Source organism: Saccostrea echinata, unplaced genomic scaffold, assembly GCF_033153115.1.
Source record: "Saccostrea echinata isolate AGI-Se365-2 ecotype Australia unplaced genomic scaffold, CSIRO_AGI_Sech_v1 ptg000012l, whole genome shotgun sequence".
NCBI classification, from domain to species: Eukaryota; Metazoa; Mollusca; class Bivalvia; order Ostreida; family Ostreidae; genus Saccostrea; species Saccostrea echinata.
Window position 1 is genome coordinate 15,521,798 of NW_026889761.1, and position 72,089 is coordinate 15,593,886.

At 32.9% G+C, this 72,089-nt stretch overlaps 4 protein-coding genes across 5 annotated transcripts in view; 3 read left to right on the plus strand and 1 right to left on the minus strand.

Annotated features, from left to right (window-relative positions):
- Positions 1 to 4,114: 4,114 nt before the first annotated feature.
- Positions 4,115 to 9,320, plus strand: LOC133186008 (cornifelin homolog B-like). The gene is made up of 3 exons (XM_061321290.1): positions 4,115 to 4,260; positions 8,826 to 8,965; positions 9,092 to 9,320. The coding sequence occupies exons 1-3, from the start codon at positions 4,134 to 4,136 to the stop codon at positions 9,185 to 9,187; spliced, it is 363 nt and encodes a 120-aa protein (XP_061177274.1). The 5' UTR covers positions 4,115 to 4,133; the 3' UTR covers positions 9,188 to 9,320.
- Positions 9,321 to 14,556: 5,236 nt separating this feature from the next.
- On the plus strand, positions 14,557 to 16,464 carry LOC133186010 (placenta-specific gene 8 protein-like). Its single transcript, XM_061321291.1, has 3 exons — positions 14,557 to 14,715; positions 15,946 to 16,085; positions 16,236 to 16,464. The coding sequence occupies exons 1-3, from the start codon at positions 14,589 to 14,591 to the stop codon at positions 16,329 to 16,331; spliced, it is 363 nt and encodes a 120-aa protein (XP_061177275.1). The 5' UTR covers positions 14,557 to 14,588; the 3' UTR covers positions 16,332 to 16,464.
- A 4,625-nt stretch (positions 16,465 to 21,089) lies between these two features.
- On the minus strand, positions 21,090 to 37,041 carry LOC133186012 (protein claret segregational-like). Its single transcript, XM_061321293.1, has 17 exons — positions 36,988 to 37,041; positions 36,688 to 36,892; positions 35,945 to 36,061; positions 35,427 to 35,562; positions 34,731 to 34,849; positions 34,230 to 34,262; positions 34,042 to 34,083; positions 33,860 to 33,931; positions 33,508 to 33,659; positions 31,125 to 31,217; positions 30,121 to 30,201; positions 28,251 to 28,433; positions 23,721 to 23,882; positions 23,438 to 23,585; positions 22,931 to 23,067; positions 21,811 to 21,957; positions 21,090 to 21,718 (listed from the first exon to the last, which is right to left on the minus strand). Exons 1-17 carry the CDS (start codon positions 37,027 to 37,029, stop codon positions 21,674 to 21,676), a joined length of 1,914 nt encoding a protein of 637 aa, XP_061177277.1. The 5' UTR covers positions 37,030 to 37,041; the 3' UTR covers positions 21,090 to 21,673.
- Positions 37,042 to 51,905: 14,864 nt separating this feature from the next.
- LOC133186013 (histone lysine acetyltransferase CREBBP-like) overlaps positions 51,906 to 72,089 on the plus strand; it is a 24,654-nt gene continuing 4,470 nt past the window's right edge. The window contains exons 1-3 of one of the 2 annotated variants that reach the window (XM_061321295.1): positions 51,906 to 52,142; positions 56,255 to 56,395; positions 56,633 to 57,187. In XM_061321295.1, the coding sequence (XP_061177279.1) occupies positions 51,947 to 52,142; positions 56,255 to 56,395; positions 56,633 to 56,691 (396 nt within the window). In that variant the 5' untranslated portion in view covers positions 51,906 to 51,946 and the 3' untranslated portion in view covers positions 56,692 to 57,187. Of the gene's footprint in view, positions 52,143 to 56,254; positions 56,396 to 56,632; positions 57,188 to 72,089 lie in introns of those variants that run through there. The other variant, XM_061321296.1, reaches the window with a different exon arrangement.

The window sequence follows — 72,089 nt, forward strand, 5'->3', positions numbered from 1 at the left end:
AGAGGTCAAAGAATGCTGACCTTGCTAGAGAGCGGTTGCTCTGTTCATCCACAATGGCATATGTAAGAACAGCTTTCTCTGGACATCCTCTGGGATATACTTTCACTAATACTGTCTTAGCACAAGACTTGCTTGCACCTGTTCTTCCACAGACCATGGAGCAAGCTGATGTCACTTCTTCTGTGGTAGTCTTAGCAAGATAGTTCTTGTTACAGTCTTGATCACTGTGAGTAGGTTTGTCTATATGCAAAGCCGTTGGGTGATTGGTTGCTTTACACACACTACACATCACAGTTGAGCGACAGTCCTTAGCTAGGTGACTCCTCTGACCACAGCACTTAAAACAAAGTCCTTTACTTCTTAAGAACTCTAGTCGATCCTGTAACGATTTCTCACGAAACTGGTGACACTTATTTAAACTGTGGTTCGTTTTATGTAAGGGACATATAGTCAAAGCCGATGTCTTTGTTTCTGACACAGAGTTCGTGACTGGCACATCCACCTTTTTGACAAAAACAGAATGAGATGAAGTTTGAGGTTTCAGTTTACATGGTCTTGTATCTTCGTAAACAAAGGACGGGTCATTTTTCACTCTTGCCATCTTTTCCAGAAAGTGTGCAAATATGTGGAATGGTGGAAAGGCCAGGTCGTGTTGCTCTTTGTATCTGCTTGCCTCATTGGTCCACTTTTCCTGTAACTGATAAGGAAGTTTATTGACAATTAAATTAACTCCAGCTGAAGAGTCATATGAAGCAAAGAGACTAAAATACTGTTCATCTTTCTTTAAAGATTCAATTTCCACCACAATGTCCACAAGTTCATATAGTTTTTTCACTTCCTTGCTTGCGATTTTTGGAAAAGATATAAGTTTCTGTTTGATAGAGGATTCGACTAATTCTGGTCTTGCGTAACGTTCAATCAATCTCTGCCAGATCCTGTCTCTTGCTCGAGAAGAATCACTGTAGTTGGCTGACCGGATACCCATAGCTGATTTCTTTGACTCGGGTCCTAAATACTGTATAAGTAAGTCAACCTCTTCTGCGGGACTAAGATTCAGTTCTTGTACTACATTCACAAAGGTGCTTTTCCATGAGCCAAAGAACTCTGGTCTGTCATCAAATCCATGAATCCTTTTCAAAAGCATGTCCTTCTTTACCATGAATTTAGAGAATTCTTCACACATATTTCCTTGTCTTGGAACGAATGGAGGAGTTTCTGCATTTAACATGTTTAATGGTGTAACTTGAGTTGTACACTGATCACTGTCATAGGCACAGTCTTGAGTTTCAGGTGGAGAGCGACATGAACGCGACATCTGATTTTGTTCTTCAACGTACTGCTTAACACGGGACTCTCGAGTGTCTGTTAATTCATTTTCATCAGGCTCCTCCTCTTCTTCACTTGATGCCAAGTCAATACATTCATTCAAAGCATTTAATCCTTGAGTGCACTCCTCATATTGTCTTTCTTTGTCCAGAATAGACATCTTAGCTTCCAGTGCAGCCTTTTCCTTCAATAATTCTGCTTCTTGCTTTGCGTATTTCAATTTGACACGAGCTTCTTCGACCTTGGTTTTCTGCTTAAGGTATAATGAACTTACACTGGACAGATTCGATAGTTTGGGTAACTTTGATCGCTTAGATTTTACACTTCGCTTGTCTTTGTATTTTTCTACTTTCCTTTCATAAATCTGTTCAGCCTTTTCTGCGAGTGCTTGCTGCCGTTGCTTGTCCATTTCCGTGGAAGGTTTCCCATCTGCCATTCTGATGAAGCTTGGCGCCTAGATTTTGTACTGTGCAATTTTTATTGCTATCCAAAAACCCGCGGAGAGGGTACAAAACTGTAAACAATACAACAAAACAGATTGTACAAGATAAGCCTTACTGATGTACATGTCACATTGAATTATGATCAACACAGTGTCTAATAAATGCTACTTTTAAGAATACACCAAATATCTAAAGCAAAACATGACCTAAATTTCAATGAAGTAATTCCAGGTTTGTTTACATTACGTTCGAGTTATCAAATCTCTGATATAAGGTTTTTAAACAATAAAAAATTACAATATTCATAATAACAGTAATAATTCATATAATTTGAGATAAAACACTTACTCTGTGCAGGGCCAAACTCCTAATTTCTAGATAAAATGATGGCATACAACAGCATGCTTGTACGATCTAATAACTTCCTGTCTAGAAGAAATAGTATACAAAGACGGAAAGCAAAATTCCGGATTGAGCGTCACCACAATGATGTTCTGTCTTACTGCAATCACCCTTATAAATCTATACATTTTTTTCACTTTATAGAACATAACTGTGAAATTTTGAACGAAAAATAAAATCTTTATTGATAAACTTATTTATTTTATTTATAACACATGATAACAAATGTTATTTTTTATGATTTAATATGTTGACGGTGCGACCGTTAGGACACTTATTCAGTTTTAATTTAGATCGGGCTCGTCAAACCGCACATGGTATTTGTTACGTCTAGATTCTGACTCTGACGTCACATAACGTCGTAATATGTTGCATTACCAAAACGAAGTCTGAGCAGTGCGAATTTTATCAAGGACGTTTAATCTACTATTTATATGCTATAAATCCATTAAAATCAAGGCGAGTTTATTTTTATCTTTGAACGTCGTGCTACCGCGAGAACGTAGCTTGCAGCGAGATGCATTTTTCTAAGGGTTACGGGACCACATACAACTGCGGAAAAAAATCATTTGAATCAATGTGCAAAGTCCAAATTTTCTCGTCACCCAGGCTTTGCTTTAAGAGCTCGCAGTGACGAGCGGCGCTCGCTCTAAAAAAATGTTTATATCATCTGTCCCTAAAATATATCGGAGATGCTTATATATTATACAGAATATGAAACAAAATGAAGTACCAGATATTTTTCAGCGCAGTTACTTTTTTCTTTTATATTATAAACAAGGACTTTATAAATTAGTTTATTACAAACCAGTCATACGCTTTTTCATCAACGCCGTTTGTTTTAAGAACATCAAATTTGTTTAATACTGATTAATTAATTCAGATATTTCAATTACTAACAAAGGCATTGACTAAAATCGTAAAATATATTAAAAGAACAAATTTAGGCTCTAATGAGCTTTTTCTAACTTAAGTTTGTACAGTGTCAGTTTGGAAGAATAGAGGGATTGATTGATTGCATGCAGTTTTACGTCCCTTTCGAGAATTTTTTACTGTAGTATAGATGGAGGAGTGGCCTGTATAAACTTTACACATTTTTATGATTCAAAGTAAGGGTAGTTAAAAATATAACCACCAAGAGAATTAATTGATATGTATGCTAAGTTTTTTGAGCGAAGTGAGTACTGCTGTGTTTCGTGTTTCTACTTTTCAGCTGTAAGGCTTGAAACATTGTTTTCTCGTCAGCACATAAAATTGGATGGTTTTCAATACTTTTTTCCAGTTATCCGGTTTTGATAATTACAATTAACATTTTATCTAGTAAGATTTTTCTGTGACAGATTGTGTAAGATTTTAAGGTGCTTTCTGATGTACAAAGGAAACTAAAGGAATAGAGTGAAAAGAAAGGGGACAATAAACTTGCACATTAACTTTTAAATTAATCCCAATAATATACATTGCTCATTGGTGACAGGAGACGATGATGTTATTCACAGTCTCTAGGTGACAAACAAACATAACAAACCTCTTCCTGCATTACTTCAAACACCCCAGGAACAGCGTGTAATTGTAAACGTTGCAGGCACAGAAAGGTACGTTCTTGCTAATTTTTAGATGCTTATAAATATTTCACGTCTGAGTTCAATTTCATAAGAATTCCTTTTTATTAATAAAGGGTTTTACAGTATATTCCATTTTTTCCTCAGATTTTTCAATTTACATATTTATATAATTCTTTAAAAATGATCACTTGATTATTTTCTTAATCTAAATTTATACGTCGCATATTCTTGTTTTTCTGTAAAGGCGTACACGTTACCAAATGAAATTTTTTATTAGTAATATTCGAATTGCCAAAGATTAGCATTTTTCCATTTAACAAAGAAAAATCCTAATATACCAAAAATTTAACATTTTAAAATTCATGTCAGTTTACTTGTCAGTCATACAAAGACCAACAACATGTCAACTACGGTAGTTGTTCAACAACCAACAGCCGTTCCAAATAATAAACTGATGGTGACTGATATTCACGGTTACAGACAGTGGAGCACTGGCCTATTTGACTGCTTCTCCGACATTAAAACGTGTAAGTGTTTAACTTTTGTTAATCACAAAAAGTTGTCCAATCGAAACATGCAAAAGCAGTGTTTTATGGTAAAACAAACTGCATTTTGTCAATTTTATAATTTATTCCACTTGCAAGATTATGAATCAGTTCAGTTATAATACCTGTTTATTTTTTGCTATCTAATTTTTATATTATCACACATGAAATGTTGCTGTAGTTTCTAAATATGATGCCTAAGATATAAAATCATGTGTAAAACAAACTAACAAACGAGTAAACAAGCAAATAGCGGTGCGTTGTACATTTTTCTCACGGCACTTGTGACCGGTCGACAGGGATGGTTACTCCTTCATGGCACCTGATCCCACCTCTGATAATTTCAGAGGATGTTTGCTCTGCTTACTGTTTACGGTTGTATTTGACTTTTTAGCCTGAATACTGTTCCTAATTTTCACTGTCCATTTGCACTGACATATAAAACTTGTAAAGTTCTCTTTCGAAACAGTTAAAATATTTTGCTTTCGTGATAAAAACATACATGAAATATGAAGATAACGAACACTAATCAAGATCAAAAGTCCATTGGAAAGTATAAATTTAGAGCAGACTAAACATGGACCTCTCAAAACATAAGAGGTAGGATCAGGTGTCATCCCAAATCTTGATAGAATGTCAAACATTCAAAACTTTTTAAGGCAGATTAAATTACTATTTTCGTCATCTCAGAAAGCGTTATTTGCACTATAATACCAGCAAACACAACCAGTTTTATGTTTGTCAACCATAACATTCCCGATCGGAGATGCACCTGTTCAAGCGAAAAATCCAATCAATTTGTGCACTTTGGATTTAAATATCACAAAAGATGTTTGTTGTAAACATGTTTATCATAGTCAACTGCAGCAATGCTTTAAACTCAATATATCACGAAAGAAAAGTATTAAATTAGTTTAAAGACGACATAAATAAACAAGAAAATATGGGATACCAAAATCTTGAAAAACTGATATTACAGATACATAGCATAATACTTAATAATTAATTTGAATAAAACAAAATGTCATTAACAATGTTTTCTATCCAAGTGTTATGTAGATTGTTGCCTAAGCAGTACGCCCTAGTTTCATATACGTTTCATTGCCTTAGTTGAGAGTGTTTGAAAAAAAAAAAATTGCCCTATTAAAAGTGAATGGAATTATTCAAGATACTTAGATTTTCGAGGACATGTTATATAGGGAAGTGCACACCTAATTTACAAACAAACAAAAATTGGGTTTTACCTCATTATTATGACCTGGTTTCATGACAAATGAAAAATTTTCCACGAAATATACTGAAAGGAAGAAACTCAGGTAAAATAATAATATCTATTCGAATGTTTCTTCAAATATTGTTTTCTAACGTTTTAAAATATTATAGATGAACAAGTAATAAGGCATCAAAATCACAAGAAGATTTTAACCGATGATTCATGAGTAATTGAAGCGCATTTGACGGTAACCGCACTCCCCCATCTCCAAAAGGAAATCTAACGACTTGACAGTATCTCCCTCGCTTCTCTTGGAAATTTGTCAAAGCCCTAATTTTCCGGTGCACAATGTTCATCAGTGCATTAATGAAATATGAAGATAACGAACAGTAATCGAGCTCAATAGTCAATTGAAACAATACAGTCAGGAACAGAGCAAACACGGACCACTAAAAACATCAGAGGTGGGAGCAGGTGCCATGGGGGAGTAAGCATCCCCTGTCGACCGGTCACACGCCGTATGGTCATTGTTATGATCGGGCAAACGGAAAAAAACTGTAGATAATCAAGTTTTATTCATAGTATGTAAACAATTAGTATGAAAATGCATTCGACTTAAAGATAAATTCAATTTGCTGACAAGATCATTGTATCTACCATGAAATATACGTAATGGTGACTTTAAAGGAGAACCCCTCATATTCTTGTTTCAGCAACTTGTTTGTCAATAGCTTGCCTAGTTTACGAAATTGTTCGTACGTAGAACATGCTCTTGCGTATCGAATCAAATGGGAGACAAAAACCCATATGCAAGTGATAAGGGTATATTGCTACATAAATATGCTACATAAGCAAGGGAAGTGAACGATAGAAAAGTTGAAGTCATCAGGTTTATCACAATATTTTGTTGTTAGTTTACCATTTACGTCTTTTTCTAGTAAAACATTCAAATATGGAACACATGTGTCAGACTCTATGATATCTTTTATATCAAGTTCACTGAGATAGATCGAGTCGACATATGAATGAAAGTAACTATCCTTCACAAGAAGATAATATTCCGCACAATCAAGGCAGCCCTAAGCTAATCGAGAGTAGCATTCCAACGCCATCTTACCCTACTGTCACTCGTCCAAACAAAGGTTCAACAAATGTGGAACTACATTAATCTGATTGTATGCGAAAAAGTTTTGACAAACTCTGATTATATGGGACAGGGAGTCATTATGCTGGAAAGTTAGCCGTAAGATATGCGAAGGGACAAACATAAGGGCAATAAGCTCACAAACTCACAAGATTGGCTTCTTCCGGGTTTGGGTGAACGTAACGATTTTAAATACCAACTGTATTATAAGTGGTTTCAGAAGTAATAACTTGATGATTACGCAGTTTGGAAGCGGAGTAGTTTTGTTTTGACGTGGCGTCGATAGGCGACGGCACTTCCGCTTTCTCTCTGATGATGGTTCTTTAACGGGAACATTCATAAAAAACTGCACATCAAACAGTTGTTGAATTTGACCTCTTAAAAGCTATGCAATAACCTGACCCCTCTGAACTTCAATCAGTCGTAACATGAAATCATCAAATGCAAATTAACTGGAAATAACGGAAATAATGTGTATACCACCAGAGTATTAAGAATTATAAAAACAAATATTCGACAAACTTGTACTTATAATACTACTTGTGTTTTGCGTAGGTAGGAAGATAACTTTCACGGTTGAATAGTTTTGGGAAGCTATTTTTATTCAGAGTGACCAAATTCTTATAATTTGAAGAAAATTATTATACATGTAATTGTTCTAAGGATTATTATGATTACTATACATGATATGGATATTCAAAATTACTGAAACGTAAACGGTATAAAGTCTAATAGGTAAAGTGGTGAAAAGTCTTTAAAAGGTGCAGATTGACGGTGACATGTATAGGTTTATCAACACATGTTGTTATACAACTTGATACTCTGATGGAATACACATCGTTTTTCGCTATTTACAGTCAATTTGAATGTTTTGCAATCATGGTACGGTTGACAGAAGTTCAATGGGGTCTGGAGATTGCTTTTCCCGAGTACAAACAAAGGCAGTGACAGGTTGTTGTGCAGGTTTTAGCGAACTTAAATATGTCATGACTTGTCAGAGAGGAATGAAATGGTTTCCGATCAACTGTGAAAGGGGATATCCGCACGTAACGATGCCATGTCCAGAGAGGGTTACCCATCCTGCTACTTACGTAATCGTCACTTCACCATACTAAAACTGTACTAATTCAGTAGGCAATCACAATTGTCACATTCAACCCAAAACTGGAAGAGATCGATTGCACGATTTTCGTCCTCGAGCTTGTCGACTTTACGTTGATATTCCTTCCAATCGCTCCCGTGTGCACTGTATGTCTCATTTCCAGCATGTTTACCCCACGCCCAATATTGCCAGAATCAGGTCCATAGAACGCAGGGGTAGGGGGTAGGGGCGGCCAACACTTTTTCTGAGTAAAGGATTTTGCTAAATTTTCATTTAGATCCCACTTCTGGAATGTCCAGGGGTCAGTGTTTTATGCCCTCGTCACATATTTGTATTGTTTATGGATTTTCTGAGATCGACCAATGTTCGATATCTTTACCTTTTACATTAGAAACTGGTCCCCCCCCCCTCCACATTTTGTTGCTGTAAGGTGGAGCAGTGGAGAGTGTGTCAATATTTTCTCGCAAGCAATAACATAAAACTAATTGATTGTGTACATTCCGCCTTTGTCTCCAATCGAACATATTTGGGAATAACTGGACAGTTGGGTAAGAATGTGTCGAATTACCCAAATTACTCTTCAGTATCTCGTTCTAAGGGTTGAATAATTTCTCTGTGAGAAAGATAAATGCATCGATAATCTCCATGCAAGAAGAATCAAAACTGTAAAAAGATTCGCGACTGACGCATAGAACATAATGACGAATCTTTCAAATTCACTTTTGGTGTACCGTTAAATGAATTTCAATAACTCTCGAATTATCAATCAAAATCAAATGAGATTTGTAACCTTGTCGATTAAAGTAATTTCTATTTGTAAGATATAAATCATGGAAAATACATTCCAAAAAAACATGCCCTGCATGCGTTAATTTTCCCTTTAATATATATAACTCAGAACTAAAAAGTTACTCAATTTAGTCTCGACATTTAGGAAAGTTAAAGGAACAAGAACATTAATTCAACTCAACAAAATCATATTTTTGCTTGAAAACAGTTTCAAAGATGACTTGTTTAATAGCATCAATCTTTACAACGTCAAAATAACATTGCTATTATCTATAAGTTCTATGGCAATTTTAACGCAGGCATAATTGGATACTTCTGCCTTCCTTGTACCATGTGTAACGTGGCCACCAGGACTGGGGAGTGCTGTTGTATGCCTTACTGTGTTCAGGGAGGATCAGTCGTTTTGAGGAGTAGAATCAGAACCATTGGCGGCATTCAGGTGAAAAATGTCACGCAATCATGTTAAAAAATCAATATAAAATTTAATCCTCTAATCCGTTTTAAGTTCACTTTTGATTGTTTACAGTTTTTACATTCGAATCCCTTTTAATCAATTTCTTCGTAGGGTTCCGCCTGCAATGACTGTATGGTACTGTCATGTTGTGGTCCGTGTGCAGTGTGCCAGATGCAGAGAGAACTCGACAACATGGGTGTTCCATAAAGAAGATATCTCACAGAATAACTAGAAACTGTCTTTTTAAACAAAAGTGTTAAGTCTGCTCTCCGAAGCTTCTATATATCATATGTATACTCGCTCTGTGTCCTAGATAGTAAAATAAATTTTAAAAAGATAATTACATGTCCTGACAACGTTTATTTTTTCAATGCATGCATATTGACTTTTAATTTTTGAGTCACGTTTATGCATTTAGTTAATCACTGCAATTTATAATTACCTGGAAAGAGCTCGATTTTTTTAAATTTAAAAATATATAATGTCATGAATATTACAAAATTATAAAGGCTACTCTAGAATTATTTAAATGAAGATGTATAATCAGCATGACAGAATGTAATACATGGCTTTCCTAACACATATTGAACAAAATTTCCTATATATCTTGAGTTATTGTGATACTTTTCAGGTAAATTGGATTCTTTGATCAATGGTTTTTTTTTTACTTGAGAAAGTTTTTTTTTCAGTTTAATTGTCTCATTAGGCGTTAGCACGCTGAATGACCCTCAATGCTCAATGGTCGCTTGCAGAGTAAAGGTATCAATTTGCATGTAAGGTGATATCTCTATATAAGTGATAAATTTTCGAATATATAGTCAATCAGCATAAAAATGAATTTAAATGTTGATATTTTCTTCCTCATACCATGTAAAGACAAATATATAATACAAATACCTCGTAACATGTAAATTCACATTTATTTTTCTTCAAGGGCAAGGCTTCCTCACCACCAAAGACACTGCATATTAATTCTGGAAGTCAAAAGGCCATTTATAATACTTTATAATACTTTTTCTATCAATTTATATTTAAAAGTTTAAGCAATTTAATGCTATTGAAGAATCCCGTAAAAGGATAAGATGTGAAAATTGGAGATAAAAATGTTTAAAAAAAAAAAAAAAAAAAACAAAAAAAAAAAAAACAAAAAAAAAAAAAAACAATACAATGTCAAATGTTGGCGAAAATTTATTTTTTATTGGAATTTTATATGTACAACGGAAAAAAATAAAGTATACGCATTATAGGACTATTTTTACCAGTTCTAGAGCGGTTAATAAAACAAATTTTCATACAGAGCTTTCTATCATGCATACCAAACAAACAGTTCTAAACTAAAAAAAACTTGCCTCTATATGGAACGCTTTAATAAGTTAATTTCATCTAAAAGCATTGCGTAAAATTTTCTACATGATTAACTTTAACTAGGCAGGTAATCATATGACGGAACTTAATTTCTTGAAATACCACGTAGGGTTTTTTATATTTGTTGTGTATTTCCAAATATTGGAGAAATGCTTGAAATAAATTATTTTCAGACTTGAAGTAAGATGTATGAGAGGAAAGGTTTTTATACCTGTGTTTTTAATTAACCTAACGCCCTTTAAAATTTGCTGATAAGTACTACAGGGATGAGCAGCTATGTAAGTCTACCCGAAGCTTTGAAATTCATTTTAGACACTCCATTGCAAACTCGGTTTTGATTTCACTTTGTAATTTATGCACACAAGTGCAGTCGAATTGCTTAGAGCGTTCCTCGGCTATGTAATATAATATATGTGATATTAGATGACTTGCTTGATGACGTGCGTGTCCTTTATAATTTTCCGTGTATTGCATATAAAAAGCTTCAGTGCCACAGGCACCTTACCTATGGCAAGTGTAATCTACTCCTTATGCTCAGTATAAGGAATAATGAAATATATGGATATTACGAACAGCACTCAAGCCCAAAAGTCCATTAATGAATACAAAATAGGAGCAGAGCAAACACGTACCTCCAAACATCAGAGGTGGGACCAGGCGCCATGGAGGAGCGAGCACCCCCCGCCGACCGGCCACACCCGCCGTGTGCTCCTTGTCATGATCGGGAAACAACGGAAAAATCCGTCGACAATTCAGTGTGTAAATAATGGCCTAACAATTAGCACGAAAAACGCCAGTCAGCACCCGACTCAATGACAAATTGTGTTTGCTGACAAGGTCACTGTATCGACCATAGAACTTACGAAATGATGACTTTAAACGAGACAGCTGAATCTCTTGTTTCATCAACTTATTTGTCAATAATTAACCTCGTTTTAGAAATTGTACATACGTAGAGCATGCTCTTGCGTATCGAATCAACTGAGAGATATATACCCCGTATGCAGGTGATGAAGGGAAGTTGAAGATTGAAAAGTTAAAGGTATCACGTTTATCATAAAGCTTGGTTGTTAGATTACCATTAACGTCTTTTTCAAGTAAAATATCCAAATATGAAACAGATGTGTCAGACTCTGTGGTATCTTTTATCTCAAGTTCACAAGGATATATCGTATCGACATAAGCATATCGAATAAATTTAGAATAAAAGTGTAAACTACATCAACCCACTGGTTATACAATATGACTTGGGTAGCTAATAAATTCATTCCTTAGATATCTGCCATCACGTTAGACCATAGCAGTCACGTGATTATGTTTGGCTGGTTTTCTTTGTTGTAATACAACACTGGATATATAGATGATTGGCTAGGGCTCTATGGAAGTTTTTTAAAGCAGCACTAACAATCGATGATGTTGAATAGTTAAGAGAAAACACCCCCACTTTGGGCCTCCGACCCCAGTGAAGATGTTCAACACCATCTCGTTATTTATTCTTAATTTACACATAAACAATAGGTCAAACGCTTCCCTTGATCTCGCAATTGAGAGAATTCTGCATTTTGTGCTAGCTCATATTTATCTCATTATTTGTGTTCCTGTTGCTCTTACCCGTTCTATAACTTCTTATTCATTTATTTATATATACACATCCTCTTTTGAATGGAGAAAGTATTAATAGGTATTGCCATTTATCCCATCCAATTAAGTATAATGTTTCAACGATGTTTTCCTTTCATTCCAAAGTTAATTGCATGTAAATTTTATAACCGAGAATATGATACCTTTTAAGTTTAAAGACTGTTTTATATTACAAGTTGAAGAAAGATAATCGAAAATTTAATGCATGAAACATATTTATTCATAGATTTTTTTTCATGGAGACGTAAAACATTTTCACTTTTCCAGAAAGTAATCCGCTACAGCTTTTCTGTTTCCCCGAATTATTATACTTCGTTATTTGTGTGAAATGTACGGTGCATTCCTAAATATTCTTACAACTGTTTTCATGAAGAAACAAGTTTACCTGAACAATTGTGATCCTTAACGTACATTAGAATGAAAGCTGTGGCCAATGAAAGAGTATATTGAACAAAAGATTGTTAATCACCATGCATACATTCCTTATAAGCAGGGTATAAATAACACTGCCAAAAATAATGCAAATATTAGCATAAACATATATATGTCAAAAATAAATTTAAGGACATAAAAAGGAATTTATCACGACAAAATAACATATAGAGCTAGAAGATCAGAGGTACAAATAATAAAATCTGTTTTAAAGAATGAAATATGGAGATAACGAACAGTAATCAAGCTCAAAAGTCCATTGAAGCAAAACAAATCAGGAGCAGATCAAAAAAGGAAAATGTTATTTTACTTCCAAAAATAAGTTACATATATTTGCATAGGTACCCTTCTGAAAAGATTTGAAACATATTTTTGTGGCTAGTGAGATAAAGAATATGAAGTATCTTTGTGATTACGTAAACAAACCGTGAAAGTCTTAGATGTATCTTAATGTGAATTTACATAGCGCACACGATTTATCAGCCAGTTAAGATAACAATTATTAAGATTCATGTGCCTTTTATCAAATTCTCCCCGGCCTCGTGATTGTGAATATACATTTCAATATCAAACGCTCTCCGTAGAATAGGGGGTAAGTCTTCCGTTAAGAAAATCAAATTCATTAAGTGTTAACATTGAATTCTTTCGTTAAAATGTTTATTATTTTAAAGAAAGATAAACCTTTACTTCATTGTATATTGAATTCAAATTTGGGTTTGATAAAAAATGACAAATCATTGATATCCTTTTAAATTTTCTTGTAGGTGACTAAAGAGTTTTAAGCTAGCTTTTGCTATCTTTTCTCGATCATTATCGCCCGTCGTGCTTTTTCTTTCTCCAAAAGCTACACCACATTTTACCAATTTTGGTATAAAGCATGCAAGGTAGAAGGGATAAATACCAAAACCTTTGCATTTTATTGGCTCTTCTTCCTTCTCTCCCAGTGAAATCTTTGGGATGTGGCCAAATTTAAACATATTATTTTTTTTGTACATTTAAAAGATTATATTGAGCATTTGGCTCTCTGTCAAAGTTGTATTATTCATAAGCACATGTTCATTGTTCAAGATCTAGGATGGAGCCTAGTAAGATATTGAAAATAAAGTTTTAAATCATTTTAAACCATTTAAATCCTTCCTCTCTCTCATGGACACCAGGCAGGAATACTATTTACGTGATTAAAATAAGAAATTGGCCCTGTACCAAATTTAGGGTCTTCAGGTCAGTGGTTCACTTCCAAGTATTGAGCTATTTAAGTAAACGTATATTAAAACTGCCTTAAAGTTATTGAGTTCTTATAGTAAAAGGTTTCCATGATTATGATGAACATTGAGCTTTCTAGGAAAAAATAATGACATTCACACCCCTTAAGCTCCCCCATATCAACTGTTTACTAAATTTGTGAAATGTGTGCCCCAATTGCTCAGGTCCTAGGGATAGCCTAAGTTCAAATATTTAAAGTGTACTTTATAATTAGTTTTTCTACTCCTAACCATCTAGAAGTAAGCTACATGTATGTGATTATGATATGGAAAAAAGCCCCTTGTATCGTTAAAGATATACATTAGTTCATGCCATTTTACTATTATTTCTGATAAATATCTATACAAAAAGTCTATAGAATATATTAAACACAAATGAATGTGGATAAATTTCTGAACCAAACCTTCAGAACTTCTATATTTAAGATACAGTGATCTTTGAATATTTTAGATGATTTCATATCTACGATTGAGAAAATCTGGATTTAAAAAAAAAATCTTGTCTTGACCGAAAGATGTCACCCACACCCACACACATGTACATTTTTTATTTGATCGTGATAAGACCTAGAAAAAAAATTACCAAACTGTGCAAAATACACAATAATTATTGCATGTACTTTCTCGAATGGAATAGTTTAAAATAAATACAGAAAATACCAGCTGTATTTTATTATATTTTTGCAATGATCTATTTATATAACAGATAGCAAAAAATTCAAATTTTATTGCATATTTCTAATACAATGTACATACAAATAGCAATAAAACTATGTATTTCGTGTTTTAAGAATATTTTGAGAGAAGTAGTATTTTCCGAACAAGGATATTCAACACACTCGTAAAAATTAACAGTAATTTTCCTTTAATTTACAGATACATAGCCTTCACTAAAGTCTCTTAACAAAATGTCCACCACTGTGGTCGTTCAGCAGCCTGTTGCAGGCACAGGCAATCCCTTGATGGTCACAGGTATAGACGGTCACAGAAACTGGACCACTGGACTCTTTGATTGCTTCTCAGACATCACGTCATGTAAGTGTTCATTGGTAGATCCTAAAAAATTGTTCATTATGTATGTACAACATAACAAGCATCATGTATTTGCTATTCATTTGAAAAACATTGCAAAGACCATCCATGAGGCCGTCAGAATGGCAATAAAACTATATGCATTGAAAGGTGTTTGGCTCTTTAGAGTTCGTACGTTTTTCAGTCTTAACTGCGCTCATTAAAGATGATAGCAAATTGTCCAAAAGCAAAAAGGGACAAATTTTCACTGTAAATTATTATCAAATAACTTTAAAAGCAGACATTTGCACATATCTACATGTAGTATCTTGTTTGTATACGTACTAAATAATACCAACAGTTCCCGAATACATGAAGAGCAACATAAATATTTCTTGAAAGAAAATACAAGAAGATATTTACATCTCCTATTAGTTGTATGTTTTTTGCTCTGTATAGTTTTTATGCATACAGAATGATCCATGCAATGTCATTTTTAAAATTAATTAAAGTATCTCTTTGACGTTACATATTTTAATAGAATTTCTCACATTAAATGGACTTTTCATTACAACATTCACTCAAATAGCTTATAATTAAAAAAAATGTCGATGTCGTATCATATCTTATCGCTTTACATTTTATTGTTTGTGTGATCGATCTGACAGGGAACTTTTTTGAAAGAGACAGAAGTCATTATCTTTATCCATAGTTTTTTTTAACATATTTTATTGACATAATCAATTGGATAGGAAATAAGTTCTGACAACTTACGATTTCCTTTCTCTTTATATATAACACATTCTTGTTATGCACAATTTTACAAATAAATAAATTAATAAATAAACTAATTTCTATCATACAACTATTTAAACCTACAAGATTCAATAATAAATCTGTGAACAGCGGCAAAAATGCCTTTGTTTAGTTTAAGTGATAAGTATTCGTTGCCTCAAAGTAATAGCTTTAGTGTTGGCTTTAATTAATTTTATCCTTAAAAAAGTTGCCCGCCTCTAGTATCTATTAAATCTATTATTCGATTTCTCTAGAAAAAAAATCGCCTTTAAAATTATATTGCACTTTATTAATTAGCATTGGTTGGGCTTCTTTACGATATTCATTGGTTCGTTTTGTGCAGAAATGACGTATTAGTATCAACATATACCTATACATTCTAAAGTCAGAAGACATGTAGAAGATATAATGTTATTTTACATGTCCAATATTTTTTATATATTATTCATAATATGATAGGCATAATGGGGTACTTCTGTCTACCGTGTACCGTCTGTAACTTGGCCTCCAGGACTGGGGAGTGCTGCTGTATGCCGTACTGTGTTCCCGGGGGAACGGTCGTTATGAGAAGCAGAATAAGAACCATTGGAGGCATCCAGGTATATAAAAAAATCAACATACCCTTCACAAAATCTTATTTTCCCTCTTTAGATTGCCCGAAGAAATGTAAATATCCGAGGTAATCATTAAAGGAATCAAAAAAAAAAATTACTTAGGTTTATCAGATATTTGATTTTTATTTCGTATAGGGATCCGCCTGTAATGACTGTTTGGTGTTGTCGTTCTGCGGCGCATGCGCTGTGTGTCAGATGCAAAGGGAGCTCGACAACATGGGAGTCCCATAAGAATGGGATCATTTTAACAACTATTTTTTCTTCATTATCAAAGACAAAAGTTTATATTACATTTTGTTTGAACAACTTCTGACTTATCATAAATGAACAAATTTATCTGAATATAATTTTTGTCAAAATATAATATTTTACCTTATGATGTTCAACACGAATTTGCAATTGCCTGGTTTTAAAAGACCGATTTTATGCAGGTATGTTGAGGCTGTACCAGATCATTATTCGGCGAATTTACACTTTTTGGTAAAATGTTGCATTGATATATTGGAAAAGCCATAGATAAAACATATACTATAATTATCCATTGTATAGACGTCAACGAGTCTTATGCTGAAATAAGCACTCTCTTACAACGTCATCACGTGACGTCTATAAATAGAAAAATTGCCTTAAAGAAAAAGTGAAAGGTTCAACACTACCCCATGAAAATTCATTTCTCTTTGTAAAAATAATTATGTAAAATCATCATTGGGCCATGAAAAGTGCTGCTAGGATCCTTCTCTTCCGTCACAGAAAAAAATATTCCAAAGTTTCGCATGAAACCTCACCAAATTTTTTTTTTTCATTTTGTACATACTATCGAGAAATATTCATTAAATCATGTTTACCACACGATTCTAGCAGCACTTTTCAATTAAGAAATAAATAACAAGTTTAAAAACTTCACTATGAAATGAAGTGGGTCGGTGACGCGATCAAATCCTTTGAAGGCCGAAGGCCTTCTCAGAAGATTCGATCACGACTGACCCACTTCATTTCAAACTTGTTATTTATTTCTTAATTGAAAAGTGCTGCTAGAATCGTGTGGTAAACATGATTTAATAAATCTCGATAGTATGTACAAAACGAAAAAAAGCTGTTTGTGGTGTGATTGCATTACACTGATATTTTACAACAGATTTTCAAATTTATTGTGAGTAAATCTTAATAAAAAAAAATAACATTCAGAGGTCTACAAGGAAAATAAGGATAAACGTTGAGACTATGGAGCTCAGACATGAAACTTATACATGTAACACGTAGTTTTCTATTCTCTATGTAAAATCGATCAAGAACTGTGTTAAATACTCGTTTTCATTGTAAATAAAATGATTATCATTTTACTTGCGTATTCTGTACATTTTTATACATGAAAAGCATGCTATATTGCTTAGTATAGTAAGTCTTTTTATGTAGATATTACTGCGTGATTAGGTCACGTAATGACCTATGACCTTCAAAAAACTTCATACAGGTATGAAGATATTTGCTCTCTGTATGTTTATATAATAGAGAGATACCACAAATGTATATATGTACTGTTGAATACAAGCTTTCGATATAAACAAAAGCTTTGTTTCAAAGTAGGCGGCGTATTGTTGAACTTTAGCACTTTGTTGCTAAGAATGAGGAAAAGCTGATCGTGATCTCAAAACACTGCCTGTCTTCATTATAAGAAAAAAATGATACGAAAAAAATCAGCGTACCTGATTCTTTATCTTTAATTCCTTATGAATCACACATGACATTTATGGTATATACTTTAAAACTCCTATTTCATATATTTGTTTACATGAATTCGCGTTAGTTTCATTTTCACTCGGCAAATATTTGATCAGCTGTTATGACGTCATGCGTTTGGTATTTAACCTCAGTGACAATTAATTCGCTATTTATTCCATCCAAAAATGACAAAACTTAGTTTATATTATATTTTACATGTTTCCATTCGTTTCTGTAACCTGAAATAAAACTTTAAATACAGATATTTTAAAAATTATTATCTCTAAAGTTCACGTTACGGCAATTAGAATATCTGGATCTAGCCTAAACATACCAGCGTGAATCTTTCAGTCTTTTTATTATAATTTTTTCACTCCCATCCTCAAGTTTTAAAAATCCTGAGGGATTGCAATGCATTCTTCTATTTTTCTCTCGGTAACTTTAGATTAACAAATTACAATTTCTTTGAATACTGCTTGTCATCTTTAAATAAGTATGTATTTGTGAATTCCGAACCTCAATCTCCACATATTTCATTTAAATGTTAAGATGTATATTTCTTTAAACCTAATTTGTGAAACACAATGTCTTGCACTGCGACATAAAATTTTAAGTTACCTGAATCAGACATACTCAAAGCTATATTTGAGCTTATCTGATACGTTTTCTGACTTCTATTTGTTTTTTGTACACTGAATTGTCTAGGGATTTTTCCGTTTTCCCCCGATCAGTACAAGGAGCACACTGCGGTTGTGACCGGTTGGCAGGGGATGCACAATACTCTATGGTACCTGATCCCACCTCTGATGTATTTTTGAGGTCCGCGTTTGGTCTGCTCCCGATTTGTATTGTTTAAATTCGTAATCTCCATATTTCATTTGTACCTCCTGACATAATGCTTCTGACGAAAACAAATTTTCATACGCCAGTGATATTTTTTGAATTTGTGGTAATTTTTACGCTTTACATTACATTCTGCACTAAACCAAGGTTTATTAGGTTTAGATTTCTTATATTTGTGATAATCAAGCTTGTAGGGTTTGACCATATCACTTGATGAAGCAGCAACTTTAATTATTGCATTACAATCATTAAATATATCATCAACTATCTCTTGGTTAATTGTATTAAAATCCAAGGTTTCAGTTCTATGGTTTAAAACATCAATCTCTTCATCATTTAGACTGTGCACAAAATCAGTATTCTCTTTTAGCCACTTAGATTTAATGCATACATAATCATTCCCTTTGATTAGAGAATCAGTTTGTTTCTCTTTACAAGAAAAAAGAAAATGCAATGCACTGTGAACATCACTGATCATAGGATGAAAAGGTAGTACTTCGAATTCTATAATGTTTTTAAAAATAGTAGGTGATGCTATACAATAATCAACAACTGTTGTATCATTACCATTGGATACCTTCAAAGTGGGATACCTTCAAAGACTTACCTCTTAATTGTTAAAAATATGCTGTATTTTGTAAAGTAGGTCAAAGGTCAAGGACCACGAGGTCGGTAACAGTGGCAATTTATACTAAAGCCATACTGCCATGCAATATATGTGACAAATATAAAATCCATATTTCTTAAAGTTCTTGAGATACAAGATGTGACAGAGGGACAGACAGATAGACGCCGATCAAAGTGGTTCCTAAGTGTCGCGATCCCCAAGTGTCGCTCTACAGGCGACGCAAAAACGTACCGTATATACTCGCTCTTAAGTCGGTTTTTTGGGAGTTAAACTTTGGTCCAAAAGTCTTTATCCGACTTATACGCGAGTTATAAAAAGATTGGTATTTTATTTGGTCAATCCCTCTAATATAAGCTTAAAAAATACAACCGACTTATAGGCGGACCGACTTATAGGCGTGTATATACGAATGAAAGTTCAAACAGATTGTTTGAAGACCTGGTCTCCAAAATTTACACATTGTCAATAAGATACTAAACCATCTTCTTATCAATCTCGTAGTATTTGTGTGTAGAAATACAAGATGTGGACTTCAACTTTAAGAATATGGTTGAATACAAGACTGGACTTTTTGTGATTCAGAATATAACTAATGCTTAAGCCGACAACTTCTTTGTTGACAACTTATATTTTCAGGAACAGACGGATACAAATGATATAAATATATATGTAAAAAGAAAGAAAGTTGACAATCGAAAATTGACGTCACCGCTTTGTCATATACAAGGGTTGTTAGAAACTTTCTCTGATACATTGATTTACGGAAAATATATTGTGCACTTTGAAGAATGTCGTGTGTCTAATTAAATTCTTATCTTTTGTTTATTAGTAGGTAAAAATCAGGTCCATTTACTAAACGTTTGAAAATATATAATGATTTTTACTATGCAGTCATAGGATTCACGGAGCAATCACTTGACGTTTAATGACTTTAGGTGACGTGACAACCTGATTCAAGACCTGTTAAGCTTTTTCACAGTTCTGAATATCTTTCATTTCTATAGACTTTTCATGTCTTTTTATTACTTAAAAATTGAATAACTGTATCAGGACATGTTATATATATATATATATATATATATATATATATATATATATATATATATATATATATATATATATATATATATATATATATATATATATATATATATTCTAAAACATCTTTTGTGGCGTATCGGATATTAGTGAGATATTACAAACAATGAGAAGGATATTGGGGTATCGCAGGAGTTGCTAATCAAAAAAAAAAAAAAAAAAAATCAATCCTTCCATTTTTACCTAAATTGCTACCCCTAAAACACTTTGGTACTAGATAAGTGCAGGCAATCCCCAGCAGCATCTAAAAACATTTTAGTCTCTTTCGGGCATTTTCCTGTCTGCACACATAATTTTTAATAGCTCGGTGCAGTGATCCTTGAAGCATGTATTATCTAAATAATTTAGGTGTTTAGGTTTTAAAGATCATCGGAAAACACCAAATCTTTGCAGTTTTTATCTGCAGAGTTTTACTAATTTCATGCAAAAAGCACGCTCACATTAGAGCTTGTCCGCGAACTTTTCCAACAACCTTCGTATATATAGTTTAGTTGATTCTTGGCCGGGTGACAGAGGGACATTTCATTAAAAGCCATGTATCTTAATAAATTTTATTGACATGACAACCACTATATTTTCTGATTGCAAAAAAGCAAATCACAGTTTTAAAAAAAACATGGATTCAATAATAGCAAATTAAATATATATAAAAAAGAAATACATGATTCTACATGTATATTTCTTATATAAAACTTGTAAAATATTTAATATGTACCATGGATGGAAAAATGCATCTAGAGGTTTTGTTGATTTTAAGCCATGATATATTACCCCAGTCAAAGATACAAACAATGAAAACAGTTTTCTTGAAGATTGATTAATTGTTGTTGTTTAACGTCCCATTCGAGGATCTTCTTGAAGATGAAGGAAGCTAATTTATCTTAAGGTAATAAAAAGATAGTACATATACATCAAGAGTCTCAGGCATGCGTATTTCATTGTACAAAAATGAAGACAAATCGTACTCTTGCAGGACAATACAAATATGCAATAAAATACATATTTTTAAGATTTATAATAAGTATTCATATTATTTACTCTGGATATAATAAATAAATTATTATTTCGCATACTTCATATCATGCATTCATTTATGCAGTTTAACAAGAATAGTTTAATTCTTAATACACAACATGTCATATCATATACTTGTTTCGTGCATAGTCTTGTTTTTCTAAAATACGGGTATCTTACGTTCATTTAGATCGTTAACATAAACTAAGATGCAGAACAAATTGGAAATCATACAAGTTATTTACTTTACTCAAAAGCAAGTCTTCTAAAATTACTTATTCTTCCTTGGAATATTCTCGAGTATAACTTTACTGACCTTCAAAATAAAGAATTTGTATTAAATATCATTTAATTTCCTGGCATTTCAAGTAAAAAATTGATTTATTTCAATGAAAAACTGAAACATACGTCTCTCCCAAATTCCAGTGACCTCACTGTTTCATTTTGACATTCAGTAGCAGGGGAAACATTTACAATCATCAGAGTTTTACTGTTGCCTCCCAAAGAATTTTTCAGCAAATGTGTAAGTTTTGAATTTCTGTATGTAGTAGGGTCCTACAAACATTAATTATTAATCCCAAACTATAGCAATTATACGAAGAAAGAAAAATAAAACAAAATGAACTATATGTAGTAAAATGGGAAAAAACACAATGCGCACAGGGGTTAAGTATGATGTATTTCTCAGACCATGACCAATTCAGTCCCATCTGGTATTAAAAAACTGGACCAATGTGACATGAATTTTTACAATTTGATAGAGGATTTTTGTTCATAATTGTAATACATGAGGTTTGTCACAAATATCATAAATATGTTCGCTTTAACCCCATTTTGTACATTACATGTACACCATTTCTCTAAAAATATCTAACGTTTTGCATCTAAAATCCAAATACCTCACTTAAGGACTATACAATGAACACAAACATGGATTCTTTAACATTTTGCAAGAGAGTTATCCATTCACTAAAATATGCAGTTTGCCTGCGAGATGTTCATGATGATAGACGACTTTCAAGAAATAAATGACGGACGTTCCGGTGTCTGAACCCTAGGGGGTTAAATGTGATCATTTTGGTGGAGGGATTAGTCTTCACTATTGTCAAACAAACAGTTTGTCTGCTACATTTTCAAGAGTAGAAATTGTATGATATTGTGAGAGATCCGGCCTACCCCCTTATGGATGTTGGAGAAGGGTTTGGTTTCTCAAATGGAACTCAGTCTTTGTTCCTCTGCATTCATCATCCATAAATACTACACACCCAAAATGACTAATTTTAACTCATTTCAGAGAAGAACAATAAAATGTTCAAACTTTTAGGGCAGACTAGAAGAAACAACAAAATTTCACTCCTTTGACTCAGGTTCAACATATTTATGCAATGTGCAAAATGTAATTGAATAAAATAAATGCTGTCTTAAGGATGAATATGAAAACATACTCTTGTTTTATAACAGAAAATTTCTTTTTGTCTCTTGAAATTATTTAAGCAATGTCTCATTAACCTTAGTAATACTATCATACCTTTGATCGAAGACTACGCAAAACTTTAGTAAGTTCCAAAAGACTTAGATTGATGTTTTTTGTTTCTTGACCCGCAGTACTTGACATAGAGGTTGCCAGCTTCTCACTGCCAGCTAAATCCACTAGTGTGAGTGTACCTGATGACATAATAAAGAAGAAAATGCCTGATGACTATGATGCTCATTAGAGAGTTTTGTCACGAAATTTTACCATTTTAATAATAATAGAAAATGTCATCAAGAAACATCGTTAGCAATACTGGTATCCCAGTGCTTAATTTATAATTTTGCTAAAAATAAAAAGAATCCTGAAACAAAAAGATTTTGCATATAAACTATTACTTAAAATTTTGAATGTCTAAAAGGTTCAAAATTAATGGAAATAATACAGATATTTGTAAAGAAAGTAAACATGTCATTACGTTTAGAATAAAACACATTTCTAGTGATATGCGATTATATGTTGGGATGCTCTAATTAAAAGACATATTGTATTCATTACATGCACCTGAACATGTATCTTTAATGCCTTCTACATTCTCAACTTTTCCTGTCATTTCCAATCTAAATATTGCATGGCTTCTTGAAGACCTCTCATTTTTCTCCGTTTTTGCAGAAGTTCTATTCTTTGAACATTTTTCGTAAAAATTCAATACCTACGATAGAGTATAAGTATTAGACTTTCATCACAATCATCTAATTTTTCAAACAAATGATTCTTAAAAGCATTTCAAGGATAGAGAACTAAACCATCTTATAACATTATTAGATTGATAATGTTTATTACATACCTCTTGCTCATTACAAACGTCTTCTTCAGTGAGATTTGTAACCATCGCTTTGTCATTATCTTTTGGATACCTGATAACATGATCTTCATTATCAGTTGAACCTTTTGATAAGTCACGAATTTTTTCATTGTAGAGTTCCATGTACGATGCTTTTAAATGATACTGAAAATATGTATGATCAAATATAGTAAAATCAAAGACGTTTTGCTACAGTTTGCATAAGATCTGAAACTAATTTATCCTAATGCAGTATATAGTTATTAATTATTCAACAACAATGGCTAGTAACTTTTATTATACATTCGCTTAACATATGTTAAGGCTACACCCAGAGATATCCTACTTGCCTTTACAATATGACGTCATAGTAAGCTGTATGACGTGAACTTTAGAAATAATGATTTCTTAATAGGGTGAGTTAACCATGCATCGGACACATACCTTGCTTCGGACAACTTTAAGAAATAAACTTTCATTGAACCTGAGTCTACCCGTGTTTTTACTTGTTTCTGTCTTAAAGGTAAAGAATTAAACTTTTTAGTGATGCCGATTTTTATTTTCATGTTGTGATAAAAATACAACAAGAATGGCCTTGAAATAACGTCATATTTTGCATCATCAAAGGGGAGTAACCAGAATTTTACGATTTTTTAATTTTTAGAGTTGTCGTTCTTTTAAAGAGACGTCAACAGAGTGGGTCGGACCTAGGTAAAATTTGTCAATGATTGATAATTTTACAGAAATTTTTCAAAAAATTTACTTCAATGTTTGTATAATATTTTTTAGAGTTGTTTTTAACTAGTATGTTTATTTCACCGTACATCGGACACAAATTAACCATGCATAGGACACTTTCCGATGCATGGGCGATCACTTCCATTTTCATGTAAAACCTAAATGACAGCTGTTTTTTACGGAAATAGAAAATAGAAACTATAAATTTTTAGTGAAAATACAAATTATCGATATATGACGACTAGAAGTGGACTCAGTTTATTTCTTTAAACAAGATGAGGACAACCCACGAGACAAAGGCGCGAGTTGCCATATTACTACCATTGTAAAGCTTTTCTAAGGCGATGTGATGCAATTAAAAGCTCTTCACATTTGTGGATCTAAATAGTCATTCAAATTTAATTAGAAGGTTAATTTTTAAATAAAAGATAAAAATGTTTCGATATCACTAAATTTAAAGCACTGAGATCAAGGTATAATATTTTTCTGGTTTAAATATCGTATGTCCGATGCATGGTGAATATTGTCCAATCCATGGTGAATTCTGACTTATTTCGAAAAAATCGGTTTTTAATGATATTTGCTCAATAAATAGGACACGACTGTGTCAAAAATTTATATTTTAACCACATACTACATGTTAAGTTCCATTTTGATAATATTCGGTCCGTAGCGATATCGCTAGAACTTGTTGAAGTGCGAGGGTGTCCGATGCATGGTGAATTCACCCTATCTATATTTAAAGTTTAATTTCAGGTCCAAGAAATAAATGGAATCATTCAAAACATAATATAAACTAAATCTTGTCTTTTTTGGGTGGTATAAATAGCTAATTATTTAGCACGGGGATTAAATACCAAACCAATGACGTCATAACTATTGATCAAATATTTGCCGAGTGAAATTAAAGGTGACGAGAATTCATGTAAACAAATATATGAGATGGGAGTTTTAAAGCATATAACGTGAATGTTATGTGTGATTCATAAGGAATTAAAGATTAAGAATCAGGTACGCTGATATATTCTTATCATGTTTTCTTATAATGAACACAGGCAGTGCTTTGAACTCCCGATCAGCCTTTCCTCTGTCGTTCTATAACAACAAAGATGCAAAAGTTCAACACTACGCCGCATATTTTGAAACATAATTTTTGTTTGTATCAAAAGCTTATATTCAATAGTACTTGGAAAGTGCTGCTAGAATCGTGTGGTTAACATGAGTTGATAACAATTCCTTGATCGTATGTATAAAATGTAAAAATTTTGGTAAGGTTTCATGCGGAACTTTGGAATATTTTTTTCTGTGTCGGGAGAGTAGGATTCTAGCAGCACTTTTCATGACCCAGTGATGTTTTTACATAAATATTTTCACTCAAAGAAATGAATTATCTCCGGGGTAGTGTTGAACTTTTCACTTTTTCATTAAGGCAATTTTTCTATTTATAGACGTCACGTGACGATGGATAATAATAGTAAATGTTTTATCTATGACTTTTCCGATTTATCAATGTTAAATTTTACGAAAAAAGTCTAAATTCGCCGAAATATGACCTGGGTACTGCCTTAACATACCTGCGTTGATTCAGAATAAGGAATTTCACATTTTTGTATGACTTATGTATATATTTTCTTTAATGTGTTTACTTCATATGGAGAAATTTCATTCAGTACATTTGCATATCGGTCATATCAGAGCTATAATGGCAGCAGATTCTATAAAGGTTTTTAAAGAGATATTTAAAAAAAAATAAGAAAATACAAAAAAAAAAAATAATAATAATAATAAAATAAAAAAAAAATTATACACTAACAATTTTGGATAAAGTTCTTCCGTTGAAGGGTTGATTTTTCTTCATTTCTCCTAACGGGAATGACAGGATTGTTGACACCAAAGTGAAAGTTGGCTTTGTGATTTAAATTTCAAAGAAAGGGTATATTTTGTATTGAAGGAAAGAGAATTGGTTCTTTATTATTTTTTATGATGAAATGAAAATGTGTGTTGCAAGTTGACAGAGTTCTACCGCCGATTGATAGGTGAATGAGAAAGACTATTTTCATAAAAAGAGGCCTGAGTATAATACAACTTGTAAAGGATCCGCATAGGTATAAAAACAAAAATAAACTGATAGATGATCGATGATATTTGCCAAATAGCAAGAGAAATCAGATGATCAAGGATCAACAAAATAATTAGTCTATCACTCAGTAACAAATGTTACAGCGGATTTATTTGTACTTATCTGTACCTGCCCCTATTTGTTACTATCACCATTCTGACTAAACAAAACAAAAGTGCTTCAGCACTATAAGAATATCAATTGCAATCCCTCTCACATTGGTCTTTTTGTTCTCTCAAATTTGGAAGAGGCACATTTGCTAATCCTAACTATGCACTTAGTTTGATTGTTTGCTTAATCACCAGGAACAGGGAAGAAGATTTTCATAGAATTTATAGTTTCACTATGATCATTACAGCCCCGCCCAAACACCAGAACCACGAAACCTGGGGCCACAAATTTCACAATTTTGGAAGAGGCACTCTTTCTCATTATAACCAGGCTGTCTAGTTGCTTTCTTGATAAACTGGGGGAGAGAAGAAGATTTTTAAAGAATTAATGCATTCTCATTATATGATCATTTGAGCCCAGCCCTAATTCCAGAACCCCTAAACCTGGGCCACAAATTTTACAATTTTTGAAGAGGCACCCATGCTCTTCATAACTAGGCACCTAGGTTTTTTTTTTGCTAAACATACAGTGGGATCCCAGAGAAAAGAAGATTTTTTAAAGAATTTATGCATTTTCACTATATGATTATTTATGCCCCGCCCTAACACCAAAACCCCTACCCTGGGGACACAAATTTCTCAATTTTAGAAGAGGCACCCTTACTCATCATAAGCATGCATCTACATGTAACTAATTTTCTAAATATACAGGGGATAGGAAGAATATTTTTAAATCATTAATGTATTAATGAGTCCCAGTCTAACTTCAGAACCCATGACCATGGGCCTAAGAATTTTAAAACTTTGGTCGAGGTATCAATGCTTATTACAATCATGCAAACAGTTTGACTGCTTGATGAACAGAAGTATAGAAGATTTTTAAAGATAACACTAATTTTGATGGTTTAAGCGCAACCCCTCAGGCCACGGGGGGGGGGGAGGCAAGGTATTGAAATTCACAATTTTGTACCCCTTTACCAACTGTTGCTTTATGCCAAAATTGCAAAATTTATACTTTGAAATTGTTTCAGCTGTTTAAGAGAAGAAGCTGAAAAATTTTCAAAAGTTTACCACCGACGGACGACGACGGACAAAAACAAATAGCAATAGGTCACCTGAGTGACTCATGTGACCTAAAAATAGAATAATTTATCATTTCATGAAGAGTTACGATAGCTTTTTTTATCTTGAAAACGACAATTTCTTGCACCAGTGGACCTACTTACTATTTAAAAAACGGTATAACGAGTTAATTGTTAATCAAACAAACTTCTACTCATAAATTACATGACGGTGACTTGAAGAAAAAAAGCAAAATCGAAGGGGACTTGCGAGTTTTAATATGAAAAATTAAAGAAATGGAATTTCGAGTAAATGCAGGATCTTATGAATATTCAATAAAAATAAATCATGTGGAAGCAATCTCATGAATAAACTAAGGACCATTTCTCCATATATAATTGAGCTAAAGTTTTGCCTTCTCATCTTTATTAGATTTTATCTATTAAAAGGCAAAGAAAATTATATACTTATTCCATCATCCAGGATTTTAAATCAAATCCCTACCTTCCATCCACAAACTTTCAAGTCCTCAATTGCCTTAAATACTTGCTGCATTGCTCTGGGGATTATGCCTTGATTTTCATTATTTGCTGTTTTATTCCAGTTTGGTCCCTCCATTGTGTATGTTTTACCAGACCCTGTTTGTCCATATGCGAATATACTCAAATTGTATCCATCAAGAAAACTCTGTAAGATATCAAAGACAGACGCAATGAATAAAACCTAAATTGGTTTTTATGAAATCTCTTACAATCGCTAGAAGTAACATTGAGGTATTCCATATGCTTTTTTCTCAACCTGTTCTGCCATCAAAATGCATTAATTACATTTACACACACACAAGTATACTTATAATATACAAAGACAATTTAATGTGAAGCAAATATCTCGTTATGATTTAAAGCTATATATGGTGTATGTCTGATAAGTTCAAATTACCAAAATTGGAAAGATCTTTCTATTTGTTTCATTACTTTATGTGAAGATAGAACTTTTCTGTAAAATACACAATTTAAATTAATCGCGTTTCAAAGGTATCAATAACCGATTTATTTACCGACTACACAAAAATAACAGAGATCTGAATAACTTCGGCTTAATTTGATCGCTTGTCAATATATTTAGTCTATCAACGTTAAGGCGATCAATAAGAACGAATGGTAGACCAGAGGACATAAAGGCCCTTTCACAATTGGCGCACGAGCACTTTACAACACTTTGCGATCGGAATGTTTTAGCTTCGCACGAGCTCTCGCATACGTTGCACGATGTCTCGCATTCGTTGCATGCGTTTTAGTGGTCGCATCAAGTCTCCTCAAAATAGTGGACATGCACACTATTCAGACGCGACCAAATGCGATCCAAATTATTGCAATGCAGCGCACGAACATTAGTACGAACGTCTAACAACGTTTTGTGTACTCGTAAAAGTGATGCACGATTTTTAAAGGTCGTAAGATGATTCGCAGCTCTCTGTGCGCGTGTTTTGCGTATATGAGACTGTTGTTCAACATGTCTCATGTAATCTTGCAACGTTTTACTATCATTGCATAATTTATCAGCCTCAATTTGCCTTCCTTTGCCACTAGTATTTATAAACTGTATAAGCATCTTCTCTCGCATTCAACTATGTATATCAACTAAAAACTTCGGAAACGGCCGGTTTATATACCCCCTCTGACTCGCACGAGCATTCGTACCATGGAACGCATAAGCGCACGAGCGCCGCACGTTCAATCGCATTGGCGCACGTTCAGTCGTCCAATTACCTGATCACTAGCGCGATCCGATCGCAGTGTCTTACAACACTCGCTTTCATTATACAACAGTCGCGTATAGACGCAAGATATATCGCAAGATTTAATGCACAACGGTCGCTTTAGATCGTGCGAATATCGTACGAATACTTTTTCATATGCGGCGACAGTTTACGATCCAAATCAATTTTTTTCTGTCGCACTAATATTTTGTCGCTTCTGCTCGTGCACCAATTGTGAAAGGGCCTTAAGCGATTTAACAGATTCAGAGAGAAAAGAGGGAAAGAGACAGGTGGATACGGATAGGAGTAAAGAGAAAATTATGTTATATTAACAATATCATGTATATTTATACATCTTCTTCCCTTCTAGCTTTTGTGCCGTATTTCTCCTAAGTCATGCTCGTGGCGGACACAATTACAGCGAAGTTTAAATCAATGTAACTAAGCATGAGGTTATCCGAGTTCAAAATCAGTAAACATTTTAATTTGAACATATAAAGCATATATGAAGGATACATTTACATTCAATTTCGTATTATTATTTTTAGCTCAGATACTCCATGTATGGCTTTCAAGTGAACACTCTCTAGAGATCCTAGCAAATCTACAACATACCCTGACTAACTCTTGTATTTCTCTGTAAACCTCCACCTGTGTGCTTTTTTCTCCAAACACTCTTTCAAAAGTGTATTTCTTCTGAAAATGAATTCTGAATTTAGGACACAAAGAAAACAATAAAAACGTTAAATAAAATGCTTTTTTTCAAAGGCTACAGGGTATCTAGGCTCTCCACTATATATAGTAAGTCATGTTGTTTCCAGATTATAATGAACTTTACTGCAATGTTTAAAAGTTTAATCAATCATAACCACTTATTAAGCATTTTTGTTCTTTTTTACAAAGCACTATAACATGTTAAGTGGAATAAAAATAAACCCTTTTTGCACGATATCACAAATATGAATAGACATACTTAAAATTTAGAACAAGCCAATTGAAATGAGAGGTTTATCAAAAGAAGCAAGCCTCGTAGCGTCATTTGACATGTGAATGGTTCAGTCAATAAATGAGGCAGACAAGAACAATAAAGATATTTTGTTTTATCTTAAACTAGAAAAATCTAAGTATTCTGATTTTTTGCATATCATCAGTGTTCAACAATAGCAAATAGAAATGCAGGTAAATAAACAAAATCGACATTTTTTTGCGATAAGAACTTTTTCAATTAATTTGGAAAAATGCTTATTTACAAATTCATACAAAGTACATCTATTAGGGAAAACATTTAAGAAAAACGTAAAAGTACGATTAAATAATAAAAGAAAATTATAGTAAACATTTATTTCTAATACTTGCTAATTAGAATTTGATCAATACATATGGCTCACGTTTGGTGTGATCGGTCATTAGAGGATGCTTACTCCTCCTAGACACCTGATCCCACCTCTGGAATTTCCAGGGCTCCGTGTTTTATTCCCTCTTCAGAGATTTGTACTGTTTATAGATTTTTTGAGACCAATCACTGTTCGTTATCTTGTCCTTTTTCATTTATAAAATTCATTTTCACACAGGTTTTTGTTATCATGAAATTAACGTTAACATTGTGTTTATAGTGTTACCTCAGTCCCATTCAGTTTAACAAACTTGCAGTCAGAAGATAAACACTTTGGACCATCGCAATCTTTTATTCGACAAAGTACTCGAATATTTCCCTAAAATGAATTGATCTTTATCTATTCATAATTAAAAACTTGCATGTACCTAATAAACTACGCATGCTATCTGCATTTCATTAAACACAAACAACGTGACGTCATAGTAGTGAAATTAACAGTCAGCATGATAAAATGATTATGAAAATGCATAAAAACAATCAAAAGATAAATGGAAAAAATTCAAAACAGTACCTGGACTTTTTTATGCTGCAACAATAATCGAGATTTCTCATGCTTAGCTTGTTGAATCAAGTCTGATAGTAATCGGCCAAATACAGTTAAGGTGTACTATTATTATTTTTTTTTCTTATCTTGAACAAAAACAATGCATGTATTTTAAAAAACTTGATATACAAAAGGATTGTATTCTTTCAAATTATAAAAGTACATGCATATTTACCAGCAAAAAATCACTCTGAAGTATATCAGTATTAGGTATTTAAAAATACGAAAGTATCAAGAAACTTTCAGAATACTGGTGTCACAAATTACCTTGACTGTATGAAAAGAAAATTGTATCTCTGTTGAACAAAATAATCTTAGCCAAAATATTTCATCAAAGCTTTTCTCCGAAGTGATATATGAAAAAAACTGTATTAAAAAAGTTGCACCATTTGTTCACATTGTCATGAATCATACAACCGTTGATGCTTTCCTTGTTTAAATATCACCTTTTTTTCATACAGAATTCTTTGTTGAAAATATATTCGTGTTAGACAAACATGTGTAATTTTTTGTCTTTAACAAATGCATTAAATTAAAAATTCCATTTACTTTTGACCAACATTATCATATCTGTCTACCTCTAACACGGCAGCTATATGAAATCCAAATCACAGAATCAAAACTACCAGTGATGCCTTTAATTTAGTTTCTCATAACGATATTAGAATGCTGCAATTTTTTGAAAGATAATCATCTCTTCGTGGAATACATTACGGTGATTAACGTTATATTTGATTCAAATCATACTGTATCTAGGACCTAATATATCAGTTTGCAGCTAATTGTTAACATCTTTCTTCCAAACATTTTTTATCAAGAGTTGACAAATAGAAAACTACCAACATGTTCCCTTTATTATTAGGTATGAAAGATTAGTGCACATTTTCTCATGTTCATTGGCACAACTTTAATGATTTTGGGCGATCGAATGCTTGCTTAAATAATAGTATTCATGAGAATAAGGCTATCCTGATTCTATAAAGTCAACCCTACCAGATGTGGTACCGAGGCAAGAAATAATGAAACAGGTTAATATTCTACATATTAGCAAGGTACAGATGTGTGCCGAAAGTGAAAATAATTTTATTTTTTCTATATATATCATCGAAAACAACATTTTGTAAAATCACTTGAATGACAACATTTCTTGACAAATGTTACCATAAACTTCTCGATAATCCAAGAAATTGTTATATTTGATAAAAACAATAGTTTTTATCTATCAGCATCGATATTTAAGTAATGTTGTAATTTAAGTACAACATGAAAATTTAAGTCATATACGCACAATAAATAATATAGTCAACTTTGATCTTGAATTTTAGAGCTGATGTAAATGATGAACTGTCTTTTACTTAAATACTAAATATGTAATGATCTTTTAGAAAAAGATTACTACACATTTTCTGTCTTAAGTACTGAAATAAATTGGACAAAAATTGACCATTTGCCAGCGATTCAACTATATGTGGTTTTCAAAACAATATATAGAGAAATAATAAAATTATCTTCACTTTTGGCACAGATATTTATCTTAAGCAAGTAATTCTTAAAGGAATTTTAACATAAAAATACCCAAAAAGGGCATAAACTAAAGCTTTGGTTGGCTTAATTTGTCTGCTAATTTGAAAAGATAGTACTAATGCTTGGATAATCCATTAACAGTAGCTATGCATACTCTGCATTCCGGGCATTGCCGATTTTTTCTTTAAAATGTTAGTTAACTATTCTACATTATGAATTTTCCCAGACCTCGGCTGATGAATTTGTGTGTAACAGGCAATAGTCTCAATACTGTTCAAGTTTCAAATACTTACTTTAGTTTCAAATACTTACTTTAGAACTTCAGACATTATCAATCATGTTAAATTATATAAATTCCCCTATAGCTGACAGTTGTTTTGTCTGACATTAATGTGATTTATGCCACCGTAAAATGAAAAAAAAATGATCATTACGTTTTTATGAAATAAATTATAGTTTTGATTATTTCGCGTTTTCTTCTATAAAAGTCTTCATAAAAGAATATACAAGTAATTTGAATACATCATTCATACAGTACCTTTGCCTCTTGTAATTTGTTATTTAGTTGTTTGCATTCTTGATTTTTCTCTATCACTTGCATCATTAAGGCCATCTTGTCTCCCTCCTGTATATCTTTCTGTTGTTGCAACCTTTTAATTTCTTTGTTCATTTCCTCTAATCGTGCATCATCTAATCAAATATAGTGGCTTATCTATAAGTTTTAATTATGGTAGTCACAAAACTGATTCTCTCAGTTTTGTTTAGAGGAATTTTGATTTTAATTTGATTAATTTAATTCAATTTTAATGGAATGACAATTATTATGAAGAATCAATTTCTAATGTACGTAGAAATAATGTAATAATTAGCACAAAGTACTTTATTCTTACATTGCCTCTTTAATTTTTCAATTTCAGCATTATGTTTTCTCTCTCTTTCGTTTTCCATATCTTCTTCATTTTCTAAAAAGGATTTCCAGATGCTATTTAATTTACCATAGATAAAAGGACGTAGAAAGTATAAACAAGCCTTATTTTAGCGAGTTCTTTCATAAAAAAAACCTTTTATTCACCTAACAATTTTTCTCTTTCTCCTATGATATTTTCATGACTTTCTGAAAAGTAAAATAAGTATTGTCAGCAAACTATTTAGAATTATACACCATGTGCAATTTTATAAATTATTCTTTATTTAAAAAAAAACGTCTAAATATAATGGTGTTTTTAATTGTAATATATTTTTAAAAAAATTCCAACATACCCAATGAAATAGGTCTTTGCTCAAGATCCGACCCTAAAATTAAACATTTAGACATGAAAACAATTTATTAATAAGCTTTTCAGCTGCATATCATGGTTTTAAGTTTATTAATGTCAAATTTTTCAGTTAATCTAAAATAAATCGACACTACTGATCATCATTAAAAATAAATAAAATTCTTATTTTAAAAATAATGGCCATAAAAAATTTTATCAAAATTTTTCTTCTTTTAAGATGTATCAAACAATATCTCCTGCTATGTAAAGTTCGCTTTCATTTAGTGAAGTGAGAAAAAAAATGTTAGACGTCTTCTGAGAAAAAAATCTGAACCAATAAGAAGGTAATATGTTTTTGAAACGAAAACACATGGTATATTCTCTCTTTGATAGCTGATTTTAATTTTCATTAGAAATTGAAAATTTTCAAGGGATTTGTCGCTTTATGCACAGCTCAACACTATTTATTACGCATGTTACAATTAAGCATGTCAAGTCCACTCACCTTTTCCACTGGGCTTTTCAAACTGTAAGGATCCTCTCCTTTTCATCCATACTACAACGACTATGACTATTCCAATAACGATGATGAGAAGTACAGGCAGGATGATTGGTAAAACAGGGCTATACCATACATGTATAACAAACCAGTGTCAACAAATACATGCACATCATAAATAAAGAATAAAATTAGATTAACCTGCTACAATTTTTCTGATAATGTCTAATAGCCGCTTCTTGTACGCAATACTTTACAAAGACAAGCCATATAAAATTATTTCCTATTATTTACAATTATTTAAAATTTATATTCTTGGCTATGATATATAAATCTCAAATAAGGAACACATAAAAAGTTTTCGATGAAATACGATATTTTTTAAATCGGTATAATGTCATGGTTTTTTTTTCTTTTCAATGTGAGTTATCACCTGAAGCCAAACGTATTCGTTTTAATCATGGAATATGCATTCACCTTGAAAGAATGCAAATAAATAAATAAATTAAATAACTAAAATCAATAAATTACTTGAAAAAGAAAGGCTTCGTCAGTGAATCTGAACGAGATGACGTAACAACAATAATGATATGTTAAGCGGCAAAAGGTGGAAAATTGATTTGTACGTAAAATCCATTCTTTATTTTTAAGATATTACAGATATTGATGAATGAGAAGTTTTTTGTCCTTCTGTATACATACATGCTATCAGAGGACATCATTCCATTCAATTTAACACGGACCCCTGAAATATTGAGAGAGATGGAATCGGTCGACAAACTTGTAGGCTTAGGAGCCACAGTTGCGTATACCATAATAAGATCATAACATGCGGGATCTGCAGATTTAAAGAAAGAAATTCTTAAACATAAACTCACAATCTTAGAACACGAAATTTTCAGATATATATTTCGTAAAAACATATTTCTGCGACTCTACCATTTTCTTTTTTTTTCCTTTTTTGTAAAAATCGCAACAAAACCTTCAAAGTTGAAAACGCAGAAATCTTAGTACTGCATTAGGAGGATCAACTTGCAAAATGTTCAAGTCACAGAAATTTCCCTTTATAGGAGTAACATAGTGAAATTTTCTTTGGGCATGCATACCGTTAATATTTAGGAAATAAGAGTTTCTGAAATCTAAAATTCCACGTGCTAAAACGATACATTTTATTTGATCTTACAAAAAGGAGTAAAGATGATTTTAAGGGAGATACATACACTTAAATGCTTCAGTCGATTCATATCGTGTAGGACAAGGAGTAGTAAATTTAGAACAATCTGCAGCATACAGGTTTCGTATTCTGTTCTGCTCCACGTTGAAATACGCACAGAAACCTACAAAAAACCAACTTTACACACAATCAAATCATTTATAATATTAAGCAGTATTTAATTCATTGAAACAAGACAGTAGTTCTACTGATTTGGACTTGAAATACATCTGTACATGGAATCTATATATAAATACAGATATGTATATAATGAATATATACTTAGATTGCAGTTTTTTAAGTACTTGAATATGTTTTGCTTAGTTCTAGTAACATCAGCAATGTCAATCTTATATAATATTATACTTCGAAAACAAAGATAGGTCAAAACATTTCAAATATTTATTGAAAGTTTGATTATATTTAATGTAATATGTTAAAACTTTTCTTAGAATTTATAATCAGCATATATAATAACTTTTTGTATTGCAATGTTTTAATGAAATCAGATGTTTTAATGAAATCATTTTCGACCACTTCTTAAAATTTTTAATTGTAACAATATCTGACAGAGAACCAAACGAATTAGCATACGAGTTAATCATGCTTCATTTCCATTAAAAACCCACTTTCATAAGTAGATTAACGAACAAAGAGTCAACAAATTTGATAGTGTACGGACATCTATGTTGAGAAAAGTTTTAAAATGTCTTGCTGTACATTAACTTCACTCTTAAAACTCTTGAATACCTTGCATGAACATCGGTACAGCACAAACTTCAATGGTAGCATTCATTTCCTTGGTGATTAGACAGTGATACCTTGACGTGTCACAGACGGAGTCACACTTCTTACGTATTGCTGCTACGTTCCACTCCGCCTCGGTACGTGGACAATCCGGAACACGGGTAATTGTTGTTTGTAGATCAAAACAGGAATCTGCACATCTTAGTACCTGATTATGATACATGTATAAGTACGTCATAAATCTGTAACCATCAGAGATACAGCTAGTACAACTTTTTTTCACATTAACCTCCATGTACATACCTGATAGAGAATTGCCATGAATAGGATTGTTGTTTTCTCCATTTTAGGATAAATTTATTTCTGAAAAAAAAAAAAACTATGTAAACTGCATAATTTAGAAACACACACAAGCACACACACCAGTTAATGAGCACTTTTAAGCAACAAATCATAGAATTAAATATGCAAGGAATGCTCACATTTTCCTATCGACCGGATGCAAAACTCTACAAGTGATTCTCTTAAAATGTTCTTCTGGTACTGTTTTGGGTTATTGAAAACAATACAGATCGCAGACGTCACTTTGATGAAGATACCTGTAAGGAGAGTAAAGTTTGAGTAGTCAAGTATGATACTATCCCTGGCATATATATATATATATATATATATATATATATATATATATATATATATATATATATATATATATATATATATATATATATATATATATATATATAGGTGGGATCAGGTGCCATGGAGGAGGGAGCATCCCCTGTTACACTCAACTACGTGCAATATTTATCATATTATACTGAATGTTTTATACATATACATATAACAGTGAACCCTGCACATAAATTCTGCGCAGTCAATATTTTTTTTGGGAATATCACCCGTCGTTGTTGATTGTTGCTACATGTATGCTGAAAGGCGTGTCTTCATAATTCAGCGTGTAATAGTGTTTTTTTTAGCAAATGTTTTTCGATGAATCAGATTCTACTTACAATGTATTTACATGAAAGTATTATATATATATATATATATATATATATATATATATATATATATATATATATATATATATATATATATGCGCCTCGGTTGACAATGGTTTTCGAGGGGTGAAAATTTTCAATGTTACACTCAACTACTTGCAGTATTTATTATATTATACTGAATGTTTTATACAACTTCACATTACTGTGAAACTTGCGCGCTTGACTTCTGCGCAGGCAATATTTTTTGGAATATCACCCGTCGTCAAGGAATGTTAAGTGTTGCTACGCTGGAGGGCGTGGCTTAAATATTCAGCGGGTAATAGTATTTTTTAACAAATGTTTCTCGACGAATAAGATTCAACTAATTTACATGAAAGTATAATATTAGAAATTGTCAAATTTTCGGGATGCCCTGTCCCTTCCTCGGGACATAGAAAAGGTTAAAAGGTCATGAAAGAACAAATCAAATAAAAAAAAATCTAGCACTACAACTACGCTACTTAACCCTATTTACATACACTTTTACAATTTGAATTTTTGTGTTCAAAACTAATAAGTAAGAAATGAATCCTGACCACCGCGAGGTACGTCCGGTCAGTCTGGTATACTGTGGCGATGTGTGATTTGAATAAGCGACCGAATTAATTATCATTAATTAATCACTGCGAGGTGTTAAACCGTACATCGTTTTATTCTCTCTCACATAGTATTATTAGGGTGAATTAAAAAAAAAAGACCACCAAACTGAATTTATTTTGGGCAAAATTCAACTACATATAACACATTTTTCACTTATACCGTCATATTGCACATGCATTCTACTTTAAAATCCTGAAGTGGCAATAGAATAGACAATTGGATTAAAAAGTTTCAGAATTTTTATTAGTAAAATTTCTTTTGAAAAAAGAAAATATCATTACACCTTAAAAGACTTTCTAAAATACCTAATCACAAGAAATTATAGTTTTTTATACTTCAAAATGGTAAAAGGGGTATAAATGATTAAATCTAGACCTTGAATGAGTATCTTCTCTTGTACATGTGACAAAAAATTGGCATTTTGATTGTTATTTTACATTATTTTTTCAATTCTGGTTTGAAAAGTTTTAATATGAAAAAAATATGAAGCAATAAAATTCCCCAAAATTCACTTTTTTGTCCGTTCAAGTCAATTTTTTAAAAATAAGCCAAAAAAGTATTGTTATATACGAGTTCTCTTACAAAAAATACTAGATTTTGAAGTGACCCTATGTTACATTATTGTGTTGCACTCCTGACATCTGATATGTATTTTATTTAACATTGTTTTAAAAATTATAACACACAATAACCCATTCTTACTTTGTAAATCAATTTGTCGTGTTGATATTTTTCATCGTTTACAGCAGGTTTTTCATATTTTGAAGACCTTAAAACATGATTATTTGCAAAGTGTAATATATATAAATTGTATTTAAAATATATGTGAAATAATGAAAACTATTCCCTGAATTGACTGTAAAATTTCTGTAATTTGTTAATAGACATCGTGTTTTGAACATCAAATAGTATCAAGCATTTTTTTCAACTTATTTTTTAGTAAAGATAGTTAAAAAGCATTGGTAATTATAAAGCAGTTTTGTTGCACCCCTGACTGCAGTAAAGTTTAAAATTAAAACCATAGAACACAAAAATTCATAAAATGTTGGCAACATCAAGTGGTAATGAAATTGTGCAATACTAATAGTCCAATAATTCATAATTAAAACAGATGAAAGTATTTAAAAATCCCAGTCTATCTGGAATTATACCCTATTTTATGCCAAAATCTAGCTGAAATGTATATTTAGAAGATAAAATATATTTTAAAGCATATTTTCCTATAAAAGACAAACACAGTAACCCACCAGAAAAATTCTGCTCATCATTTTTTCTTTATTTTTATTCTTATTGGATGATTTATAATTCTAACATATATATTTGTTGCACTCCTGACCAAAAGCATTGGGGCCTTTAAAGTAGAATTGTGAAGTGAAAATTACATAAGAACTTGTTCTGTTGTTTCAGTGAAGTTGAGGAGGAATTACTTGAATTTTATGACAATGTTTTAGTGTGTTTATTTTTAACGTTCATTAAAAAAATCACAAAAAGATAAAAACACATTTGAATTGATAAAATTGAAAAAGGAAGGATTTTAATAATAAAACTGTCAATAATTTAGATTTAAATTATACAAAAAGATCATTATTAATTAATAAATACTTCTTAGCATGAATAGAAGTCTTTTCGTCACACAACTTGAATCTTAAAAAAAATGTGTTGCACTCCTTACCATAGAAATATGGATCTGAAGCACAGACAGATCCTGTAATTGATAAATCTATTTGGTAAAAATGTCCTTTGTGTCTTTATTTTCCAAAATAAAAAATCAGAAAATCAAATAATGATAATAGTTTTTTCATGCTTGGGAGCAAAACATCAAATGTTTCACTCCTGACATTTTTGGGTATGCACATATACTTGACTCTCATTAATACTACTTGTGATTTATATAACATTTTTAAGTTTTAAAATGTATATCAGTTATTATTTTACACTTCCAAAATTCTTTTTTGTCTTAATTTTCTATCAGAATTTTACAATTGATGTTTTTTTTTGGCAACACTACATTTTTTTTGTTGCACTCCTGACATGGTATAACATTTTTTTAAACATCAGCCATGACCAAAACCTGATTAAACAAAATTTATGACAGTCCACATTTAAAGCTCAATACTTTGAATATTATGAGGAAAGTCTTTATTTTCAACATGAAGCATTATTTTTATTACACAGATCTCCAAAAAATATTGAAATTTCAAAATGTCACAAAAAGGTGTTGCACTCTTGACAATGTTAGCATCATTTTTGGGCATAACTTTTTTGTTAATTGAGATATCAACGAGATATTTGGCAGGTATTTAGACACTATCTAAAGACATATGCTGAGACATAGAAATCTATTTTCATTGCCTGTATTTTTAGTGTGGGTAGATAAATATGCGTTTGGTCATTTTTTTTTAATTCACCCATCACATAAAGATATAGATACTGAAATGAAACAAATAATAATGAAAGAAATAGAATACGAGTAAAACAGAATTAGAAAATTATGTCAACATGCAAGATCATTATGTATAGACATGCAACTTATTTACGTCACATGTAAAATAGTTAGTAGACATACAACTTGTTTACGTCAAAATTCAAGATTATTATATTTTCATGCGAGTTAATTATGTCAACATGCGAGATGTGTATGTTAATGTGCGACTTATTATCTTGGATGTTGACATCAATATGTTGCATGTACAAATATAACTAGCATGTTGACAAAAATAAGTTGCAATTGCATGTAAACATAATTATTTTGCATGTAACAATAATAAGTTGCATGTCTATATAATTCTATTGCAGCTTGCTTGTATGATGTCGTATACTGGCGTTAGTACGAAAGTTTACCAACATCAAAATTAGATTCTCAAAAAATACTGGTAACTTGCATGTCAACATAATTATTTTGCATGTTGACTTATATATCTTGTATGTCAACATACTTTTCTCGCATGTTAACATAATTTATTTTGTATGTAGGGGGCAGAAATATGCCACCATATATTTTAGATTGAGTTTCAGATTTAATTTATTATAGGTAATGGTTTCTTCATTCATTAAAAAAACCCATCCACCTCATTTCGGAAATTCATTAATTTTCAGTAAACTGCATAAAAATCAACGTTTATAATTACTTACTTTCGAAAATTCCTTAGAGCAAAGCAGAACGTTTTAAAGTCAAACCGTCGGAAGTTTCGTCCAAACCGAAAGTGCACTGTCAGGTAAATCCCAAAATCGAATATCGACATCATGCGCTAAAAATATCTACTCATTGATCGACATTTAAAGTGTTTATACAAGAAAGCCTGAAATGTAATCTCTTTGGTCATTAATGTCAAGAATAACAGTGGAATATAATATCTTTTCAGCAATTATTTCACCTGTTTGAAAATTTAATTCATTTTAAATAAGGGTTTTATTTTAATATAATATCTCCGGGAAAAAATAGTAATCACTGAGCAATAATCACTATTTTACTACCAGTTCTAAGATGGCTAAAATATTAGCGTTCCTTTGTCTTTATTTCACAGCCACATACTCTGACCGAAGACAAAAGTTTTAAAGGTCTGACCTAAATTAGTCCCTTAATGGATATTCAAAGATTTTCCTTAATTTCCCTCCTAAGTGACTTGGCCATGAAGTCTCTGGGTTTTTCAAGACAAAAAAGAGCCACTCTTGCATCATACCCTTCTGTTACCCAGTTTCAAGTTTTATAGAATTTACTGTTTTTAGGCTGTTTCAGAAAACAAACATTTATAATAATAATGGCTTTATATCAATTGAAATATGGAGATATCGAACAGTAATCAGGCTCAAAAATCCATTGAAACAATACAAATCGGGAGGAGAGCAAACACGAACCTCTAAAAAAAAACTAGTCAGCGGAGAATTTGATTTGAATGCATTCAAAGTCATCCTGAACACGATAAATGTATGTAAGAGCAAGTCAATGCATCACATTCAAGTTCCGCTGCCTATGGAAGTAAGGGGAAACTTTACATGCAACCCAAGAGTTTTGCTTTATGTTGAAACGACTTTGATTTTTAAATGAAGGGCTAGGTATGTTAATAGTCCTTTTTTCCCTTTAATGCCATTTAAATGGAAGCTCGAATTTGGCTCAATCTTGTTACGTAAAGCGCATGTTGCCTAGTATCTTTTGCAGCCAGTATGAAGCTACCGCTCCAAGGGAGCCGCGGGCGAAGTCATGTCCTTGCATTCTGGAACAAACGGATTTTGCATTCTGTTACAAAATGTTCTTGAACTTATTACCATGAATCTCAAAATAACATGAAGACTGAAAGCGATTTTGATGAAAAAAAAATGTCTTGCTTGCGTAGAGTAACGCACAAGGGTCCAGGTCTTGCGGGATTGTCAAATTGACAATGTTGAGTTCAGGCAGATCACTAAAATGTCGCTGTTCTCATAAACATCACCTGTGTAATAGTTAAGGGAGCCGTTTCGCTTTCAAATGTCACAGCTTGTAAGGATGCTCATTTTATCTTGAAAAACTAGAGTTTATTATAACATTTGCATTGTACCAGTTCTGAAACATTAAACATGTGTTCGAGAATATCATTAAGGCTTTCCCAGTGTTGCTTCATGTAATTTTCCTTTCAAACATAGCATTTTTAGTAACAGGTACAGTACCAATGACTTGTAAACAACACGTATATTAAGAAGTCGTTTGACTTTTTAGGATATTAGGAACTATAGAAACTAATGTTGGCGCATTGCATGCAATATGTTGGAGTTTTTCTTTCTTCCTACTTAACCAATTTTAATTATGATTACTTCAGTAACCGCAACCGAAACAACAACTAGAGTACTGTAAACATAAATCTGCGTGATATTAAAGGCTATGTACCATTAATGGTCTCTCTCTTTTATAGATTTGAAAATGGATCAAATTGTATGCTTCTAAAATTGAGAAAAGAATAAGATTTAATATGCCTATACAATATAAAATAGGTACAGTATTTTCTTGTCTAATTTCCATTTCATTGACACCCCTGATTTTCTTTAAAACTACAGATGGTGAACCTTACGATCAAAATCTAACAAATGAAAGGTAATGAAATCCTTTAATGATGGTTTATAACTATAGCTTGGTGAAATAAGGTGGATCGGAGCATAATCTTTAGGCACACTGAAAACGCCCCTGTATATTTCAATCTGTCATTTTCAATAAAGTATGGAGAAAACCAGATATATTTCTTTAATGATTACTTGAAAGATTTTATGGACATTGAAATGTAAGACTTTTATTGTAAAAGTTGTCGCACTTGCATCGTCTTCCGATATGTGTGTTGCTTTATTAGGAAAAGCGGAGGTAGGGGATTCGTTGTAATGAGAACAGTTTGTTCTATGTCCAATGGAAAAATCATGCCCGGGAAAATGTGGTGACGACCATTTAGATGGCTTTGCAGTTTCTTTTAGGACGCCGTGAAGTGTACATGTATGTATATTGGATAACTTCTATCATATTTGAAGCTGAAAGATGAATCTTGCGTTTTCTTACAATTTTACTGTTCTACTTTCCTTCAATCTTTTTAAGGATAATATATTTCATTGTTTTTTCAAGGTTTTCTTGAGTCTTTGTTAGTGAATATATTCATTAGGCCAATTTCGGTGTCCTTTGTGTTCATCAAAATTTTCTTAAAGTTAGAATGAAGTTTTTGGAAAATGGATACATGCGTTTCAATAGCTTCAAATGGAATATCTAGAAATAATCTTCAAATAATGTACATGTCTCATCTTTTTGGGCTTTTAATATTTTTTAATAGTTAATACTGAAGGTGCATTCCTGAATGGGTTGTTAATTTTTCACTTTATACGGTTATCACGGTAGCCTAGCTGTAGGTCGTTCACTTCGTGATCGGGAGCCCGGGTTCGATTCTCGTTCACAGCGCCGCGTCAAACCTAAGATTTAAACATAGGTAGTGACTGTTCCTTCGCCAAACGCCCGGCATTAGGAGTGAAAGTCACGGGTCTTTCGGATAAAAACTTAAATACTTAGGTGTGTCACGGTAGGCATTGGTGCGATAAAGAACCCTCACTACTCAATGACCCTGAGTGCCGAGTACATGTCAAAGTTTGAAGCTGGTATATGGTGACGTCACTATATGAGTGAAAAATTCTCGAATGGAACGTTAAACAACGCACAATCCATCCATCAATCATTTGACTTTATAATAAAAGTGTTCACAGTCAGATCACATCTTACATGTAATATGAATTGAATTCAGTAAATTGATATCGAATCTTCCAGAGGAAGGGATTTTATGTAAGTGTATTAAACATTAAAAGGATTTAAGAACAACAAATGTCTAAAGAGTGTAGCCCTCTGTTGGTCTAGTGAACTTTACAGATTGCAAGACATTTCTCTTTTCTTAGAAGACTTTCATATAGACTTGACTATTTGAATTAAAAAAAAAACAAACTCTGTCAAAATAAGACATATTAAAGACATTGAAGATGATCTAAATGTTTAGTTGACTTCTTTCAAATTTGAAGAATTCACATCATTTTTGCCTGATAGGGGTTAAATCTACTTTAATAAGTTGAAAACGGATGTTTTTAAATGTTGACTGACTTTTTTTCTTATGAATTGTTAGGCCGGTCGACAGGGGATGCTCACTTCTCCATGGCCCCTAATCACACCTCTTTTTTTCAGTTTTCTCTGTTTGTTTTGTTCACAATTTGTATTGTTTGATCTGATCTTGAGCATGATTATTTTTTATTATGTTTACATTTCACCATTTGCAGGGACTATTTACCGATATTTGCACGTTACCTATACTATTCAGGCCTCTTTTTCATTTTTTTTTTCTTCTTCCTCTTGGGGTCTGAAATTGATTCAATTTAATCAAAGATAAATTTAATCAATTTTTTTTGGCGGTTTCAGACCATAAGAAATACGTTTTCGCATATTATGTAATCTGTTACGTCACAAATCATGTAATTATTGTTTAGGTATCAATCATTTTCATCATTTGGCTTCATTTGATTCTATCTTTAACATGTCTAATAGGCAAATAGCTATACCAAATTCATAATGTCAAATTATTTCGGTCAACTAGACTAGCTTAATTTTACAGCTAATCATAGCAAGGAAATGTAAATGATCAGCATGAAATAAAATTATTTTGTTAAAAACATCCTGATTGTACACACAAGTACTTTGAAGTATACATTTAAAGGATGCTTGAGTTTCTGATTGACAATATCTATGTGGTTTTGGGAGACCAGGTCTTCCAACAATCTATTGGAATTGCTATAGGTACCAATTGCGCCCCGTTATTAACAGACCACTTTTGTATTCATATGAAGCAGAATTTGTCCAAAATCTTATACGTGAAAAGAAGAAAACACTTGCTGTGGCCTTCAGCTCGACATTTAGAGATATCGACGACGTATTGTCAATCAGCAATGGTTAATTCCATTCTTATGTCGATACGATATATCCCAGTGAGCTTGAGATAAAAGATACCACAGAGTCTGACACATCTGTTTCATATTTGGATATTTTACTTGAAAAAACGTTAATGGTAATCTAACAACCAAGCTCTATGATAAACGTGATGACTTTATCTTTTCAATCGTCAACTTCACTTACTTATGCAGCAATATACCTTCATCACCTGCATACGGGGTTTATATCTCTCAGTTGGTTCGATACGCCAGAGCATGCTCTACGTATGTACAATTTCTAAAACGAGGTAAATTATTGACAAGATGATGAAACAGGAATTTCAGCAGTCTCGATTAAAGTCATCATTAAAATTCTTTTGGTCGATACAATGACACTTGTCAAGAAATACAATTTATCATTGAGTCAAATGCTGACTGACGTTTTTCATACTAATTGTTAGACCCTCATTTACAGTGAATTGTCGACAGATTTTTTCCTTTATTTCCCGATCATTGCGGGTGTGACCGGTCAGCAGGGGATGCTCACTCCTCCATGGCACCTGATCCCACCTCTGATGTTTTTGAAGTCCGTGTTTGCTCTGCTCCTATTTTGTATTGTTTAATAGACTTTTGAGCTTGAATACTGTTCGCTATCTCCATATATTTCATCTATCTCAGTTTATATTAAATATGTCCAATAATAAACTAGATGCTGTCATAAGACAGTAATACCCGCACTTAAGCGTTTGCCTCTAAATGCACTCTCCTTCATACCTGGGCAACTAGCGTGGAAGCGACAATACAATGTATACAGTTATTCTATAATTTACAAAATGTTTGCATGTATCAAATTGAGCATGAAATGTTCAGATTAGCCTTTGGCCCATGAGCCTTTTTTGTTAGTTTTCAATAGAATAAAGATCCCTACGTCGCGGGTTCGAATCCCACAGTGGGACGTGGAGACCGGTCCTTCGAAGAGACCTATAAACCGAGGTCCCGTGTCGCAATAGGTGCTGGGACGAAAAAGATCGTAAATTAAAGAATGAAATAAAGGTAATTCAATTCAAATAGGAGTTTTGGGAAGGCTTTTATGTGAAAAAGGGCAATTTTAATTTCTGGCGCATAATTGGAACGTTTGAGTTTGTTTTCAAAACAACAAATAATATTATTTAAGCGCATGGCAATTTTTATGGAAAATGAAAGCTTTCTTAAATGAATTATGCAAAAATTCAGTATTTGGGACCCCCACTCCTCCAATTAATCCTTTTCGGTGCCATATTGGCATAAACGACACTAAGTTTTGTTGACTATTTTCATAAATTGTTTCCTTTAAAAATGTCCATAAATTAGGAAAATTCAAACATGCAAAAAAAAAAACGTCAAATGTTTTATTATTTGCTTTTAGAATGTCTAAATCATAATTACATGGAATTAAAAGTGTTGTCACTCTATCTTAGGAGAAATCGCCGATTAAAAAATGTTCTAAAATGAAGAATTTACGTCATTTGGAGAAATGATATACATTTTTGCTAATTTGCATAGCGGCCAGATTGTTTTCAATATGGCAAATTTCAGTTCAATATGCTATTTTAAATAAAATCCAGAAAATAAAAACAGAGATAAGAAATATCACCCATTCAGAATAATTCCTTCCTCATTTACTTCTATCTTTTGTCGTGTCCTGAATCGGAATACAGTCTGACGAAAGTTGATGGTTCCTTTGGAGTTTAAAGAATGAAGCAGATCCTCTTTATATTCAAGTAGAAAAGTTGTGTGAAAGAGGAACGCCTTTTGAAAGTGTATTATTGTACTTTCAGTTTTAAAATAAATATATTACACTTATTACACTGAAATTTTGTCAGAACATGATGAGATTATGATTACTTTAATTTTTTTTTTAATTTCATATAAGAATAATGATAATTTAATTATTCGGAATTATAAATTATATCTCAAATATAATGAATATTAATTAGCAACGGTCATATAATCATTTATTCATGAATACTGTGTTAAGAAAAGACAGAGGCAAAGGGAAATTCAAAGAATAAGTAATAAATAGAAAATTCAATGTTCTTGTAGTTGGATATGGAATTTATTTCACTCGTGAACAGGGTGTTCTGATATTTTCACTCGTGCTTCAATTCAATATCCAACTACAAAACATTGAATATCCTCTATTTACTTAACGTGCAAGTTTTTAAGCCCGGACATAAGCGTGAAAGAATATTAAAGATCCTATGAATAACGGTTCTGTTATTATAATTTTTAAACTTTGAATAGCATGTACTAAGAAAATCTACAAAAATAAATTCATATAAAAATCTCTGACCCTCCTTCCGAACAATTTTTGAGATTATTTATGGTTTTATCCGAGACAGACTTTTACAAAAAGAAAATTCTCGATGCTATTACTGATATGAAAGTAACATGTCTTCACAATAGATGACACATGACTCTCAAATGTCAGATGGAATCGAAATAAACACCAAGGTTCTTGACGAGCGATGCAACAGAAATGTCTTTTCTCCAGCTTTAAGATGGCATATTGGAATGTTTGCTGCGTTGTGTTTGGAAGAGAAAATAATTAGCACCGTTTTGTCCTGGTTACGTTTCAACAGGTTCGTAGCCATCCATGAACTAATATCTGTTATACACGCTTCTAATCTTGAGAAATAGTTATTCCACTCTTCCATTAGTATTATAACGAGGTAAATTTGCGAGTCGTCTGCATAACAGTGGTAGTACATTCCATGTTGTCTACAGATGGCCCCAATACGTTTGGAAAACAAACAGTAGAGTTTACGTCCAAGAACAGACTCTTGAGGGACGCCAAATGGAAGAACTTAAAGTCAGCATTCTATCTACACATTTCTAATCAATGATATCTGCCAATTTGAGATTTTACTATTCTGAATCAGAGAGCCTCTAAATATATGTTGATTTTTATGGCAAATTAAGACTTGGCCTGGGCGTAAGCACTGAGGTTATAATAAAAAGCCTCTCTAGGCCTAAGGGCTTTAAAATTATGTATGAAGTATTATTTTAATCTATCAATTCGATTTCGTTTCTAACTGGAAAGAAAAAAGTCTATATACCTGATCAATGTAGAGGGTTCACGGCGGGTGTGACCAGTCGACATTGGAAACTTAGTCCTCCTAGGCACCTGACCTTACCTCTGTTTTTTTGGGGTCCGTGTCTTTGCCCTTTTCACGATTCCTATTCTGTACTGATTTATGAGATTGATCACTTCGTTATCTTCAATTTTTACGAAGTTTAAATATACATGTATATATTAGGGAAGGGAATGCTGCAATATTGTTACTTTTTATGTGAACAGAGGAATTTACATGCTAACTAATGGCAATTAACTGACAACAACAGCAACAAAACAACAAGAAGAAACAAAACAGTACCATACAAAACCTAACTGAAAGAGCGTTTTTTTGTTTTCCAAAGATATTTTCTCTGTCAATATATACGAATACAAGTAAAAAAATGTTTTTTATATCATCTTTAGCAATTCAAAAGAAACAAGAATGTTAAAGATAATATCTATTTCAAATTCGTTTCACTTTAGCCAAGCAATATGAACTTTACCTCATTTATAATATTATGATTGTGTAGAAAATGTACATTTATTCCAATATATTGAAAATAAAGAAAAAATTATTGATAAATTATTACTCACACGCAAACAATTTCTTCATTATAAGAAGCAATGAAAATTGGTATACAATTTTAAAGTTAGGTCTTCCGAAACGATTTTTATCTTGAAATCGAAAGTAGAAATTTCAGGGTGTTGCTAAAACGCGGAACGGAAAACGGAACGGAAAGCGGAACGGAACGGAAAACGGAAAGTATGATTCCAGGTTAAATCCCTTAAAATATAAAAATAATACCAGAAACAGTAAATATCATATAATTTTTTCATTTAATCCTTAATTATGAAAATACGAGTTGATTTAGTCATGTTCATTCTCTTATTTATGAAGATGTCTGAACATAGACAAAGCACAGGGTACGGAAAACGGAACAGAAAATATCTAATGCAGTACATATATACATGTAATATGTTTTGAGCGAAAAAAATTTTTTAAATTCAGATTTGGATGAGTGATAAGTGCAGGCACGGATCCAGGAATTTTTTCCAGAAGGGGGGGGGGGATCCACCCCAGTCAAAAAAAATTCCAACCTAGAAAATTCTTGACAAGCAAAACAAAACCAAAAAAAAAAACAAACAAACAAACAAAAACAAAAAAAAGAAACCACCCGTAAAGTCCTTTCCCAAACGTGAAAAACCTATTTCGGGGAGAGGCGGGGGGGGGGGGGGTAGTCGTTGACTTCTAAAGCTTAATACTTATGACTTTTCGTGCCAACTTTATACAGATCCGCGTTTTCGAGGGGGGTGGTCCAAGCTCACTTTAAGTTGGTTTAGTATATCTATACTTATAAATTAATAAATTTTGCAAATAAAGTCCGAAACGGGTGCACCAGAGTTCTTACTTACTCCTCTAACAATACACTATATACAAGATGATGTCCGTAAACTATATTTAGATTTCACTCACATATTAAGTGTCGCACATTAAATAAAAAGTCTACTTTTATTTTCTATAAACAGCCATGAAATAGCAAAAACGTGAGTACGGTGGCGTTTCCGGTTGGCGGATCTAAGTTACTTGCAGTTTTTAATGAAACTGACAACAAGCAATCATTTATTTATTTCATAAAACGTCATCACTTTATTATTCAATCAAAACTTGATTTAAATGATATAAAAGAAATAAGTTGTGATAACCGATTTAAAATGGAAATGTGCAAATTATTTTCGTCATTCGCCAATCTTAATATTGACGGAAGCTTCTAGAACATCATATAGCATCGAGCCCGATGTTAAAAAGAAAAACGAGGCGATTGTAGCTGCATGAACATAAAAAAAAGCTTTTGTGTGAATGGTCATTGAAATAATGGTAAATCATTGATAACACTATAAGTTGTGAATATATTTATATATCGAAAGACTATTACATTTATGTAGTAGGTTTTTCTAATAAATTTATCGGTAAAATTTGTATTTTCCTTAATGAGAGCATCGTGGCAACGAACCCGAAGTACAATTTGTACTTCGTAATAAACTTGCTTACATGGAAAGAGAAAATTAATGAATAAGGTATTGTTCAAATATAATTTAAGCTGTAAAATTTTGTGCTTTAATCAATACATTTCAGTTTTTTTTCTGAATACAGTCTTTTGTATCAAATACTCGGCCTATTCATAGGGCGTTAAACAGCTAATTTTTACACAGGTACTCGGGTATTGGTATATAAATATGTATGTACCGGGTACCTTATTGATATGTAAAAAAGGTAAAGTACATTTTTTACATATCAATAAGGTACAAACATATTTATAAACTAAGACCCAAGTACCTGTGACCCCCCCCCCCCCAAATAAAAATCAATTTATCAATAAAATGTGCATATTCACTCCTTTTATCCTTGGCGGAAATGAAATAAGAGCATCTGAAGTACAATATCCATAACATTGTATAACAGGTTTCACAATAAATGTCAATTAAATGATATTGTTATTTTTCAAGATTTCACAAAAAGGGGGTGGGGTGGGGTGGAGACGTACATTTACTTCCTGTGGGATTTTGAACAAAGTATTCCTAATATAAGCCTGTAGGTTGCCAGTAGAAACTACAATATATTTTCTGTCGGTAGTGGTGTAAATTCAATTCCCCGCGCTTGCTTGGGATTTCATCTAGTATATTTAATAACTCTGCCAATTCCGGGGGGCGTAACCCCCCCCCCCCTCCCCAGATCCGCGCATGAAGTTAGACATTCTGATAGATAATGGGATATGAGTCTAATTAATGTGTATTTTATTGACCATTGCATGTATATATGCCATATGTTTTGAGGAAAAAATATCATGAATAAATCACATTGTTACCATAACTTGTAAGTAGATATGATCTACATGTATTAGATAAAGAATATTGCTTCTTAAGTCTGAATTATTCCTGTTCTTAGTGAAAACTTGACATCAAATTTTTCGTTTTCCGTTCCGTTCCGCTTTCCGTTCCGTTTTCCGTTCCGCGTTTTAGCAACACCCGAAATTTCACTCTTAGCGGCCATTTTTTGGTTGATGACATCCTAGTATTCCGTTTGGTTCTTGAATAAAATACAACCACAAAAAGACTGAAGATGAGTCAACAGCCACCAACTGCTGACCTAGAAAAACGAAAACTTATTCAACAACAATTAGTGCTGTTACTACATGCAAACAAGTGTCGGAGGCATGAGCAGACCAATGGAGAAGTGTGCTTCCTACCCCACTGTAGGACAATGAAGAATGTGCTAAATCATATGACAACCTGTAATGCAGGAAAGTCTTGTAAAGGTAAATTTAAAAATGCTTGTGAATTTACAAAATTCACTAATTCACTGTTGTTAGTTTAGCAGGCTTTATTTAAAGATAGAATACTCTGATCAGTTTTAGAAATCTTGTAAACAATACAAAAATTTACAAGAAATACACAGGGACCCTTGAAAACACCAGAATGTAGACAGGTCATGACCGCCGTGTATTCATCATTTTAATGAAAAATGTGGAGATAACGAACAGTATTCGAGCTCTAAAGTCCAGAGCACTGATGTTTTTCATACTAATACGTTTTATTTCCATTAGTGAACTCTTCAAAATTAGAGGCGCGTTTGGTCGTCTGACTGGGACAGCATGGCGTGGCGGATAATACAAAACATGCCAATCTCAATCCAATTTTAAATGTTAAATGTATTTGTCATTCCAGTTAAAGAATAGAAGAACTAAAAGACATATGTGAGAGAGCGAGAACCCTAAATTTATCATCCATTAATAAAAAATACGACATTTCCGAGGCATGTGTATTGTATTTAGAAGTACCATACGATAAATAGATGCATACGATCAACAATAGATTTTGACTTGATATCGTTGTTCGTTGTCATTCCTACTCTTGATGTATATGAAGTCCACAACAATAAAATATTTCATTTGCATTTTCTTAGGAAATGTTCATCGGCATTCAACATATTGTTTACATGTTTATGTTACGTTTATCCCAGAAATCCCGCGAGATTTGTACATTTTCCGACTTTTTCACAAAAGAGCGCACTAAGAAGTATTATAATAACTCTTCCATAGTGGAAATAGAACGTATTGTTAGGCCATTATTTACACACTGAATTGTCGAAGGATTGTTCCGTTATTTTTAAATTATGACAAGGACCACATGGCGGGTGTGACCGGTCAGCTGGGGATGCTCACTCCTCCATGGCACCAGATCCGACCTTTGATGTTTTGGAGGTCCGTGTTTGCTCTGCTCCCATTTTGTATTGTTAAATGGACTTTTGAGCTTGAAAACTGTTCGTTATCTCCATATATTTCAAAAGCATTGTTATCATTATGTAATCATTTACATGCATCTTTACAGACCCTTAATAAGTGTCTTTGAAATATTTTGTGTGTGTATATATATATATATATATATATATATATATATATATATATATATATATATATATATATATATATATATATATATTAGGGATGGCAATCGATTACAGAATTGCTAATCGGTTAACCGCAAGACGTTCCGACCGATTAGCCGGGTAATCGTATCAAAATGCACGTTTTTTTTTTTTTTTTTTTTTTTTTTTTTTTTTTTTTTTTTTTAACAACTAATTGTTTTTCAAGTAGCCCTGTCCATATGTACACAAATAGACCCAAATAAGACGATAGAAGTTAAAACATTCCATTAGTCTTGATTCTGGATTAGAAGACTACGGGTACATATTTTTTTATTTAAATTCCAGTAGACAAGAAAAAAATTGAGAAAACCATGAAAAAAGCCTAAGAAATTTTTGATAATTTTCCAGAGCAGATGTCACAAATGTTCTTTCTGCATCTTCACTATGATAATCAAAACTACATGTGAACTCTATAGCCCTTAATTTACAATATTTTTTTTAATAATTGGATTGGATGGAAAACTGAAAAACGACAAATTAACACGCCAATTCACAGTACTCAACGATTCAATTATTATCATTAAAGAAGTAAAACAAACTAGGGGTAACGACATGGCGTTTTCACAGTAATTAACACTACATAAACTGACCAATTACGCTACGGTCTCAGTCTGGAGATTCATAATTACATGTATCCAAATTAGATCCGTTAAATCCTAAATGATCATCCTTTGTGCTGAGATTTTTTTTCTAAATAAATTTTTAAAAAATGTGTTCAATTCAACAATTTTTTTTCCCGATTAACCGATTACAGATTTTCTAATCGATTGCCATCGTTCCGACCGAGTAATCTGTTAACCGGTTACAAATTGCCATCCCTAATATATATATAACTTTACAATTCCATTACAACTGTAAATAATTCGTTCCACAATCATTATTATTATAATTATTGTGTATATTACAGGGAAAGATTTTCCCAAGTTGATAGAACTTGTAACCAATTCCGTTATTAATTATACAATAAATATGTTCAAAACATGCCTTCAAAGCAGTGTTACCGGTCACGGTAGCTTAATGGTAGGGCGTACGCTTCGTGATCGGTAGACCAGTCTTCGATTCTCGTTTGCCGCGCCACGTAAAAGCTAAGACGTAAATAAAGGTACTAGTGACTGTTCCCTCGCCAAGCGCCCGGCTTAGAAGTGAAAGTCAAGGGCCTTTGGGATGAGACTTTATTAACCAAGGTCCCGTGTAAGCTTGGGGACGATAAAGAACCCTCGCTGCTCAATGGCCCTGAGTGTCAAGTATGCATGTACGTCTAAATTTGAAGCCGCTATATGATGATGTCCCTATATGAGTGAAAAATTCGCGAATGGGACGTAAAACAAAACACAATCAATCAGTCAAACCAGTGTTTTATAAGTGTTTTTATAAGATTTTTAAGTTAAGATCTGTATCAGAAATCATGTTAGATGTTGATTGTTAAATGTTAACGTTTAATATATACTGAAAGGAAAAAGAAACGCTTGGTAACTTAATATGCGAAAAAATTTTGACTGTATTATCGAAAATTATGAAAATTGGTCAGAGGGATAACTTGGTTTCTGTGCATTAAAATCAGTGTTCAGAACTAGTCAACCGTGAAATGTATGACATCACATAAGGAAAGTTGTAAAAAGCCTAAATCACGTGCATATCAAAGACGACATTTTTTCAACACATCTCGTAGCTGCAAAAAAAAAAGTTATTCACATTTTTTTCGATATTTATAGTCGATTTGCATTTCTTGAAATCAAGGTACGGTAGACGGAAGTACCATGGGGTCTGGCTTTTCCATTGCCTAAGTAAAGATAAAGGCAACGACAGGTTTCTGTGCAGTTTGTTGTGAATTTTTCCACAATAGAACCTCTTAGCCGTTCTAAGAGAGGGTGTAGAAAGGTTTCCAACCAACCGCGACGATGACGTTGACGCGTAACAGCGCCACGTCAAGATCGGGCTATTCATCCTGCCACCTGTATAATCACCATCACATTACCCTAAAACTGCTATACAGCAGGCTATCATAATCGTTACATTCACCCCAAAACTTAAGAAAATCGATAGCGCGATTTTGGTTTGTGAGCTCGTCAACTTTACGTTAGTGTTCCTCTAACTCGTGCATGCATGCGTCGTTTGCCTGTTTTTGGGGGCATGTTAACCCCCCTTCCAATGCTGCCAGGGTTTGTCAAGATTTTCTAGCAAACAATCACATTTATCCACTTGACTGGTCTCCGTCAAGTCCATCTTTTTCGCATCAAACGTCTGTGGGACTACGTGGACGATAGGGTTTAAAATGTCCAAGCTGGTCTCAATCAACTAAAGGCTGCCTTCTCGGAACTGTTGAATAATATCCCTATTAGAAGGATAAACACACTGATGAACTCCATGCATTGGAGAATCAAGGCTGTGACAAATGCGCGAGGGAGACAAGTGAGATAATGAGAATTTTCATTTTTCACTTTTAGGAGTATCGTCATGAATTATTGGAGAAAATCAAACGAGATTTTGGTTACATTTTTATTAAAGATGATTTTAAATGTTAGATAGGAAAACTGGAAAATACGTCTGAAATATATAACCTTATTTTACCTAAAAAGTTTACCCTGCGTTTCTTTTTCCTTTCAGTATAGAACGATTTACTCAATTGTAAGGAAAATTTGTATCAGTTAAGATACTGTAAAATCACATATATTCGTGGGGTCAAATTTCGTGGTTTGAAGAAAAACTATGGGTTTGTGGGGTTTTTATTTCGTGGATGTAGAATTGTTGAGTAGTTCTGTATATGACATTTTACATTTCGTGGTGAATTCATGGGTCTCTTCATACATCGAAAACAACGAAAAACAACGAAAATTAAACCCCAATGAAAATTCGTGGTTTCACAGTATCTTAAATAGAGATATAGTACATCGAGAAATAACATCTTCATTAAATTATATCTTACTGAATCATGCTCTTCCCCAGTTGCATATTGTGTGTCGTCCAGACAGATTATTACACATTGGAAGTACTGTACTAGGAATGATTGTCCAGTGTGTTCTCCTATAAAGTATGTCCTGGAAATAAACAGAACAGAACAGAATCAAGCTACCAGTTATCCTAGTGGTAAGAAACCTATGAACTTTTCAAGTATTGACGAGATTATCAATTTTTAATATTACTGCGAGATGATGATGTACTTGCGGTGCCTTTTCAAAGATATAATTATTGTGGAGAGCAAAAATGGAATTATGATAATAATGAAATATATACTGATTGTTATAAGCATCAGCAGTCAAGAATTTTTAAAATGCTTTAATTTCATTGTATCAATTGCACCTCAGAGCTTTATAAATCATTTAGGTAGAGTGGGATCTGCGACTGATACAAGCAATCTAACTTCACAACTTAACGAGGAGTGATAGTCAGATGAAGAGAGCATATACATGCACAGCAAATGTTTAGGAATGGACAAGTCTACTCTTTTTTGTTTTTTTTTTCTTTAAAAAATATACGAAGGATGTTAGAAAAGTTCGCGGACACGTTCATTTACGGAAAATGTAATGTGTATTTTGATTGATTGATTGATTGATTATTGTTGTTTTACGCCGAGTCGGCAATATTTCAGCCATGTTTCGGCGGAATGTGTATTTTGAAGAATGACGTATGTCTGATTAATTTCTTATCTTTTGTTTATTAGTATGTAAAAAGATTAGGTTTATTTACTAAAAGTTTGAAAATTTACAATGATTTATATTGTGCGGTCATAGGATTCACGGAGCAATCGCTTAACGTTAGGTGACGTGACAACCTATTTCCAAAATTGTTAAGCCTTTTCACAGTTCTAAATATCTTTCATTTCTGTAGATTTTTCATGTTTTTTTTTTTACTTAAAAATTAAATAACTGTATAAAGACATGTTACTTTTATTCTAAAATGTCTTATTGTGGCGTATCGGATATTAGTGAGATCTTAAAATCAATGTCTACATAGTATATAGAAATAATGCAAAATCCATAGGCGCAACGTCCATGCGATAAGCGGTGTATTGGAGTATCACAAGAGTTGATCATCAAAAATGTCAATCCTTCCATTCTTATTAAGCTACTACAATTTGAACAATTTGGTCCTAAATACGTGTAGGCAATTCCCAGAAGCATCTACAACATTTTAGGCTCTTTCGGGTATTTTCTAGTCTACACACATATTTTTTTAATAGCGCGGTGCTCCAAGACGTTCAATGACGTTGCCGTTCTTGACTTTGTTCTGACCCCTCCAATTTAATTCAAAATTTCGCCATATGACGTTTCATGATTATTGTAGCGGAAGGTAAATTATCATAAATATTTGTGCGCTACAACAGTGCAATTTTTAATTCCACAAAAAAGAAATCCCCATGTAATGTAAATGTGCGAAAAAGTGACATGCCCCGTGAAGCATGTTTTATCTATATAAAATAGCTGTAAATTTTTTATAGATCATCGAAAAAAACCAAATATTTGCATATTTATTGGAAATTGTCAATAGTTTTTGTGTGCCGAGATTTACTGGTTTAATGCAAATTTCACACACACTTTTGTATCGTGTGAATGTCTGGGGAATTAGCTTGTAGTACGCCACTCGGCTTTCTACTGGTTGCTATATCTGATGGAAAAGAGAAACAAATTCCTATAAATTAAGAACTTCTTTATTCTTTAAGCATCGAATGGAAAGTGAAAAACATTTTAAACACAAGTTAACAAATTTCGATACACCTTGTAGTAAACTCGATGAGAGAAGGTATGATTGTTTCATGCTTATAAACTAAAGATGAACAAGTTTGGCTTTCCAGAAAGCCTGAAATGTCATCTCTTTGGCTTCATTAATGTCACAGAATAAACAGTGGTGGAATGTTATATTATTTTCTCAGCTTTTACAGGCAGCAGTATCGCTTTTGAAAAAAAGGGGGGGGGGGGGTGGAGGACAGAAAAAAAAATCGACGATTTATCTGAACAATCTTTGACAAGGGGAAAAAGGGGCTATCCAAACTCAACAATTTCATTTCTTTGAAGGAGGGATTACAACCTTTCCGACAAACATATTTTATATTATAATACATTCTCGTGGGATGATTTGACGTACCATACTGCAACAAAAGGTGGAAGAGGGGTCAAGGGTGCGCCTTTTCAATGTTTGGGGAAAAAAGTGGAAGGGGACGGCCCTCCTGGTGCTATGTGCCTGTATTATTTTACATTTGTATAATGTCTGTAAAAAAAATTCTAACCACTGAGAAATATTCGTAAGAATTATTTAAAGTCATATATTGCGTATTTTTTTATATAAGTTCAGACTACCTAAATTAAAAAGATCTTTCTATTTGTTTTATTACTTTATATAAAAATAGGACTTTCCTGTAAATTTCACAATTTAAATCAATCACGTTTCAAAGATATTAGAAATTTAAAACAATAACCGATTTATTTACCGATTCAGATTTTAATTAACAGACACAGTTTAATTTTTTTAATCAGTCGAACTATGGAAACATGAGGTTATTTAATTTCAACGTAAATAACATATATCATGTTAAACTACACCCAATCTCGTATTTTTATTTTTTAGCTCAGATACGCCATATATAGCTTTAACAATTATTCCTAAAGAAGATGGATAAAAAATTTTCTTTTGACTTTAGTTCTTAGCCGCCTACTACGACAGCAAAGAAGTTTTAAAGCGCAACTTAAATTAATCTGAACCTGAATTAATTTCCCAAGACTTTCCTTATTTTCCTTAATCGTATCCTCTGATGTGACTTGGCCATCGAGCCACTGGGAATATCAAGGGAAAAACTGAGACACTCCTGCATCATGCCCTTCTGCTGCTCATGTAGATTCATGTTCTAACGCTATATTATGTGTAATATAAGTGCATGTACATGTATACGCTCCTTGGAAAAAAAAAATCATGCATAGAAAGGTAATAAAATTGAAACGTTACCATTTAAAATTAAGTATTTACACACTGAAAAGAACCCCAATCTACCAACATCGATTTTGTAGGCTGTTCCAAGAGACACACATTTTATAATTTTGGCTTTATTTCAAGAGTGATTTTTTTTTAACCTTTTCTCATTGACAAAAAACGCAAATTAGAATGGCATAAAGAAATATGATAACAGTTGCTTTGTTTATTAATTCTTAAAATCTGAGCCAGGTAAAGAAGACTATCTTTTCCTAAAACTTTTCTACAGGGGTAAATTAAATTTAAGTAAAAAAGAATACAGTGCACATATCCGAGAAAATACTCATGATGATTCTTTATGATCTTTATTCCAATGCCTGCAGTACTGAGTTACTTAAATTAGAGACATTTATGTTTCTGCCTAAATTGTGCTTCCTCGAAATTCATTTATTTATTAAGGTCTTCCGTCTTCAACGGAAGACCTTATTGTTTTTGTTCTGTTTCTTTTTCCCTATTATTATTATTTTTAAGGTCTTCCGTCTTCAAGACCTTCTTGTTATTCTTAGGTTTCTTTTTCACTTTTATTAAGGTCTTCCGACTTCCTTCGGAAGATCTTATTATTTTCCGTCTGTTTTCTATTATTAAGGTCTTCCGTCTCCAACGGAAGACCTTATTGTTTTCGTTCGGTTTCTTTTTCCCTATTCTTCTTCTTCTTCTTATTATTTTTTTTCTTCCAACCGATTTTGTGCACGCGATTTCTCAGAAACGGCTGGGCCGATTTACATCAAACTTTCAGCTGTGAAAGATAATCAACTGATCTTGATAGGTTTTTTTGTTTTTTGATGACGTCACTTCCGGTCGTGAGATATGGACGATTTTCTGATTTTCAGAGGGTCGGCTTGTCCTGGGGTGTTCTCCTAAACGAAAAGAGATAAAGGGATAAGATTTTCAGTGAAAATAGAGGAAAGACTGTAGATGTGCCATTTTGCATCTATATGTTTCCAGCTCAAAAGGCGCTGAAGCTCGCCTGGGCTCCAAAAATAGGCTCACAAACATCTCGCAAAATTTGACACGTTTTCTTTTATATCTTTTTACCTGTAAATATTTTGTTAAAACATATATTACAAAAGATGCACAAAATGACAAGACGTTTCATTTGATATCAAGAAAAAAAGGACTGATCCCTCAAATTAGGGGCTCAGAGGGGCCAAAAGTCTTTCATATATAACTTTTGAACGATCAAAATTTTGTTATAAATTACTGAAGCAAAAATGTTCATCTTAACAATTTGCAACTATACGTTTCAAAATTTTTATCATATATTACGTAATAAGGGGCCAGAAGGGGCCAGAATGCTAAATCTTTGACGCTTTCTATCTCGAAAAGAGAGAATATTTTGATAAGCAATACTGAACAAAAGATGGTCAGAATATTGATATGCAACCTTTCAATTTTTGCAAAACTGCCCCATTAAGGACTTGAGGGGCTGGCCCCTAAATATTTCAATTCAGCATATCTGGAAAACGAAAATAAATTTCTGAATAGTTGTTGAACAAAAAATCTTCAAAATGACAAGACCTTTCATTTGATATCAAGAAAAAAGGGCTGGTCCCTCAAATTAGGGGCTCAGAGGGGCCAAAACTCTTTCAAGTATAACTCTTGAACGATCAATAATTTGTTATTAATTACTGAAGCAAAAATGTTTATCTTAACGATTTGCAACTATATCTTTTAAAATTTTGATCATATGTTACGTAAAAAGGCACCAAAAGGGTCCAGAATGCTAAATCTTCGATGCCTTATATCTCATAAAGGGGGAATAATTTGATAAGCAATAGTGAACAAAAAATGTTCAGAATAATGTTCTAAACAATATGCAACCTTTCAATTTTTGCAAAACAGCCCCATTAAGGACTTGAAGGACTGGCCCCTAAATATTTCAATTCAGCATATCTCGAAAACGAAAATAAATTTCTAAATAGTTGTTGAACAAAAAGTCTTCAAAATCACAAAACCTTTCATTTTATATCAATAAAAAGGGGCTGGTCCCTCAAATTAGGGGCTCAGAGGGGCCAAAACTCTTTCAAGTATAACTCTTGAACGATCAATATTTTGTAATACATTACTAAAGCAAAGATGCTTATCTTAACGATTTGCAACTATATGTTTCAAAATTTTGATAATATGTTACATAATAAGGGGCCAAAAGGGGCCAGAATGCTAAATCTTCGATGCTTTATATCTCATAAAGGGGGAATATTTTGATAAGCAATAGTGAACAAAAGATGTGAAGAATAATGTTCTAAACAAAATGCAACCTTCCAAATTTTGCAAAACAGCCCCATTAAGGACTTGAAGGGCTAGCCCCTAAATATTTCCATTCAGCATATCTCCACAATGAAAAGAAATCTCTGAAGAGTTGTTGAACAAAAAGTCTTCAAAATCACAAGACCATTCATTTTATATCAATAAAAAGGGGCTGGTCCCTCAAATTAGGGGCTCAGAGGGGCCAAAACTCTTTCAAGTATAACTCTTGAACGATCAATATTTTGTAATACATTACTAAAGCAAAGATGCTTATCTTAACGATTTGCAACTATATGTTTCAAAATTTTGATAATATGTTACATAATAAGGGGCCAAAAGGGGCCAGAATGCTAAATCTTCGATGCTTTATATCTCATAAAGGGGGAATATTTTGATAAGCAATAGTGAACAAAAGATGTGAAGAATAATGTTCTAAACAAAATGCAACCTTCCAAATTTTGCAAAACAGCCCCATTAAGGACTTGAAGGGCTAGCCCCTAAATATTTCCATTCAGCATATCTCCACAACGAAAAGAAATCTCTGAATAGTTGTTGAACAAAAAGTCTTCAAAATCACAAGACCATTCATTTGATGTCAAGAAAAAGGGACTGACCCCTCAAATTAGGGGCTCAGAGGGGCCAAAAGTCTTTTATCTTTAACTCTTTAACGATCAATAATTTTTAATACATTACTGAAGCAAAGATGTTTATCTTAATGATTTACAACAAATATGATAAGATTTTGATCATATGTTACGTAATAAGGGGTCACAAGGGGCCAGAATGCTAAATCTTTGACGCTTTGTATCTCGAAAAGGGAGAGTATTTTGATAAGCAATACTGAACAAAAGATGGTCAGAATAATGTTCTAAACAATATGCACTCTTTCAATTTTTGAAAAAAGGGGGCTGACCCCTCAAACTAGGGGCTCAGAAGGGCCAAAAGCATGTCATCTATAGCTCTTTGATAATGTTATAAAAATCAAAAGAATGAAATCTAATTAGGGAAGTCTATATATTATTATCTTTTAACAAAGATCATAGTCAAAATCATATCTCATCTTATCGAAAAATCGGACGGAAGACCTACTCGTTGCTCGCAACGAGATCTCATCTAGTTATTATTATTATTCTTTTTTTCATAGTACAGCCCATATCTCAGCTATGCGTGGTTCAATTTAAAAGATTTTTTCAGGGAAGATGCATCATGAATATATCTCCAGGGGTGTCCCTCACTTTTTTGAAATTCACTTCCGTTCGCGATTTTTGGGGAAAATTGTATTTTTTAAATGGAATTTTGTCCGTTAATTTTCTCGAGAACGGCTAAAGATATGAAATTGAAACTCACTGACGTGATAGAACAACAAATGAAGATATGGTGATCGACCTTTATTTTTCGTCGTTTGTACTTCCGGTCGCGAACGGAAGTGAATTCCAAATTGGTAAATTTGCAACTTTTTTGTTTTTCAATATTTTTCTTTGAAATTTACAGGGTTAATAGAGAGTCTTCTAAGAATTCTATGTATGTTTTCATCATTTTGATTGATGCATTTCTTGCAAAGATATGACCGATCCAAATTTTCTCGTATGTTGGGGGTTCGAATCCTGCTGGAGCGGGAGATTGTTTCTCTTTTTTTTCAGTTGTAAATAATATTTTTCTCCGTGAAGACATGTATGATAGTTTTTGCTTATTTTTTAAAGCTTTGTTAACAGAAATTCTACAGAAATCCTTTATTAATTATGATGTATGTTGAATGACTGTGTTACATAAACGCAAACGAAAAATACTTGCAATAAAGTATTAAATGAAGTGAGATAGCATAGCGTTCTGGAGAAAAGTTCGGTCGGAAGACCACTTGTTGCCCAAGCAACAAGAAACGCATCTAGTTATTATTATTATTGTTTTTTTTTCTTACCGATTTTGTGCACGCGATTTCTCGAAAACGGCTCGATGGATTTCCCTGAAACTTTCAGGACTTATGTATCATCACTTGAACCTTATGCGTTTTTTTCTGTTTTGATGACGTCACTTCCGGTCCGGAGATATTACCGATTTAATGGTTTTCGAAGGGTCGGGTTGTCCCCAGATTTTCCCATATACGGCTTTAGTTAGAAACATGAAACTTTCAGGTATGGTAGACCTATGTCTGTAGATATGCATAACGCATTTCATTTTTATCGGAAATGCCGCACGTCGGCGCTCGCTATGGCCCGAAAAATTTCCTATCTGGAATTTTAAATTTTTTAACACTTTTTCTATACTATCTTTTTACCTGTAAATATTTTGTTAAAACATATAGAACAGAAGTTGTGTAGAATGTTACAATCTTTCAAAGGATACCGACAATAAGGGCCTGGCCCCTAACATTAGGGAGCTAGAGGGGCCAAAAGTGTTTTCCTGATATCTCAAAAAGTATCGAGAATTTGTATAGCTTCATAGAAGAAAAGTTGTTCAAAATGACAAGTACATGTAGCAGCTAAGGTGACCATTAAAAGTCGTCAAAATGACGTCACTTCCGGTCACACCGAGAGTAATGGAAAATGGCTCATTTTTGCACATATGACCGTAGAAGTATCTCGATCTCAATCTCATCTCCTTGAGATTTAGACGGAAGACTTATTTGTTGCTTTGCAACAAGCTCGTCTAGTTATTATTGTTTTTTTTTCTTACCGATTTTGTGCACGCGATTTCTCGAAAACGGCTCGATGGATTTCCTTGAAACTTTCAGGACTTATGTATCATCACTTGAACCTTATGCGTTTTTTTCTGTTTTGATGACGTCACTTCCGGTCCGGAGATATTGCCGATTTAATGGTTTTCGAAGGTTCGGGTTGTCCCCAGATTTTCCCATATACGGCTTTAGTTAGAAACATGAAACTTTTAGGTATGGTAGACCTATGTCTGTAGATATGCATAACGCATTTCATTTTAACAGGAAATGCCGCACGTCGGCGCTCGCTATGGCCCGAAAAATGTCCTATCTTGAATTTTAAATTTTTCTAACACTTTTTCTATACTATCTTTTTACCTGTAAATATTTTGTTAAAACATATAGAACAGAAGTTGTGTAGAATGTTACGATCTTTCAAAGGATACCGACAATAAGGGCCTGGCCCCTAACATTAGGGAGCTAGAGGGGCCAAAAGTGTTTTCCTGATATCTCAAAAAGTATCGAGAATTTGTATAGCTTCATAGAAGAAAAGTTGTTCAAAATGACAAGTAGCAGCTAAGGTGACCATTAAAAGTCGTCAAAATGACGTCACTTCCGGTCACACCGAGAGTAATGGTAAATGGCTCATTTTTGCATATATGACCGTAGAAGTCTCTCGATCTCAATCACATCTCCTTGAGATTTAGACGGAAGACTTATTTGTTGCTTTGCAACAAGCTCGTCTAGTTTATTATTATTATTCTTACCGATTTTGTGCACGCAATTTCTCATAAATGCATCGACAGATTTTCATGAAACTTTCAGCAATGATGGCAAATTACATGAACTTAAGGCATTTTTTTTTATTTTGATGTTGTCACTTCCGGTCGCGAGTTATACTTGATTTTCTCTTTTTAAATTGAAATTTTGTCTGTGCCTCTTCTCAAAAATGGTTGAAGATGGATTCATGAAATTTTCTGGGATAATAGATCATGATCTGTACATTTGTCTGTGGTGTTTCGTTTTTTTCCGGCGTCACTTCTGTTTTCCACCGGAAGTAGCTTAAAAATATGCAATTTTTGATATTTTAAAATTTTTAAATGTTTATAACATTGACATATACAGTCCCTGAAACGTTCTACTTTCCCATTTTTCCGTTCGCTCACCGTTCGTTCACCGTTCGTTCAGCGTGCGTTCACCGTTCGTTCACCGTGCGTTCACCGTTCGCTCTCCGTTCACAGTTTTGCGTTCACCGTTCACCGTGCGCTCGCGTTCACCGTTCACAAAGCGTTCAGCGTTTGCTCTTCGTTCCGTTCACTTTGCGTTCACCTTGCGTTCAGCGTTCACCTATCGTTCAGTTGTCATTGCCATTCGGAACTCCCAAGTGAAAGGACTTATCTTTTTGTAGGTAAGGAGTAACGGATTTTTTAATTTAATACTAACATATCGTGTTTGAAGAATCATTATTTCATGGGGGAAAAATCTAAGATATATATTTTTATTATTCTAACTTAGCTATTAGGTTATTTATTAAATTACTCTGGAAAAAAAATGTTGTTATAAGCACATCCTGTACCTATGTAGAACGATGCTGAAATATTAAATTTAACTAAGGCCAATGTGCAAATACTTCAAGCACTGCAACATTTTGATGTTTTGTTAAAGACGACAAATCGTTAATGGAGATATAATTATCCAAGTCAAATAATTACGCAGCAAAATTACGAAAATATATATTTCTAATGCGTTTTTTTTTATTCAATTACAACAGAAAGTATGATAGAACTAGTTCTGAGAGATATACATAGTACTGCGGATATCCTGCTAATTTATTATCTTTGGAGCGAATTAAATTGATAGTGTGTTTAAAGGAAATATTTATTTGAAATGTAATGCACTACAGAATATTCGCTACTATAATACATGTATGTAAAGTCTATAGTTATAGAGAAAAAAATCTTTCTTCACCGTAACTTTATATGTTTGCTATTCGATATAATTAATACCCCCCCCCCCCCCTTCCCCTAAATCGGTTACTTAGTCAGTACTGTATTTCCAGGAAATTTTAATTAACCTGTTAAAAAAAAGTTAAGGTCTTTTTTAGAACAAAAATTTCAGTCTCAAAACAAACATGCATCTAAAAAAGTCACAAAACAATAGTAGTTCAAAATGTACACGTGTCGGCGGTGGTATTTGAAATTGGCAGAGTATGTTTCAAATTCAAGTGTTAATGCCCAATATATTTTATTCACTAATTATTCAAATGTTGGTGTCAAATCTAGAAATGATAAAAATAAATGTTATAACTTGTTGGAAATACTCGCACTTCGTCTTCGATGTGACGAAACTTTCACACCTGCACAGTGTCGAATGATTTTGATTGACAGGACAAGCACGTGGACTTCGTGTGAACTTGAAGCAGGAAAATAAAAACGAGTAATACTGTCAAACAGATGGATATGATTTGTTGATTAAAAAAAAAGTTACTTTCACTGTCTAATTTATTTAGAAAAAAATCTCAGAGTTATTGTTTGATATAGGTGCAAACATTTAGTGAAGCCTGAAAGGAAAGGGGGGGCTGAAACGGAATCTCTCTCTCTCTCTCTCTCTCTCTCTCATTTGTCTGTTCGATAAAAATTATAACAGCATATTACTTAAATATCAAGTTCTGAAAATTGAATTTATAACAAATAATATGAATATGTATCTTTGTATTATCTTGTCTGAGTATAATCACGGCCATCTACAGATACATGTAGAAGTCTGCTCAATAAATCATCATGAAAAATAGAAATGACACATAATATATTATTGTATTAAACATTTAAAATACGAGCGTATAAATGCAAAACGTCCATTGACCTTTGTAATTAATTTTTTTTATTACTTTACATGAAATCGCCTTGACACGGAGATACATATATGAATGGATGTTACAATCGCTTTAATTCATTCTATAAGTCAGAAGTTTTCTCTGATTTGTTATCAAATAAGAATAAACATTTTTATTTTCCAACTAAAAAAATATCTTTTATACTTCAGCGTTCGGCAACAATTGCAATGTTTTAATGCGTTAAAAATCGTGTGATTAAAAACTTAATGTGCATGAATCGTCTTTCTTAGGACAATTTTGGAGAATTTATTTTATTGACTTATTTATTCATTCATTTATTGGTTTACTTATTTTTTTTTTTTTTTTTTTTTTTTTTTTTGGCACCTGACATTATAATACAATAAAATAATTTCAATGCAAAGAAAAGACCAGAGGCATTCCGAATATATCGTTCATCTTGCGTTCACCGTTCGTTCACCGTTCACTTTGCGTTCGCGTTTGCGCTCCGTTCGCGTTCTGCGTTCGCTCACCATTCACCGTTCACACATCGTTCACCAAGTTGCGTTCAGCGTTCACACATCGTTCACTCACCGTTCGCTCAGCGTTCGTTCAGCGTTCGTTCACCGTTCGTTCAGCGTTCGCTCACCGTTCAAGTGGGAAAGTAGAACGTTTCAGGGACTGTATAGTGTTTCAAGTCATTTCATTTCCACCGGAAGTTGTACTTTTAAACTGGAAGTTGTCCAAAAAATGAATATTTTTCATCCAAACTTTCAGGAAAGATTTGTACACACTCACTGTGGAGTTTTATGTCGTTTTGAGCACTTCTTGTCATACCGGAAGTGAATTTAAAAGAACCGGAAATGGATTGAAGCTAAAAGATATCACTCTTTCATGTGTTTCTAAACATATTCTGAATAATTCAATCGCCTATTTTATTCAATAATACTTGTTCTTCCTTCTTGTTTGTTGTTGTTTTTTTTTTTTTGAGTAAATCTATCACAGTCAAGATCTTAAATCGGACGGAAGACCTACTCGTTGCTTTGCAACGAACTTTCCTCTAGTTATTAAGGTCTTCCGTCTCCAACGGAAGACCTTATTGTTTTCGTTCGGTTTCTTTTTCCCTATTCTTATTATTATTATTATTATTTTTCTTCCAACCGATTTTGTGCACGCGATTTCTCAGAAACGGCTTGGCCGATTTACATCAAACTTTCAGATGTGAAAGATAATCAACTGATCTTGATAGGTTTTTTTGGTTTTTGATGACGTCACTTCCGGTCGTGAGATATGGACGATTTCCTGATTTTCAGAGGGTCGGCTTGTCCTGGGGTGTTCTCCTAAACGAATAGAGATAAAGGGATAAGATTTTCAGTGATGATAGAGGAAAGATTGTAGATGTGCCATTTCGCATCTATATGTTTCCAGCTCAAAAGACGCTGAAGCTCGCCTGGGCTCGAAAAATAGGCTCACAAGCATCTCGCAAAATTTGACACGTTTTCTTTTATATCTTTTTACCTGTAAATATTTTGTTAAAACATATATTACAAAAGATGCACAAAATGACAAGAACGTTTCATTTGATATCAAGAAAAAGGGGCTGATCCCTCAAATTAGGGGCTCAGAGGGGCCAAAACTCTTTCATATATAACTTTTGAACGATCAAAATTTTGTTATAAATTACTGAAGCAAAAGTGTTCATCTTAACGATTTGCAACTATATGTTTTAAAATTTTTATCATATATTACGTAATAAGGGGCCAGAAGGGGCCAGAATGCTAAATCTTTGACGCTTTCTATCTCGAAAAGAGAGAATATTTTGATAAGCAATACTGAACAAAAGATGGTCAGAATATTGGTTTAAACTATATGCGACCTTTCAATTTTTGCAAAACGGCCCCATTAAGGACTTGAAGGGCTGGCCCCTAAATATTTCAATTCAGCATATCTCGAAAACGAAAATAAATTTCTGAATAGTTGTTGAACAAAAAATCTTCAAAATGACAAGACCTTTCATTTGATATCAAGAAAAAAGGGCTGGTCCTTCAAATTAGGGGCTCAGAGGGACCAAAAGTCTTTTACATATAGCTCTTGAACGATCAATATTTTGTAATACATTACTAAGCAAAGATGCTTATCTTAACGATTTGCTACTTTATGTTTTAAAATTTTGATAATATGTTACGTAATAAGGGGCCAAAAGGGGCCAGAATGCTAAATCTTCGATGCTTTATATCTCATAAAGGGGGAATATTTTGATAAGCAATAGTGAACAAAAGATGTTAAGAATAATGTTCTAAACAATATGCAACCTTTCAAATTTTGCAAAACAGCCCCATTAAGGACTTGAAGGGCTGGCCCCTTAATATTTCAATTCAGCATATCTCGAAAACGAAAATAAATTTCTGACTAGTTGTTGAACAAAAAGTCTTCAAAATGACAAGACCTTTCACTTGATATCAAGAAAAAAGGGCTGATCCCTCAAATTAGGGGCTCAGAGGGGCCAAAGGTTTTTTATGTATAACTCATGATCGATCAATATTTTGTTATCAATTACTGAAGCAAAAATGCTCATCTTAACAATTTGCAACTAAATGTTTTAAAATTTTGATCATATGTTACGTAATAAGGGACAAAAAGGGTCCAGAAGGCTAAATATATGGCACTTTATATTTCAAAAAGGGGAAATATTTTGAAAAGCAATATTGAACAAAAATTGTTCAAAAAAATGTTCTAAGCAATATCCAATCTTTCATTTTTTGCAGAACGGCCCCATTTAGGACTTCAAGGGCTGGCCCCTAAATGTTTCAATTCAGCATATCTCGAAAACGAAAATAAATTTCTGAATAATTGTTGAACAAAAAGTCTTCAAAATCATAAGAACTTTCATTTGATATCAAGAAAAAAGGGCTGATCCCTCAAAATAGGGGCTCAGAGGGGCCAAAAGTCTTTTATGTATAACTCTTGATCGATCAATATTTTGTTATCAAGTACTGAAGCAAATATGCTCATCTTAACGATTTGCAACTACATATTATAAAATTAAGATCATATGTTGGGTAATAAGGGGCCAAAAGGGGCAAGAATGCTATATATTTGACTCTTTACATCTAAACAAGGGGAGATATTTTTATAAGCAATTTTGAACAAAAGATGTTCAGTATAATGTTCTGAACAATATTCATTCTTTCAATTTTTGCAAAACGGACCCATTAAGGGCTTTAAGGGTTGGCCCCTAAATATTTCTATTCCACATATCTCGAAAACGAGAAGAAACTTCTGAATAGTTGTTGAACAAAAAATGTTTAAAATCACAAATCTTTTCATTTGATATCAAGAAAAAGGGACTGACCCTTCAAATTAGGGGCTTAGATGGGCCAAACGACAAAATGTAATTCTTCAATGATCAAGAATTTGTTATAAATTACTGAAGCAAAAATGCTTAACGTAACAATATCTTGTAAAATTTTATTCTCTATTGCGTAATTAGGGGCCATAAGTGGCCAGAATGTTAAATCTCTTATGCTTCATATCTCGAAATGGGGAAACAATTTGAAAAGCAATATTGAACGAAAGATGTTCAAGTTTATGTCATATAAATAAAAAGAATGAAATCTAAGGAGGGAAATCTTTATATCATTATTTTTTAACAAAAACTTAATCAAAATTACATCCCATCTCATCGAAAAATCGGACGGAAGACCTACTCGTTGCTCGCAACGAGATCTCATCTAGTTATTATTATTCTTACCGATTTTGTGCGCGCGAGTTCTCATAAACGACTTGGCCGATTTTCATGAAACTTTCAGATCTGATAGGTATTGATCTGAACCTTATTGGAAAGTTTTTTCATTGATGACGTCACTTCCTATCTTGAGATATTGAAGATTTTCTGATTTTCACAGGGTCGGCTTGTCCTGGAAACTCCTCCTAAACGACTTTAGATATTGAGTTAAGATTTTCAGTGAAGATAGAGGAAAGATTATAGATGTGCCATTTGGCATCTGTATTTTTCCAGCTCAAAATGCCTTGAAGCTCGCCTGGGCTCGAAAAATTGGCTCACAAGCATCTCACAAAATTTGACACGTTTTCCTTTATATCTTTTTACCTGCAAATATTTTCCTAAAACATATAAAACAAAAAACATGCAAAATAATAAGACCTTTCATTTAATATCAAGAAAAAGGGGCTGACCCCTCAAATTAGGGGCTCGGAGGGGCCAAAAGACTTTCATATATAACTCTCTAACGATCAATATTTTGTAATACATTACTGAAGCAAAGATGTTTATCTTAACGATTTGCAACAATATAATATGAGATCATGTTCATATGTTACGTAATAAGGGGTCCTTAGGGGCCAGAATGCTAAATCTTTGACGCTTTATATCTCGAAAATGGGGAATATTTTGATATGCAATACTGAACAAAAGATGGTCAGAATAATGTTTTAAACAATATGTACCCTTTCAATTTTTGTCAAACGGCCCCATTAAGGACTTGGAGGGGTGGCCCCTTAATATTCAAATTCGGCATCTCTCCACAACGAAAAGAAATCTCTGAATAGTTGTTGAACAAAAAGTCTTCAAAATCACAAAACCTTTCATTTGATACTAAGAAAAAGGGGCTGACTCCTCAAATTAGGGGCTCAGAGAGGCCAAAAGACAAAATGTAACTCTTCAATGATCAAGAATTTGTTATAAATTTCTGAAGTAAAAATGCTTAACATAACAATATGCAACAATATGTTGTAAAATTTTGATTCGACATCGCGTAATTAGGGGCCATAAGTGGCTTGAATGTTAAATCTTTTACGCTTTCTATCTTGAAAAGGGGAAACATTTTGAAAAGCAATATTGAACGAAAGTTGTTCAAGTTTATGTTATATAAATCAAAAGAATGAAATCTTAGGAGGGAAATCTTTATATCATTATCTTTTAACAAAAACTTAATCAAAATCACATCTCATCTCATCGAAAAATCAGACGGAAGACCTACTCGTTGCTCGCAACGAGATCTCATCTAGTTTATTATTATTATTATTTTTTTAATAAGTTCTATTTTACTTTTCATATATACGGCATTAATTATCGA

What these genes read in the sequence shown, in the direction of transcription:
- LOC133186012 (XM_061321293.1), bottom strand. Translation starts at nt 37,029, where the DNA reads ATGGAGAAAACAACAATCCTATTCATGGCAATTCTCTATCAG. An exon ending in TGTACCGATGTTCATGCAAG is followed by an intron (nt 36,062 to 36,687) that starts GTATTCAAGAGT and finishes GGTTTTTTGTAG; the next exon opens with GTTTCTGTGCGTATTTCAAC. An exon ending in GCAAAGACCTATTTCATTGG is followed by an intron (nt 34,084 to 34,229) that starts GTATGTTGGAAT and finishes TTTACTTTTCAG; the next exon opens with AAAGTCATGAAAATATCATA.
- LOC133186008 (XM_061321290.1), top strand. Translation starts at nt 4,134, where the DNA reads ATGTCAACTACGGTAGTTGTTCAACAACCAACAGCCGTTCCAAATAAT. An exon ending in CTTCTCCGACATTAAAACGT is followed by an intron (nt 4,261 to 8,825) that starts GTAAGTGTTTAA and finishes ATTTTAACGCAG; the next exon opens with GCATAATTGGATACTTCTGC. An exon ending in GAACCATTGGCGGCATTCAG is followed by an intron (nt 8,966 to 9,091) that starts GTGAAAAATGTC and finishes ATTTCTTCGTAG; the next exon opens with GGTTCCGCCTGCAATGACTG.
- LOC133186010 (XM_061321291.1), top strand. Translation starts at nt 14,589, where the DNA reads ATGTCCACCACTGTGGTCGTTCAGCAGCCTGTTGCAGGCACAGGCAAT. An exon ending in CTTCTCAGACATCACGTCAT is followed by an intron (nt 14,716 to 15,945) that starts GTAAGTGTTCAT and finishes ATAATATGATAG; the next exon opens with GCATAATGGGGTACTTCTGT. An exon ending in GAACCATTGGAGGCATCCAG is followed by an intron (nt 16,086 to 16,235) that starts GTATATAAAAAA and finishes TATTTCGTATAG; the next exon opens with GGATCCGCCTGTAATGACTG.